The sequence below is a fragment of the Bubalus bubalis genome, chromosome 13 (assembly GCF_019923935.1).
Source record: "Bubalus bubalis isolate 160015118507 breed Murrah chromosome 13, NDDB_SH_1, whole genome shotgun sequence".
NCBI classification, from domain to species: Eukaryota; Metazoa; Chordata; class Mammalia; order Artiodactyla; family Bovidae; genus Bubalus; species Bubalus bubalis.
Genome location: NC_059169.1, coordinates 61589462 through 61661550, shown reverse-complemented (window position 1 = coordinate 61661550; position 72089 = coordinate 61589462). Strand labels below are relative to the sequence as shown.

Sequence of the window (72089 nt, the reverse complement as noted above, 5' to 3'; positions counted from 1 at the left end):
AGTCTGTTGTTCCATGTCCAGTTCTATCTGTTGCTTCCTGACCTGCATATAGGTTTCTCAAGAGGCAGGTCAGGTGGTCTGGTATTCCCATCTCTTTCAGAATTTTCCACAGTTTATTGTGATCCACACAGTCAAAGGCTTTGGCATAGTCAATAAAGAAGAAATAGATGTTTTTCTGGAACTCTCTTGCTTTTTCGATGATCCAGCAGATGTTGGCAATTTGATCTCTGGTTCCTCTGTCTTTTCTAAAACCAGCTTGAACATCTGGAGTTCATGGTTCACGTATTGCTGAAGCCTGGCTTGGAGAATTTTGAGCATTACTATATATATGTATAACTGAGTTACTTTGCTGTACAGCAGTAATTAATACAATATGATAATCCAACTACAATTCAATAAAATAATTTTTAATGCTTTATTTATTTGATTATAATGACTTAATAGTTGCCATTAATATCTGCACTCATTAGTCTTTTTTAAACATTTTATTCTGGGGCTTTTTATTCTCCCAAATAAGCTTTAAGATCATTATATATTATTTTGAAATGTTATATGATTCTAATTGGAATTGCAGTATATATCATAATTAATTTTATATATAAATATTATATATACATGTATATAGTGAATTTGAGAAACTCTAACACTTCAGTTATTTTCAGCCTATACACCTAAGAAGTTAGTATGATTTTCCATTTGAGTCTTGTTTCCAGGACAGTTATTCTCTTACAGTATTTCTTTTCATTTTATTTTAACCACAGATTATTTTTTCCCATTTTCATGTTTAGGTCATTTTTTGCCTTTGATGTATTTTTATACCTATCTATGTTACAATTCAAGTATTTTTTCTTATGTCGTTTGGATTTTCCAAGAATACAGTATCATCAAGAAAAAGAGTTCTTTCCTTTCTTTTTCAATGTTTAGACAAATTATTTTACTGTCTTTTCTCACTGTGTTTGCTAGAACTTTGAAAATAATGTTGAATAATAGCGGCAAGAATAAGCAGTCTTATCTAGTTCCTGACAATAATTAACGTGATTTGCATGGTCTGCTATTTAGAATCACATTTGCCAATGAAGCAACAGTTAGAACTGGACATGGAACAACAGACTGGTTCCAAATTGGGAAAGGAGTATGTCAAGGCTGTATACTGTCACCCTGCTTATTTAACTTATATGCAGAGTACACCATGAGAAATGCTAGGCTGCAAGAAGCACAAGCTGGAATCAAGATATCAATAACCTCAGATATGTGGATGACACCACCCTTATGGCAGAAAGCGAAAAAGAACTAGAGCTTCTTGATGAAAGTGAAAGAGAAGAGTGAAAAAGTTGGCTTAAAACTCAACATTCAGAAAACTACGATCATGGCATCTGGCCCCATCACTTCATGGCAAATAGACGGGGAAACAGTGGAAACAGAGACAGACTTTATTTGTTTGGGCTCCAAAATCACTGCAGATGGTGACTACAGCCACGAAATTAAAAGATGGTTGCTCCTTGGAAAAGTTATGACCAACCTAGACAGCATATTAAAAAGAAGAGACATTACTTTGCCAAAAAAGGTCCATCTAGTCAAAGCTATGGTTTTTCCAGTAGTCATGTATGGATGTGAGAGTTGGACTATAAAGAAAGCTGAGTTCTGAAGAACTGATGCTTTTGAACTGTGGTGTTGGAGAAGACTCTTGAGAGTCCCTTGGACTGCAAGGAGATCCAATCAGTCCATCCTAAAGGAAATCAGTCCTGAATATTCATTGGAAGGACTGATGCTAAAGCTGAAACTCCATACTTTGGCCACCTGATGTGAAGAACTGAATCATTGGAAAAGACGCTGATGCTGGGAAAGATTGAAGGCGGGAGGAGAAGGGGATGACAGAGGATGAGATGGTTGGATGGCATCACTGACTCAATGGACATGAGTTTGAGTAAACTCTGGGAGTTGGTGATGGACAGGGAGGCCTGGCGTGCTGCAGTCCATGGGGTCACAAAGAGTCAGACATGACTGAGCGACTGAGCTAAACTTGCCAATGTTTTATAAACTTTATCTTACTTACAAAAGTTCCTCCTGTACATATCTTCCTAAAATTATTATTAAGGATAGCTGCTGAATGTTTATCAAGATGGCTTTTTGACATCTATTGACATGTTCACTTATGTTTCTGCTTTAATCTGTTGATGTAATGAGTCTCATTGCTTGATTTCCTGGTACTAATGCAACCTTGCATGCTTGCAATAAACTACTTGGCCATAGTTTATTAGTCTGTTAATACATTACTGGATTATTATTATTAAGACAGTATGGTACTGGCACAAAGACAGAAATATAGATCAATGGAACAAAATAGAAAGCCCAGAGATAAATCCACGCACATATGGACACCTTATCTTTGACAAAGGAGGCAAGAATATACAATGGATTAAAGACAATCTCTTTAACAAGTGGTGCTGGGAAATCTGGTCAACCATTTGTAAAAGAATGAAACTAGAGCACTTTCTAACACCATACACAAAAATAAACTCAAAATGCATTAAAGATCTAAACGTAAGACCAGAAACTATAAAACTCCTAGAGGAGAACATAGGCAAAACACTCTATGACATACATCACAGCAGGATCCTCTATGACCCACCTCCCAGAATATTGGAAATCAAAGCAAAAATAAACAAATGGGACCTAATTAAACTTAAAAGTTTCTGCACAACAAAGGAAACTATAAGCAAGGTGAAAAGACAGCCTTCAGAATGGGAGAAAATAATAGCAAATGAAGCAACAAACAACTAATCTCAAAAATATACAAGCAACTCCTACAGCTCAACTCCAGAAAAATAAATGACCCAATCAAAAAATGGGCCAAAGAACTAAAGAGACATTTCTCCAAAGAAGACATACAGATGGCTAACAAACACATGAAAAGATGCTCAACATCACTCATTATCAGAGAAATGCAAATCAAAACCACTATGAGGTACCATTTCACGCCAGTCAGAATGGCTGCGATCCAAAAGTCTACAAGCAATAAATGCTGGAGAGGGTGTGGAGAAAAGAGAACCCTTTTACACTGTTGGTGGGAATGCAAACTAGTACAGCCACTATGGAGAACAGTGTGGAGATTCCTTAAAAAACTGGAAATAGACCTGCCTTATGATCCAGCAATCCCACTGCTGGGCATACACACTGAGGAAACCAGAATTGAAAGAGACACGTGTACCCCAATGTTCATCGCAGCACTGTTTATAATAGCCAGGACATGGAAGCAACCTAGATGTCCATCAGCAGATGAATGGATAAGAAAGCGGTGGTACATATACACAATGGAGTATTACTCAGCCATTAAAAAGAATACATTTGAATCAGTTCTAATGAGGTGGATGAAACTGGAGCCTATTATACAGAGTGAGGTAAGCCAGAAACAAAAACACCAATACAGTATACTAACGCATATATATGGAATTTAGAAAGATGGTAACAATAACCCTGTATACGAGACAGCAAAAGAGACACTGAAAAAAAAAAAAGAAAGAAAAAAAATACATTACTGGATTATTGTAGCTAATATCACATTTAGAATTTTCTGCATCTAGTGTACTATTGATTTTTTTGCAGTATTATTTTTAGCATGTTATAGCAATAAGATTGAGCTTCCTTGGTGGCTCAGTGGTAAAGAATCCACCTGCTAATGCAGGAGACGCAGGTTTGATCCCTGGGTTGGGAAGATTCCCTGGAGAAGGAAATGGCAACCCACTCCAATATTCTTACCTGGGAAATCCCAAAGACAGAGGAGCCTGTCAGGCTAGAGTCAAGGCTAGCCTGGAACATTTAGGAGTCGCAAAGAGTCAGACATGACTTAATGACTAAACAACAACAACAGCAAAGTATTAATAATAAGACTGGTCTCATAATACAATGAGAACTTGTCTGTCTTCTTCTACAGTCTTTAAATTACATCAGAATTGTTTGCTCTTTAAGCTTAAATAGTGTTCAGTTATGTAATTCTCAAAATCTGTTAACTTCTTCAATAATAGATTTTTAATCTCTTTTCTAATCTCTCCTATGGTTCTCGAGCTATTCAAAATTTCTACTTCTTCACTGAATTTTAACAATTTATATTTTCTTAGGAAATCAATGATGTTACCTATATTTCCAAATGACCTTACTGAGATTAAGATTTTCTGTGTGGTCAAAAACATGATCAACTATGTTTGTGAATGTTACATGGACACTAAAAGACTGCGTGTACTTTAGGCTTCAATACATAAATCCATCTGTGTTTAATGAACAGGAATTTATTGACTCCTCCTTGTTGTTCACAGTAGCTATAGGCTTAGGAGAAATAGGCTAAATTTCTACCTCTCTCCCTTTGCCCGTCTTCAAGTTTTTATAAAGGTGTTCATCACACATGTCCCCAGTTGGCTGGGTAACTTGTATTTACAGTTAGGTCTCAGTTTTATGTCATTTTCCCCAGGAAGTCCTTCTTCACACCCTAGACTCGATTGGGAAACACTGATAATACAAAGAACGTTTTCTTCTTGGAAGTTGTCTTATTTGTCATTACCTTGTATTTGTATAAAAAATAAAGAAATATCCTACTATCTAGTAACCTCCACGAGGATGGGATAATGTTTGCTTTATCTTATCCTCAAAACATAGTTGAACACAGCAGAGTGCCTGGCACATAGTAAGCATGCAATATATATTTCTTATGTGACTGACTGAATGGATGAATGTCCTGTTAATTAGAGGAGACACAAATCGGGAACCATCACTGGCAGTTTTCCACCCAGTGGTTGGAAACCCAGGCTGCCACATCAATGAGCCTTGAAGCAGACATTCAAGAAAGAAGCAGAGTTGAGAGACGGATGAAAAGAAAACACCCTGGTTCATGAGAGCACATCAGTGAATCAGAGGCCCCACTGCGTCCCAGTCCTTGGGGTCGAGAGACCTGCTGGAGCCTGGTAATTCCACTTTTTGCTGAAGCTAAAAACAAAAGCAGATTTCCTTAGTTTCTTCCTAATGTCCATCTTCTCTCCCAAGATGCCATCCAGGACATAGCGCTACATTTAGTTCTCACGCCCCTCAGACTTCTCCTGGCTGTTAGCGTTTCTCTTTCCTTGTTTTTAATCCTCGTTTTTTTTTTTTTTTTCTAGTTTATTTTATTCCTTCTAATTTTATGTTTACTTTTTACTCACTTTGGTTTACTTTGTTGTCTCCTCTTTTTTCTTTTGCTATTGGGGTGGGGGGGTGCTGGGTTTCTTTTCACTGTCTTTTTACATTTTGTTAGTGCTGTTGTTTCGTAACTTTCTATACCTTAAATGTTTGCATCCCCTTTCTAGGACCTCATAACAAAACACATATTTCTGTAATTCTTTTTTAAAAAAAGATTTAATTTATTTCCTTCACTCAGCTAGTCTTAACTAATAAGGTCAGCCTTTTAGAATATTTTCACTGCTGTTCTCCTCAAATGTGCTCTCAACCAGACCAAAATAAAATCTTTCACAAACTTTGCTTCATAACTTTTCTCCCCATTCACCCCTAACTTCTAGATTTCTCTGAGATAGTTCAGTACTTTTCATCCTAGATTATTATTAGAATTACCCTTATATGCTGCTGCTAAGTCGCTTCAGTCGTGTCCGACTCTGTGCGACCCCATAGATGGCAGCCCACCAGGCTCCCCCGGCCCTGGGATTCTCCAGGCAAGAACACTGGAGTGGGTTGCCATTTCCTTCTCCAATGCATGAAAGTGAAAAGTGAAAGTGAAGTCCCTCAGTCGTGTCCGACTCTTAGCGACCCCATGGACTGCAGCCCACCAGGCTCCTGCATCCATGGGAGTTTCCAGGCAAGAGTACTGGAGTGGGGTGCCATTGCCTTCTCCTACCCTTATATAGTTCCTTTCTATTTTAAGAATTCTTCTTTGGAGTAGCTAGCATACATTCCTGGTCTATTACTGTCCACTTAAATTTAACTGTATGTGCATTGGGGCTTCCCAGGTGGCCCAATGATAAAGAAACTGCCTGCCAACGCAGGAGATGCAGGAGACACAAGAGAGGAGGGTTAGATCCCTGGGTTAGGAAGATCCTCTGGAGGAAAAAGTGGCAACAAACTCAGGTATTCTTGTCTGGAGAATTCCATGGACAGGGGACCTTGATGGGCTGCAGTCCATGGGGTCGCAGAGTCAGACATGGCTTAGTGACTGAGCATGCATGGATGTTCCTTGTTGAGTGCTCCCCTCTCTCTCATGTTCTCCTGTCTTTGGTGGTGGGGCAGGTGGAGGGTGGCAGAGTATTGGCTATGGCAGTCATTTGGTTACATAGTCCTCCCTCTAGTAGTCTCCTCTGGTACTGATATGCATGAGAGATGTATCTTCTGGATTGTTGCACATCACGCACTCCTCTGTTCTGAAAGGGGAAAGACATCTTGAGTGGATACAGGAATCCGGGTCGCAGTCCTTTTCTCTCTGCTGCCATTGTGTCATCTTCCAGCTAAGGCGCTTCATACAAAACAATACGGCAGGCTGATTCCTTAAGTAGCTGGTTATCTCTGTCTACGGTTTCTCTTCATTCTTGGTAGTTGAAGAATTTTCCAGACAAGCTTGGGGGACTTTTTCTTTTTCTTGCCCCTTCTGCTTGGAACTTGGTGAGTAGCTTCAAGTTTCACCTTCAGATCTTTCTTAATCTCAAGGACATTTTCTTCTTTATTAGTTTAATTAGTGCCGTTTCTTCATCTGTTCCTTTTCTACTCTCTGGATCTTCTTTGATTCACAGGTTAGTTCTTCCAAATACATCCTCCAACAGTCTTTCTTTTAACTCATGATTGTTTTCTCCTTATATTTTTTGCTCTATGTTTAAAAATATTACTTCCAGTTGAGTTTGTAGGCCACTAAGTCGAGTCCCAACACTGATTTCTACTCTCTTTCAATTTGTTCATTAGCATTTTTTGTTCATAAATCATTAGAAAGTCTTTTAAAAATATGACTGACTACTCTTCCATGTTTCTATATTTTGGTTCAAGTTTTAATTCTTTCATGTCAGGGCTTGTCCTGTGTGTTTCCCTTATTTTCCTCTCTCAGCTTTCTGGCCCCTCTCTGAATGCTAGAGCTTAGCATCAGCTGTTGGAGGTCTCCAAACAACACCAGGGAACAGTGGTTCTCAAAGGGTGGTCTGCTGAGTTCTAGAATCCCTGAGACTCTTTCAGGGGATCAACAAAATCAAAGCACTTTTATAATAATACCAACATGGTATGTGTCTTTTTCCCCTGTATTGACATTTGCTCTGACAAACACAAAAGCAATAATAGTAGGCAAAACGGCTGCTTCCTTAGCATGAATCAAAACAGTGTCACCAAAAATGGATCAGCTGTCATCGCCCCTTCACCACCACACATGAGAAAATTGAAGGATGGTTTGTAAAGGTCTCATTGCAATAAAAGGCAAAGCTGGGCTCATGTAAAAATCTCAAGCCCAGGGTCAGACACCTGGCTCTTCGGTGATCCCCCTCCCCTGAGTAAAGTGAAGTGAAATTCACTCAGTTGTGTCTGACTCTTTGCAACCCCATGGATATACTGTCCATGGGATTCTCCAGGACAGAATACTGGAGTGGGTAGCCTTTCCCTTCTTCAGGGGATCTTCCCAACCCAGGAATCGAACCCAGGTCTCCCACATTGCAGGGGGATTCTTTACCAGCTGAGCCACAAGGGGAGCCCTGAGTAAACCAGTTCTAATTCCGGAGAGAAGAAAAAGACGATGAAAATCAAAATAAACATAAAATATACCAGTACTTTTTACCAGAGTAGTGACTAAGCAGAAAGCCAATCCGTTCTCCTCAGGCTTTCTTCCTCTTCAATGTCACTCCACACCTAACGAGCTGTGGCAACCAGAAAAAAAGCAGACTGCTTCCAAAGCCAGGCTTGCCCTTCAGGTGCCTGAGTTTCACCAGTCCCTCCGACTCACTCTCACCCCAGTCCCAAGCTGGCCAATACCTCTGCTTTGGGCTGTATTTTTTTTGTCAGGATGAAAAGGAACCTGGGACTTTGGGTAGAAAACCTTACCCTCTTTGTTCTCCTATAATATCGCCTCTTTCTTCTGGGAGCAGGGCTGCATGCTGGAAGGAGTCAGTAACAAAATGACAATGCAATCCCCTTGTTTAAAAAGCAGGGAAATGTGCTCATATAAAGGTACTAAAACAAAAGGATTTTTTCCTTTAAAATATTTTGTTACTTTCAGAAGAGTAATAGGGGTAATAGTGATTCATGAGAAACAACTAAATTTTAGAAATTTTTTCAAAATAATATTTTGGTGTCATAATATTATATAATACATGATAATACTTTATTAGTGTGATAGTTTGATTGCAAGATTTCTTTTTTCTGGCTCACTTTTCTATAAAATTTATTAGATCATCGAAATCTTTACTTTCAGCAATTTAATTTTTAGTAAATATACTTGAAAGCAATATTGGTTGCTCTTAAAAATACAAGATTATAAATACTTTTTGACAGTTTTCAATTTTGAGGTCCTTTCTGCCTATGCAACTCTCACTGGAGCTATGAAGAGTAACGTTTAGGCTGTGATAACATTGTTGGGATTATTTGGGGATATTACATTGGGATAAATTTCTGATAAATTTGTCAAAATGTGCATTTTTTACATCTAGAACTGATGATTGTTGAGGAATGATTTTTCTAGAAAATTTCACTGTCTGTACAAATGTGTTTCATATAAGTCTGAAGTTCACTTTAAATGTGGATTTATAGTGTTGTTCTAATATTTCCTCTAACATTTCCTCTGACTTGTAGCGTTGCCTGTTGCCACTTCTGCTGTTGTCCCTGTTATTGCCACTAAGTGGCCCCTGTACTGTCCTGGCCACTCCCTCAGGACCCTGAACTGCCCGAGTCACCATGGGCGTCCTGAGCCAAACATGAGGAGCCCGGACTGTTCACTGGACCCCAACCACCCACCTCTGTGCCCTGCCGCCTGGCGCATCTCCGTGGCCTACGTGGAGCACTGGCCCATCAGCCTCCTCACAAAACACAAGTTCAAAGATAAAATTATATTAGGGATTTTAAGACAGTCACAGAAGAACATTAAACCGAGCGCTGGGCCCTTCTCAACACAGGCCCTGCCCGGGAATCCAGACACATAGCAATGGTGATTTCTGGTTTTCCACCCGCTGGTGGTTTGGATTGGAGTGTTTAATGCACTTTTTATTGCCAATCTAGTCAGTAATTTGTCTCATAAACCTGCCATTTACAGTCTGTCCTACTAGAGGCTTTCAGCAGCTCTCTAAGCCAACAATCATCTCTCTTCTTGTAAATCAGTTGGCACCTCTTCTAGAAAACCAATGTGAACCCTAACTTTAAATGGTCACTAATGACTTAAATTAGTGGCTGTCTCCTTCTGAGCCCCTCATTTTCCCTGAGACTAATTAGCTCAGGCCAGGGACGTTCTGGATTCTTCCAGCCATTCACCACATGATGGAAATAAATTCAGTCCATACCATAATTCAGCATGCAAGCTCTGGAATAATCCTGCCTGTTCAAATCCTCCACCTTCCTGCTGTGAGCCTTCGGCAGGCAATTAACCTCTGCAAGCCCCGGTTCTTTCATTTATAAAACAGGGATAACGGCTTAGTTTTAAAGATAAAGCTTGACAAATGTTTATTATTACTATTCAATTCTAGATAAGCGGGGCTCAGTCTCTCAGCTTACAGCAGGGATGTTCCCAAGAGGACAAAAGGGCTAGCTTTGACTAACAAATTTTTGGTAAAATATAGACGATGTTCACTGCTGCTTTCCGAAAGAGTCCATAGGGGAGCAGAGACAGAATCTAGTTTAGGAAGGTCATTCAGAAAGTACAGCTGGGAGAAGCTACTGCAGAATCAGCTGAGGGTGTGGAGGGTATGTGAGTGTGTGTGTATGAGTGACCATGAGTTGGCATGTGATCAGCCCTGTGTTTACCTGAAAACAGGCTGTGAGTGTCCGTGTATACAACCAAGAAACACACATGGCTTTTGTTTGATGTCTGCGATTGCTCCACTGGGTGACACGGCAGCTGTCAGCAGAGTTCCAAAGGGACGACACTCAAAGGTAATACACAAAGAGACAAAGAACAGGCATTTTCTGAAGTTGGCTTTTTTTTTTTTTCAACTGGGATGAGCCTTTTCAAACACCTGATGTTTGGTCACGTATTCCAAGCATAAGCCAACAGCAGGATTTGGTAAAAAGGAATTCTGAATTTAAAAAGAAATTCACAATTAGGTGTTTTCAGCTTTACCACTACGTACTGAATGGGTAACCACCATTAGATGGTAATTGGTAATAGGTCAATAGATGATGTTGTTGTTTAGTCACTTGGTCGTGTCTGACTATTTGTGACCCTATAGACCGTAACCCCCCAGGCTCCTCGGTCCATGAGATTCTCCAGGCAAGAATACTAGGGTGGGTTGCCATTTCCTTCTCCCAGGGGATCTTCCCCACCCAGGGATCAAACCAGCGTCTCTTGCATCTCCTGCATTGTCAGGTGGATTCTTTACCCCACTAGCACCACCTGGGAAGCCCCTAAAATCTAGTTTTAAAGAGTCATATTTTGTTTAATGGCTACTGAAAAAAGTGATTAGATACCGCACTGTGCATCAATTACAGGGAGCCATTATCTAGCACAGCGGAAGCACAAGGCATTTCCAATACACATGAACTGACTAAATAGAACATCCTGCTTAATAACTCTATCAACGTGTACATATTTAGTGTGTGCTAATTATTTGTTGAATGAACTAATCATCAAAGGAAGATTAATGTTCAGTGTGATATTATTGTGAATTTTAATTGCATTTTAATTATTTTTAAATGGATAATCCATGATGATACATATAATGAATCTGTTAACTAGAAACAAACATCTTAATATGATCTTCTTTTAAATAACTGAGAAGTCGTTTCAAGACTTTGTACAGCCCTGGGGTAATCACTATGAACACCAATTATCATTATAAATATTACTAAAAAGAAGTCTGATTGGCAAAACTCCAGGTAATAGAGTTCAACTGAGCCTCAGTAACTGGGAAAAAAAAGTGAACTCTTTTCAAATAACCATCTATAATGCATTTTTATCCCTTTTCATTAAGTATTTATTCATGTAAGAAATATTTCTCAAGCAACTAATATACACGCTAGGGAATAACAAGTCAGCTAAGATGCAGTCCCTTCCTCAGAGCATTTTATAATCTAATGGAAACAATCAGACAATCGCACGAGTCCTGGTAAGAGGTGGTGGGTGCTGATTCCAACGTTCAGCAAGGCTGAGGGTGAACAAGCCAGAGGACCCGAGAAGAGAGACTTGACAGCAAATGTCAGCTGACTGTGGGGAGCCGTGACACACATGAAAGTATTTGAAGAGAGAAGTGACCGAATCAAAATGATGTTCAGAATGGACACACGCCAGGAAACCATGTAGAGATTACTGGAAAAATGTAAGTGAAAAGTTCAAAGAGGACAACGGCAGCAAGTATCCAAATGAAGGTGGATGCTAGAAATATCAGAATGAAAAAAATCCACAGAATTTCATACCTGAATGTCTCCACCGACTGACTGGAGAAAAGGAAACAAAAGAGTTCATTGGAAGGAAAAGAAAATGAACAGAAGGCTACAGAGACATTCAACAAGAGACATCCACTATGAATGCACGGAGAACGCTCACTGTTTGCAAAGTCATTTTATGATGATCTTGACATTATGTAACAGCATCCAGAAATAAAATACTCACTTGTCATTCGCATTTCAAAATATTGTGGATAAAAACATAAATTCATGGTAGCACGATATTCTTAAAGACTTTTAAAGACGTCACTGCAAGTCATCTTTGTGTGTGTGCTCAGTCACTCAGTTGTATCCAACTGTCTGTGACTCCATGGACTGCAGCCCATCAGGCTTCTCTGTCCATGGGATTCTCCAAGCAAGAATACTGCAGTGGGTTGCCATTTCCTCCTCCAGGGAATCTTCCCAATCCAAGGATCAAACCTGCATCTCCCGTTTGGCAGGCAGATATTTTTACAACTGAGCCACCTGGATACCCCCAAGTGATCTTTACATGCATCAAACATGCACAGTTTCCACTTAACTCTAACAAAATCACAAGGGTGAATCAGGATGATGGATGTTGAAGAGAACCAGATCCAGCTATTCAAAAGTCCATCATATAAACAGCTATGATCCTTCGTGGACTTTGTAGATTTGTGCTTTACTGCCAGGACTGGAGAGATTGCTGAGATGTTCAGTTCAGTTCAGTCACTCAGTGGTGTCCAACTCTTGTGACCCCACAGACTGCAGCATGCCAGGCCTCCCTGTCCATCACCAACTCCCAGAGCTTACTCAAACTCATGTCCATTGAGTCAGTGATGCCATCCAACCATCTTACCCTCTGTCCTCTCCTCCTGCCTTTAATCTTTCCCAGCATCAGGGTCTTTTCAAATGAGTCAGCTCTTCGCATCAGGTGGCCAAAGGACTGGAATTTCAGCTTCAGCATCAGTCCTTCCAATGAATATTCAGGACCGATTTCCTTTAGGATCGACCAGTTTGATCTCTGTGCAGTCCAAGGGACTCTCAAGAGTCTTCTCCACACCACAGTTCAAAAGCATCAGTTCTTCGGTGCTCAACTTTCTTTATGGTCCAACTTTCACATCCATACATGACTACTGGAAAAACCATAACTTTGAGTAAATGGACCTTTATTGGCAAAGTACTGTCTTCTGCTTTTTAATATGCTGTCTAGGTTGGTCATAGCTTTTCTTCCAAGGAGCAAGTGTCTTTTAATTTCATGGTTGCAGTTATCATCTGCCGTGATTTTGGAGCCCCCAAAAATAAAGTATCTTACTGTTTCCACTGCTTCCCCATCTATTTCCCATGAAGTGATGGGACCAGATGCCATGATCTTCGTTTTCTGAATGCTGAGTTTTAAGCCAACTTTTTCACTCTCCTCTTTCACTTTCATCAAGAGGCTCTTTAGTTCTTCTTCACTTTCTGCCATAGGGATGGTGTCATCTGCATATCTGAGGTTACTGATATTTCTCTTGGCAATCTTGATTCCAGCTTGTGCTTCATCCAGCCTGGCTTTGTATGATGTACTCTGCATAGAAGTTAAATAAGCAGGGTGACAATATACAGCCTTGACATTCTCCTTTCTCAGTTTGGAACCAGTCTGTTCCAAATGGAACCAGGACTGTTCCATGTCCAGTTCTAACTGTTGCTTCTTGACCTGCATACAGATTCCTCAGGAGGCAGGTCAGGTGGTCTGGTATTCCCAGCTCTTGAAGAATTTTCCACAATTTTTTGTGATCCACACAGTCAAAGTCTTTGGTGTAGTCAATGAAGCCGATGTTTTTCTGGAATTCTCTTGCTTTTTCTGTGATCCAGCAGATATTGGTAATTTGATCTCTGGTTCCTCTGCCTTTTCTAAATCCAGCTTGAACATCCCAAAGTTCTCAGTTCATGGACTGTTGAAGTCTCACTTGGAGAATTTTGAGCATTACTTTGCTAGCATGTTGCTAAGTCACTTCAGTCGTGTCCAACTCTGTGCGACCCCATAGACAGCAGCCCACCGGGCTCCCCCGTCCCTGGAATTCTCCAGGCAAGAACACTGGAGTGGGCTGCCATTTCCTTCTCCAATGCATGAAAGTGAAAAGTGAAAGTGAAGTCGCTCAGTCGTGTCCGACTTGTAGCGACCCCATGGACTGCAGCCTACCAGGCTCCTCCGTCCATGGGATTTTCCAAGCAAGAGTACTGGAGTGGGGTGCCATTTTGGCGTTGCCTTTGAGACCTGGGTTTGATCCCTCAGTTGGAGAGAGCCCCTGGAGAAGGGAATGGCAACCCCTCCAGTATTCTTGACTGGAGAATTCAATGGACAGAGGAGCCTGGTGGGTTACAACTCATAGTGTTGCAGAAGTGGACATGACTGAGCGACTTTCACCTTTTACTTTCTTTGGGATTGGAATTAAAACTGACCTTTTCCAGTCCTGGGGCCACTGCTGGGTTTTTCAAATTTGCTGGGATATTGAGCATGGCACTTTCACAGCACCGTCTTTTAGGATTTTAAATAGCTCAGCGGGAATTCCATCACCTCCACTAGCTTTGTTCATAGTGATACTTCCTAAGGCCTACTTGACTTCGCATTCCAGGATGTCTGGCTCTAGGTGAGTGATCACAACATCATGGTTATCTGGGTCATGAAGATCTTTTTTATACAGTTCTTCTGTGTATTCTTGCTGCTGCTAAGTCACTTCAGTTGTGTCCGACTCTGTGCGATCACATAGACAGCAGCCCACCAGGCTCTTCTGTCCCTGGGATTCTCCAGGCACGAGTACTGCAGTGGGTTGCCATTGCCTTCTGCGGTATTCTTGCTACCTCTTCTTAATACCTTCTGTTTCTGCTAGGTCCATACCATTTCTGTCCTTAATTGTGCCCATCTTCCATGAATTGTGCCCATCTTTGCTGAGATGTTAGGGATTGTATTTTGCAATTGTATTGCAGTTGGGTTGACAACAGTCTCACAGTTTGCTTTATAAACTCTACAGCATTTCACTGACTCTTTCCTTTCTTTCTCTATCTCTTTAGTGATGATGGGCAGCAAGTCATTGCTCCATCCTAACAACAGGTAAAAAGCTGAACAGACTGAAAAATCAATAGTTGTTCTGGGATCCATAAGACAGGGTAGGACACAGGGCACACTGCTGCCCCCAACTGGAGAGATAAGACAGACAAACGAAGGACATCTCGCCTTCCCAAGCAGAGGCTCATGAAGGGAAACCACCCCAGGAGTCAATGAAAGTGAGTGAAGTCACTCAGTCATGTCCAACTCTTTGCAACCCCATGGACTGTAGCCCACCAGGCTCCTCCATCCATGGGATTTCCAGGCAAGAGTACTGGAGTGGGAAGTCAATACAGGGTAAGAAAACCTGAACTGTAATTCACGAATTGCCAGAGGTTCGGGTGGACAACTCTGAGAGTTAAAAAACTTGCTGGTGGTCCAGTAGTTAAGACTCCACGCTTCCACTGCAGGAGCACGGCTCCGATCCTTGGTCAGGACCTTGCCACACAGTGCAGCCAAAAACTAACCAACCAAAAAGCTTCAAGCAGACCCCGTCATAAGAGAAAAGAAACCATTTTGAAATATGCCAGAGCACTCTGGCATATTAAATGTAAGACCAGATAACTATAAAACTTTTAGAGGAAAATATAGGCAGAACACTCCTTGACAGAAATAGAAAGACTGGATCCACTCTCTATTTTGGATCCACCTCCTAGAGTAATGAAAATAAAAACAAAAATAAACAAATGGAACCTAATTAAACTTAAAATAATTCAAAAAATACATACACCCCGGTGTTCACTGCATCATTATTTATAATAGCCAAGACATGGAAGCAACCTGCTGCTGCTGCTAAGTCGCTTCAGTCGTGTCCGACTCTGTGCGACCCCATAGACAGCAGCCCACCAGGCTCCCCCGGCCCTGAGATTCTCCAGGCAAGAACACTGGAGTGGGTTGCCATTTCCTTCTCCAATGCATGAAAGTGAAAAGTGAAAGTGAAGTTGCTCAGTCGTGTCCGACTTGTAGCGACCCCATGGACTGCAGCCCACCAGGTTCCTCAGTCCATGGGATTTTCCTGGCAAGAGTACCTAAATGTCCATTAACAGAGGAATGAATAGAGATGATGTGGTAAATATATACAATGAAATATTACTCAGGCATAAAAATGAATAAATAATGCCGCTTGCAACAACATGGATGAACCTAGAGATTTTCGTATTAAGGAAAGTCAGACAGAGAAAGACAAATATCATATCACTTTTATGTGGAATCTTAAAAAAAATCATACAAATGAACTTATTTACAAAACAGAAACAGATTCACAGATGTTAAACACAAACTTATGGTTACCAAGGGGGAAAGGTTGGTCGGGGGGATACATTAGGAGTTTGGGATTCTTACTAACTGGTTTAATAAGTGTTGGAGGGGAGGTTCCTATATGGTTGTTTGAGGGATGGATATAGTTTGAGATTAACATATACACACTGCTGCTGCTGCTAAGTCGCGTCAGTCGTGTCCAACTCTGTGCGACCCCATAGACGGCAGCCCACCAGGCTCCCCCGGCCCTGGGATTCTCCAGGCAAGAACACTGGAGTGGGTTGCCATTTCCTTCTCCAATGCATGAAAGTGAAAAGTGAAAGTGAAGTCGCTCAGTCGTGTCCGACTTGTAGCGACCCCGTGGACTGCAGCCTACCAGGCTCCTCTGTCCATGGGATTTTCCAGGCAAGAGTACTGGAGTGGGGTGCCATTGCCTTCTCCAAACATATACACACTACTGTATATAAAATAGATAACCAATAAGGACCTACTGTATAGCACAAGGAACTCTACTCAATACTCTGTAATAACTTACATGGGAAAAGAGTCTGGAAAAGAATGGATCTATGTTTCTGTATAACCAAATCACTTTGCTGTATACCTGAAAATAACACAACATTGTAAATCAACTATACCCCAATATAATAGAAAAATTAAATTTAATAAAGACATAAGCAAGTATCGTTCGTATCATCATTTTAGATTCTTTCCTGCACTGTGTCCAGTCTACTTTACAGACGGGCTTAAAGCCCATCAAGCGGTCTTCACTTCTGATCCAGTGTTTTTGATCTCTAGCACTTCTTGGAGGTTCCTTCTGAGACTCCCATCTCGCTCCTTACACTGCCCATTTGTCCTTGTAGGTTGTCTTCTCTATCCACTAGAGTCCTTGGAATATTAATCATAGCTGTTTTACATTCCTGGTCTGATAATTCCAAAATTCCTGACCCCCTTCACCCTGCTTGATGACCATGACACCCTGCCTTCTTCACCTATTTGGCGCTGAGCCCAATCTCAATCCTCTATTGCAGTAATCATGATCCCTAGTCATTTGTCTTGAATAATAAAGCTGGAGAGGTACCGTTGTTGTTTTCTTCTGTTCCTGTTTGTTGGAGGTTTCTGTTGAGATACTCTCAAGCTCAGAGATTTCTGCTTCACAGTTTTAACTTTCCATTTTAATCACCTGGGAGCTTTAAACAATACCTCTGTCTAGATCCCACCCCAAGAGAATCACATTCAATCAGTCTGGGGATGTTTAAAAGCTCCCACATGACTCTAATGTGTAACCAAGGTTGAAACCTACTGGTGTTAATAACTCCCTCTCTATACATACAAGAACAATAAGACTCCACGGACTTGGTGACTTGCTCCAGGTTATAAAGAAAATTGAAGAGCAGGACTAGAAACCAGAAAATTCCGATCAGGTTTGGGGCTTTCCTTCCACATTGAGGCCTCTGTTCCCAGCTGAAGAGCTGGCTTGACCCTTGTTCCCCAGAGACGTCTCCATTCACCTGCTCCTGTTTCTCGTCTTAGGAATGTTCTGGTTTTCTTGTTCTTGTTCAGTTGCTGTCGTGTCCAACTTTTTGCGACCCTCATGGACTGCAGCGCACCAGGCTTCCCTGTCCTTCACAAAGTTCCCAGAGTTAGCTCAAACTCATAGTGACTGAGTCTGTGACGTCATCCAAACATCTCATCCTCTGTTGCCCTCTTCTTCATTAGCCCTCAATCTTTCCCAGCATCAGGTTTTTTTTTCAGAGTCAGCTCTTCGCACCCATGGCCAAAGTATTGGAGCTTCAGCATCAGTCCTTTCAATGAATATTCAGGGTTGATTTCCTTTAGGATTGACTGGTTTGATCTCCTTGCAGCCCACAGGACTCTCAAGAATCTTCTCCAACACCACAGTTCAAAAGCATCAATTCTTTGGCACTCAGCTTTCTTTATGGTCCAACTCTCACATCTGTACATGAATACTGGAAAAACCATAGCCTTGACTAGACAGACCTTTGTTGGTCTGGCTTTCTGGACATATCTTAATGCCTCTCTCACTGTTTTTTGGGTTTTGTTTTTTTTTAACTGAAGGATAATAGCTTTACAGTATTGTGTTGGTTTCTGTTGAACATCAACATGAATCAGCCACAGGTACACATGTGCTCCCTCGCTCTTGACCATCCCTCCCCATCCCACTCCTCTAGGTTGTTCAGTTCAGTTCAGTCACTCAGTCATCTCCAACTCTTTGCGACCCCATGAATCACAGCACACCAGGCCTCCCTGTCCATCACCAACTCCCTGAGTTCACTCAAACTCATGTCCATCAAGTCGGTGATGCCATCTAGCCATCTCATCCTCTGTCGTCCCCTTCTCCTCCTGCCCCCAATCCCTCCCAGCATCAGAGTCTTTTCCAATGAGTCAACTCTTCACATGAGGTGGCCAAAGTACTGGAGTTTCAGCTTTAGCATCAGTCCTTCCAACGAACACCCAGGACTGATTTCCTTCAGAATGGCTGGTTGGATCTCCTTGCAGTCCAAGGGACTCTCAAGAGTCTTCTCCAACACCACAGTTCAAAAGCATCAATTCTTCAGTGCTCAGCTTTCTTCACAGTCCAACTCTCACATCCATACATGACTACTGGAAAAACCATAGCCTTGACTAGACAGACCTTTGTTGGCAAAGTAATGTCTCTGCTTTTGAATACGCTATCTAGGTTGGTCATAACTTTCCTTCCAAGGAGGAAGCGTCTTTTAATTTCATGGCTGCAATCACCATCTGCAGTGATTTTGGAACCCAGAAAAATAAAGTCGGACACTGTTTCCACTGTTTCCCCATCTATTTCCCATGAAGTAATGGGACCAGATGCCATGATCTTCGTTTTCTGAATGTTGAGCTTTAAGCCAACTTTTTCACTCTCCACTTTCACTTTCATCAAGAGGCTTTTTAGTTCCTTTTCACTTTCTGCCATAAGGGTGGTGTCATCTGCATGTCTGAGGTTATTGATATTTCTCCCAGCAATCTTGATTCCAGCTTGTGATTCTTCCAGCCCAGCGTTTCTCATGATGTACTCTACATATAAGTTAAATAAGTAGGGTGACAATATACAGCCTTGATGTACTCTTTTTCCTATTTGGAACCAGTCTGTTGTTCCATGTCCAGTTCTAACTGTTGCTTCCTGACCTGTTTCTCAAGAGGCAGGTCAGGTGGTCTGGTATTCCCATTTCTTTAAGAATTTCCCACAGTTTATTGTGATCTGCACAGTCAAAGGCCTTGGCATAGTCAACAGAACCCCATTTGAGCTTCCTGAGTCATACAGCAAATTCCCATTGACTATCTATTTTACAAATGGTAATGTATGTTTTTCCATATTACTCTCTCCATACAACCCACCATCTCTTCCCCTCACCCCACTGCGTATCCATAAGTCTGTTCTCTATGTCTGTGTCTCCAATGCTGCCCTGCAAAGAATTTCATCAGTACCATATTTCTAGATTCCATATATATCTCTTAGAGGAAAACACAGGCAGAACACTCTATGATATAAACCACAGCAAAATCCTTTATGGCCCACCTCTTAAAGTAATGGAAATAAAAACAAAAATAAATAAGTGGGATCCAATTAAACGTAAAAGCTTTTGCACAGCAAAAGAAACTATAAACAAGGTAAAAAGACAAGCCTCAGAATTGGAGAAAATAACAGCCAATGAAATAACTGACAAAGGATTCATTTCCAAAGTATACAAGCAGCTCATACAAGTCAATACCAGAAAAACAAACCACCCAATCAAAATCTGGGAAACAGATCTAAACAGACATTTCTCCAAAGAAGACATACAGACGGCTAACAAACACATGAAAAGATGCTCAACATCACTCATTATTAGAGAAATGCAAATCAAAACCACAATGAGCTATCACCTCTCTCACAGTTTTCATTTTGGTTTTGCATCCCTCCCCTCCTCCACTGGACCCAGTCTCATAGCACTGAAATCATTCTCGGACTCTCCAGCCTCTTTGTAAATAAATGCCCTTCCCTGTACCCTGGACTAACATTCTCTGGGCAACATCACCTCCAGTGGCATTGCTTCTCCACATGACCCTCTTGATACGAACCCAAAACTCATCGTGAGTTCTGACATCCCAGGTACTGGCTCACTCCCTCTGTTCTTCTGTCTCCCTCACCTTCTTGCACCCACTTCTCTCGGGGGAGCCCCTTTGCCAAACCGCAGGTGCTGCAGCCATCTTCCCAAGGGCACTTCAGAGAGTGGGGACTGTGGTAAAAGTCATCTGCATTTTGAAATCGCACCCCTTGATTCTGAGGCCCAGCTCCACCCTCAGGCTCTCCCCAGTCCCGCAAGCCTTCATGGGCTTCCTGGCTTCCCTCACCTCCGCCCTTCCCATCTGCAAGGAGCTTGCAGCTCTACTCTTGTCAGTCCGGTGGACCAGTAACCCCCACTGTATTTGTTTTGTTAGTTCATTAAATCCAAGACGGGCACAGATAAAATAAGGACATTTTAGAATGGTACCACTTTGGAAGAAAATCGGGTCGTGTTGTCCTTTGCTAATGGAATATTTTCACCTGACTCATCAATCTTTAGCTCTAATTATATCTCCATTTCACCGCTCCGTGGCTTACCACTACTGCCCCTGTCGATTGAAATGTTTTATTTTGAAGTCTTTGGACTACTTGCCAGAGACTTATAATACCCATAATTTAAAGAGGGGAAAAAAAAAAAACCTTATAAAGCCTCCATGTCTTCATATCTTATATGATACATCAACAGCCTTGAAACACTATAGAACTTTCAAATCTAACAACTCGAAACTAAATTAGCTAAAGCTTTGATTCACATACAGATGGAGATCAAAACAGGCTGAAATGCATTAGGCAACATTTATGCTTACGGCCATAATTAGACAACCGCTATAATATTGAAAGGAAAACGAATTTTACAAACTAATCAATTGAGCCTTTCAAAAGAAAAAAAAAGTCAGCTTATTCCAGCAATTAATTAAGGGGCAATGTTTCAGTTGCAAATAATTTATATCAAATAAGTAAACTCATTTAAAATTAATTAGCATTACCATAAATAAACATACTGAAGACTATACCAAAATCTGAAACTCTACCAAACATTTTTGAATCACATAAAAATTTAGCTAATGGGCCTCCAATTATTACCAACTAAATAACAAATAAACAAATTTCAGTGTTTTGCCTGTCATTAGATTATTTCAAAAGAGCAGATGGCACAACAAATCTGATATAGAAACATCTTCTGTCAAATCATCTTCAGGATTCTAACAACCCAACATTTGTAAAATTCAAATCCAAGAAAAGAGTCTAGTATTACTAAGTAAATGTGGGCATTGATTTTTGTTTGTTTAGTTTGACCAAGGACATTCTATGAAGATGTATATTCAAAGCCACAAATAAAATAACTAAAGGGCTTCTGGGTGTATCGTTTGACTGTAATAGGCCCTGGTTTTATGTTACTGAGCTCTAAAAATCTGATTAACGAGAAGGAAACCACACACACATTAAGTGAAATTAGTCTAGGAAAAAATACTTCTAGGGTAGGTGCTTTATTTACTGAATACTTACTATGTTCACCACTGTGCTACCGCAGGTTATTCCCATTTTACAGATGAGGAAACTGAGGCTCAGTGTATTTTGAACATGGGTCTTGCTCTTTCCCCTATACTTTTCTGACTCCATTAATATGTAGGTTGAAATGTTTTTTCTTCTCTAACCTATTGGATCAAAAACGGAGCTGAAAATCAGTCACCATGTCACAGTCATGTCGTGAAACGGGATTTCACCATATTTTAGGTGTCTTGTCACAGGTGTTACTGGCATTTCCACTCTTTACTCAAGGTTCCTTGTGGTTTTTCTTGACTTCTACTTGATATCAAAGGGTATTTACCACAAATGTATGAAACAAAAATGGTTTAGGAAATGCACTATAACAAACAAAACTCCAACAATATTTAACGGTTATAAAAACTGATAAAGGTAATGGGTCTGAGCAAAAAGCTACATGTTCTAGAAGATTACAAGTATCCACAGACGACATAAAGAGATTCCTTCCAAATGAGCTCCCTATTTTTATTTACAGATAAGGGAATTTAACCTGATAACAAGTCTTACAAACCAAAAAGGTTACTGACTAGTTGAGGGACAGTGTGAATGATGAAGAGCTATAATCCTCTCATCTAGTTATTAGTCTAGAGGTGATGATAGGATAGCTATTTACTGCCTTGCCACCTAGAAAGACAGGTTATCAAAGGTTATTACAAGTAAGTCATCATTCTCTCCTCTGGATACAAAGAACCGAGCTGTGTGTCACCTAATACACAGCAGTTCCTCTTTCTTGATAGATGGTGCCTACTAAATCAGTCTCTGGACAAAGGTGGTATCAGCAAGCTGATTCTATTCATTCATTAACTCCATCATTCCTTCCCACATCTTTTGAACTAATAGTGTCTTTTTATATTTTAATGTGACTACTAGAACATTTAAAATATGTGGCTTGTATTATAATCTCCGTTGAAGGGCTCTATAAAATTTTTTTTTTTAAAGAAATGCTTCTGAGGCATTAGTAGATTCTAATTACTATCTGTGGAAGTCAAAAAATAAAATGAAAAATGACCTTAAATGAATCTGAAAGTCCATCCTTCCAAACTAAGGCAAAATGAACGGGGCATAAGTGCAGGGCCCCCCACCTCCATTTCCTCCCCACCCCACTGCCAGTTCAAAGGAAGAAACCAGGGGCAACACGGGGGGAAAGCAAATATAACAGAAATTAGCCCAGAGACCTTGGGAGCCACGCTTACCACTAATGCCCCTGCAGAGCTGACCCCAAAAAGTACTAAGGGATGCAGGACTTCCAGGAGAATGGTCTCTCTCTCTCTCTCTCCCTGTCTCTGTCTCTCTCTCTATAAATATATATATATATATATATATATATATATATATATATATGTTTTAAAACACATGTAAAGTAGTGAAAACCCAGAATTTATCAACATAAAGCATTAATGAAAAATGTAAGGCCCAGAGAAGCCGGTTAAGAAATGAGGATTCTTCACCCCATTGGACTAGAAAGGCTTTCTAGCCCCTCCCACTGCCCCCCCTCACCCCCCGCCACCCCCGTTTCCAGCCTCATCTGGGAGGTGCCCTCTCTTCTTTGCTGCCCATGGGGAACCACCAATCTCCCACTGAGGACCAAAGGGTCTCAAAGCTAGCCTGATGCTCACCTGATAACTTTGTTGAGCGGTGCTGAGGTATCATTTCCCTTTGGTTCTTTGGCCTCTCTTTCAGTGTCTGAAATTCCCTCTCAGATCAACCGTAGGGACTAGCCTGGGGCACCCTCTCCACCCTTACCTTATTCCAGCCTCGAAGTTCACTCTTCCTGTTTTCAGATCCCTTTCTTCACCACTCAGATCATATTCTATGTGGTTTAAGTAACTCAAAAGAAAAACACTTAAGAAATTTATCTAGTCATTTGATCATGTAAGAAGACAAAGTTGCAAGTAGATTTATTACAAGACTTTATCAAGGGACAAGATTACTTCTCTCTACACTGAAGGAAATTAAATATTGTATCAGGAAAATTATTTTTAAACAACATCCATTATTTCACAGTAATTAACAATAAGAAACTGGTCTAACAAATAGGAATGATTAAATAAATTGTGATAAATTCACATAGTGGAGTTACTCCATAACTATTAAAAATCATGCTTTTGAAGACTAATGACAAAGGAAATGCACACAATGAAAATAAAGACATAACTATTTACAATAAGATCTGACTATACAAAATATCATACATACACCATGTTAATAGTGACTACCTCAAGATGGTGAAATTACACATAATATTTTTTCTGTACATATAGTTTCTGTGATTTTAAATTTTTTACAATGAGCATATATTACTATTATAATCAGAAAAATATACACATAAAATAAACTATTATTCCCTAGTTTGTGATTTTTATGGTAAGCCCGATTTTTAAAAGAGTACCACCAAAAAGCTTATCTTTCATGGAAAAAAGTCATACCACCTCTAAAGATGATATATAATACAGTACAGTTTTTTAAAATTCACTAGAACCCTGTGTCAGCAAAATTAGTTATACAGATATGATATTGGTTTATCTTGCTTGATATCATTTTGGCTTATCTATAAAATCATCCTCAACTCCAGTGTAATAGACTTCCCTGTTTGAAAATCAGCAAGATTTATTTAAGGGGCATTAAAGGATAAGACCCGATTAGCCCTTTCTAAAAAATCAGTAGCCAGTTGCAGTATAAAAGTTCAAAGCAAAACTCATGTAAAGCTAGCCCCACAGAAGTAGCAGCAAAAAATATAAAATGGACCTCAGCAATTATAGAAACAAACCTTCCAGTGTTATTAGACCAAATGCTTTTGAACCTATTAAGAATTTTCAAAACTCAATTCAAAGAAATTATGGCACATTCTAAAGAAGAGAAAGTGGAGTCACTTCTCATAAAATGAGTTATTGTTTCATTCTTATCCTTTCAGAAAAGGTCACCTCATTCATTCCAAGGTCTTCTCTAAATAAAAGAGTTTATAATCAAATTAATCGCAGTGTTGCTCATAACAAGGACTTTTTCCTCCTTTCTGTCCCCTCCAGCCACTGCGCTATAATGCATTTCACAGTCGGTTTATGCTTTCTTAAGGGCCCAATATTGCATAATTCATGCTTATTTTTCTGCACACATTTAGTAAAAGTCCCCTATGTGCAGGCCCTCGATAGTGACACAAATCCCTCAAGAACTTGGGGCTTGAAGAGTGTCTCAAAATACAAAGAAATATATTTTATACTTATATAAGATACAGAATTCTGTAATTCGCTCTGCTAAGCACATCATTAAAAAGATATATAAATTAATACTAACAGTATTTGATAGAAACCTTGCTTTTAAAAGGAACGTTCTAACCTAGGGCCCTTTGTCATCTGTTCTATATTCTGCCATCTTCTTTTTCAAGGGAAACTTGGTTCCACAGAGACCATTAGGCATATCATGGCAGTTCAGAATGGCTATTCAGGACTTAACATTTGATTCCAATACTTGCAATTATGATTTCAAGGCAAACATTACACACTGGAATGGGCACAGATAAAAAGATTCTTCATCTTAATTTATATAGAAATGTTACAAGATGGTCTCCATTCTTCATGCTTTGTTATAGAATGTGTACAGAAATGATGGCCCTTATCAACCTTTTTTAACATACCTCCCCTGGAAATAGAACAAATTCAGGCACTATTCACATTACTCAATATTTTACAATCACGCTCATTTCAAAACCTATCACATGTCATGAAAAGGTTTTCTAGAAGTCAGATATATAAAATCTACTTCACAACACTGAGAAGTGCAAATGTTAACAGCTGATGTGTGTGTATAATTATTTCAAATAAGAAAAATATCAAGACTATTTGTAACCTCTTCTGCCTTTCTTAGAGTAGTAAAAAATCAGAGAAAGAGAAATAACAAAGGCAAAAAGTAGAAAAGCTATGAAAGCCAGTAAAGACTTTCGGGTATGAAAAAAGCTGCACTCTGTACACAGGGTGAATTCTTCTGGACAAAATCTTCCCCGAGTTTCAGGACCTGGAAAGCCATTGTTGTCTATAATTTTCCTGTAATGTTTCATTGACGGTTTGGGCTCAAACTGATTTGCCGCGTAACGATAGAGGCCAAACTTCGGAGCTGTGCGATCGTTAAATGAATAAGCAAAGTATCCACAAAGATTGATACCATCCAATATATAGGCTAGAAAAACGAAAGGACAGGGGAAAAGTTATTAAAATATTTTGCCCACAACATTTTGCCTTTACTGAGCCCTGGTGCATCAGAGAAACTGTCAATACCATTTCAAACTACTTCTGATTAAATTAGATTTCATCAGTAAAGCTCCTTTTATCCGAAGACAAAGTGGCAACCATCAAGACAAATACTTAGGTACATATAACATAGTAGGTTTTACATACTTTAATGATGTACTTGGGTTCAATCTTTAAGTACGTCAAGTAGGCAAGACTGCTATGAAGCCATCTAACATGGAGAAGAGATGGTCAGGGCTCTGAGCAGCCTAGAATAGTTTCGAGTTATTTTTTCATCTTCCACTTTTAGTCAAACTCCTCTTTCCTTGGGGAAACTAGCTAACACTTGGACTTTTTCAGTGTTGTCAAGGAATGGATAGCACTTGCTCTGTGGGTGACAGAGTTTATATGTTTATATGTTTGAGAGTTTCTATGTATCAGGTTCTCAGTTGGCATAACCCCCAAGAGACCTCTGTACTGAGTGCTCCTTACCTTTCAGAGCTTCGTTCACATAAGTCTGCATGTAGTACACCCTCAGATTGTCCTGGGCTGCGTGCGGATCATCATCGATGCCGTTGGATATTATATACATGGGGAGGTCTCCGTATTTGGCCTTCAGCCAGTTCAGTACCTTGCGTAACCCCCAGGGCACCACGGCCACCTGACTGGGGGAGTTGAGCCAGGTGATGTCGGTCATTTCTTGCACGGCCAGGTAATCGTTGTATTTTATGGGATCTTCTTTCTCCCAGTCTACAAGGATGGTGGTGTAATGGCTCAACGCCAAAAAGTCAAAGGAACCCCGGATTAGCTTTTTTTCCTCGTCAGTGAAATAAGGGAGCAGGAAATTGTTTCTCTGGTTCAGCCAGTCTCTCATCACGCGTGGATAATCGCCGGAGCCGAAAATGGGCTCGGCCAGCCAACCGATGTCAAATTCCAGAACTCGCTCGGCCACCTCACGGTCCTCCGGGGAGAAAGGGCAGGCGGGTTCTATCCAGTCAGCCTGCAGGGCGATGGATATTTTTCCTTTCTGAGAGCGCCTGAACCGCTCATCGTACGTGCGCCAGGCCAGCGCGTGCGCCTTCAGGAGGTTGTGCCCCGCGCTGTAGGTCATGTTCCGCGTGGACGGCTCGTGCATCGTGATCCAGAACTTGACGTGGCGGCCGAGGTCTTGAAAGCACAGGCTGGCATACTCGGCAAAGGCCAGGGCGGTGTGGGGGTTCTCCCAGGCGCCGTGCCGAGCCAGGGGGGCCGGCAGTCCCTGGTGCGGGGCGGCCGGGCGCCACAGCGCCACCACCGGGGTGATGTTGGCACGCACCAGCTCGCTGGCCACACAGCGGTAGAACCCCAGGACCGTGCGGTTGACCTGGGACCGGTTCCCCAGCGGCAGGATCAGCGCCCAGTCCAGCGAGAAGTGGAAATGAGTCACGTGCATTTCCTGGAGTAAGGTGATCTGGGGTCGGATGGCGGCGAAGTCCACGCAGTAGGATTTCCTCGTCTTGGTCAGAACCCCATCCACCTTGATGAGCCTCTTACTGCGGTGGACATCCCACAGGTAGACGTTGGGGTCAATGAATTGAGACAGGGTGGTGTCCACCTGGCGGGAGGAGAGGAACCGTTAGCCTCGCTTGGACAGTCCTGAAAAGTCGTTCGATGCGGTTCTGGTTCTGTCAACAAACCAGCCAGCACGGTGGGCAAAAATACTGTAAAAACCTTCTTAGCTGAATTTTTAAACTGTTTTTCATAAATAGTTAAGTTCCTGGGAAAGAAAATATTCCACTTTGTTCGGTGCACATTTGTTTCACCCACAGCTCTCTGTAAGTCTGGAACTGTTACTTTAAGAAATCTGAATTTTGGAGGTCACTTCAGATGACAAACATTAATAATCCTCACACATCTCTGGTCTGTGTTAAGCAAGCAGAGTATTTTGGACATTTTTCTTTTAGAATAAAAAATCGCCAATGATATGAGACTTTCAAATTTAAAAAAAAAAAAACAGACAAAAAATGATAAAGCTTAAAACCTGAGTGAGAGTAAGAAAATGAAATGATACTTAAAATTAAATTGTGTTTCTTAAAATCACATTCTAAATGGAGGTTTGCTAAAGGTCAAGGACATGGGAAGTATGCAAAACTATTGCCTTTTATTGGCATTAGTGTCTATAACAGAACTTAGCAAATTCACTCTGACTGATGGTAGAAAAAGAGAATGTGGAAATGGTACTGTCATCCACGTATAATGGGATATTTTAACATAGCTTTTAAAAATTTCTAAATTATTTTTCTGTGATGATCATGAGAACAATGGTTCTCTATCTCTGATCTGTAAGACTACAAAATGAAAATAAGTATTTAGGAAACCTGGACAAACTACAAAGTCAAAATCACAAAATCCTCCCTCCACTTGCAAACAAAAATTTAAGTTTATCCCAAGGTGTGTGTGTGTGTGAAAGTCGCTCAGTCGTGTCTGCATCTTTGCGATCCCATGGACTATACAGTCCATGGAATTCTCCAGGCCAGAACACTGGAATGGGTAGCCTTTCCCTTCTCCAGGGGATCTTCCCAACCCAGGGATCGAACCCAGGTCTATTGCATTGCAGGTGGATTCTTTACCAGCTGAGCCACAAGGGAAGCCCAAGAATACTGGAGTGGGTAGCCTACTCCTTCTCCAGGGGATCTTCCCAACCCAGGAATTGAACCAGGGTCTCCTGCATTGCAGGTGGACTCTTTACCGACTGAGCTATCAGGGAAGCTCTTACTCCCAAGGACCTACCACCTAAGCCAGTTTTCTCCTCAGAAATAAGCCTGTCAGAGTTGGTTCCTGAGTTTTGACCCTCTATATAAAAGCAAAGGTCAAACTTTGGTTTTGAATCTCGAGCAGAGGTTTCCTTGCACTTTTCAGGCCTGTTGCAAATAAGCTTCTGTTTCTCTAGAGGGGTCAGTGCTGTGCTTATAAAGGAAAGTAATAAAATACAGCGTGTCAGAGGGAAATTGCTTTTTCTGGAGAATTGTCCTGTGTAGATCACCCACGCATACACTTCCTCTAATTTGTGGGAATGCTGTCAGAAGTATTTTTCCACTGTGATGCACCCACAAATCATGTTTCCTCAACTTCGCAAGAAAAATATTTGCATGCTCTTTGGAAGTAAAACCATTCATAGCTTGAAGGAATTCTTTGGATTATTTTTATAGAGCTCTGAGTTGACAAAATTCGTAACTTTTCTACCATAACTGTCAAAAACAACAGCTCTTATTCAGTCCATCCGAAAACAAACATGAGAGACAAAGGTGTAATTTCTGAGCAAAAAGTCTATTTCTTAAAAATACAGGTCATTTATAAATGGGTGTTTAGGCAAAATTCTATAGAATCTCCATTAATTTGTTTGACTTATTTATTAATAAAAAAATAATTAAGTCGAACCTTTCAGAAGGGTATGATGTTATGTGTTTAGTATATTATGGAAGAAATGTCTCCCTAATAGTAGCCAATGCTAAAAGAAAAAAACTCTCCGTCCCCAGTACATAGCAGATTCTGTATTTACTATGAACATTAGTGGTTATGGAAAAACAAACCTCTCAGCTGGGAAATTAGGTCCAAGGACGATGACAATCCATGTGAATAAGCCTAAGATCAGACTTCAGACAGGTGTGTCATCTCAGACAAGTGAGATATAATTTAAAATTTTTTTCAGGTGAAATGCATGCATCATTCATACTGGGAATTTTTGAAATACTAGCCAGAAGTGAAAAGATAAATTTCAGTGGTTTAAAATTCAATTTTCATGACTCTAATATAATGCATTAAAAGTATAGAGATCCGCTTGTAAATTAAAACATACCCATATGCTTATCAGAACTTCCCTAACAAAAAACTCATTTTTGTTCTGTCAGTTAGGAAGTTAGCTTAGAAAGCACACTGCCAAAACAGTACAAAGCTCAAGGTGAAAAGCAGAAAGAATAAAATAGCAACTGCAGCCTTTTTCCAGTAGAGAGCTTCTGGAGGAGTTCACGGTCATGGTGGTTTGTGTCTGGCTGGGTCAGCAAAGGAGACGACTGCGCGGCTCTGCGAGGTGGAGGTAGCCATGACCCTGAGCGGTGCAACCTGAGAGCAAAGCCCCACGGCTGATGAGTGGCACTGGATCAAAGTCTAAACAACTGCTTCTAGGAAGCAGAAAAAGGAATTCTCTCCCCATCTCCCTTCCTCTTTGCTGCCATACTTGTTGCTCCTGATCAGTGTTCTTCTCTCTGGAGGAAACAGGATGTATTCTTAAAATGTTCTCACCACTGACCAGTTCCCAAGACAAACACAATCCCTGGATGGGAAACAGAGCAGAAGTAAAAGAGACCTCCCCACATCATCCCCACTGCTCCCTGAGTTCACACCATTTGCACAGAAACACTGGCAGAACCTTCTCTTCCTTCACAAAGGATGAAGCTGGGAATTACCAGCCCTGGCTGGGCTGCTGTTGGAAATGGGACAGAGCACAAGCCCTCAGTGACTATGGTGGCCCAGGACCCAGCAGGAAGCAGGGCTCAGCAGAAGGTCGAGAGGCAGAACAGGGTTCAGGGACCAACCAGGATGGACTGCGGGATAGCCTTCCTCCTCTCTCCACCACTAGCACCTCTTCTGTCCCTTCAGATCCTACTTGAACCCCACCATGGAGCCTACTTGCAGGAGAGAAGTTAGAATGGGGAGTTTCTAAATAGCAGTGGGTTGAGGGAGACAGAGCAGACAGAGGAAAACCCCAAAGGAAGAACTCAGGTAGAGCTCAGAGGACAAGCTACTGGGCTCAGATATTCTTGAGAACATAGCGTTCTTGGCTGCCTTTGAAATGTAAGGAAGGGGGACTTCCCTGGCCATCCAGTGGTTAAGACTTTGCCTTCCAATGCAAGGGGTGGAGCTCGATATCTGGTCAGGGAGTTAAGATACCACATGTCTCATGGCCAAAAAAGCCAAAACATAAAACAGAAGCAATACTGTAACAAATTCAATGAAGACTTTTAAAATGCTTCATATTTTTTAAATCTTTAAAAAAATCATAAGGAAGGGATTACTATGGTTGGATGGCACCATCAACTCAAAGGAAATGAGTTTGAGCAAACTCTGAGAGATAGTGAGGGACAGGGAAGCTTGGCATGCTGCAATCCATGGGGTTACAGAGTCGGACATGATTGAGCTACTGAACAACAACAAAGGAAGGGATTAAAGTCGAGACTGTCCTTAAAACTAACTGGAGGTCTGAATAAGATGTAAGCATAATATGACTCAGCGGAAAAAAAAGTATTAAGGATCGTGTTGATTTATTTCCTAATGAATCAAAGATTTCAACTAGATATTTACCAGGAAACAGCAACTCGTTTCAACTAGAAGGCCTTTCCCCAGATCCAAGCACTCTCTTCAAATACCTCTTCTGAACCAAAAGGTAATAGAATACGATGCCCCAAAATACGACTGTAGAAGTCAAGGCACGCCACCCCTAAAATGCCCCTTCAGGATATTATTTTGAGCTTCAGGCACTTGAAAAAATAGCAAATGCAAGTGAAGGGCTTTCTTTGAATTCCCCTTATCTGCTAGAGATGAATCCTCCAAAAGAAACTCAAAAGGATTGTCATAAATCTCCTTGTGGGAGTTTTGCCAATGAGGGAAGCCTGACTGTTAACACAGAAGAGGGCATTCGAAGTCAACGTCACATTCAGGCAAACTTTGTCACAAGCTATCAGAGCTCCCATCTCTTCTTTTAAGGGCCTATTCATCTTTCCTAAATATCACTTACTTCTCCCCTTTTCCTATTAAGATGATATTTAAGCCTGAAATTTTAAGCCAGTTTGGCGAGTTACTCATTCTTCTCAGGGTATCTCCCATACATAAATGAGGTATACATACTAATAAACTTCTGTTTTTCTCATGCGAATCTATCTCTTACTACAGGGGTCTAAGTTAAACACTCAGAAGGGTACAGGGGAAGTTATTTTTCCTCCCCTGCAGAACCAACAAATTGGCTAGAAACACCCAACGTGCTATAAACACTCTGTTCGTCTGTGGACACCAAACTTTGTTTCTATCTTGGTCTCTGTTTTCACACACAGACTCTGTTCAGCAACACCTCCATCCCCTACCACCCTGCTCACTTGCCACCATGCTCTGTTCACACTCATACTATTTGTGACCCATCATTTCCCCTCAATAGACTCCTCTGAAAGCAGGAATCATATCTTCCTCATCTCACTGTGTACTCCCCTCAACTGAGCCCTCTTCCCTCCCACAATTAACAAGATATACACGAAGCTTCCAAAAAGTGCTCACCAAAGTATTTAATCAAACCCTAGAAACAGATTCCTTTGAAGCTGAAAAAATGAAGAATGATATTGAGGGCTAACTGTATAGAGGATGCTCAATAAATATTTGGTTGACCATTTTGAAGAACTTCCTTACCATTTCAATTTGAAAACTGCTGTTAGAAATGGCATTCCGATCAGTGCATCACTGAGCAAGGGCTCTCATTCGGGGGTATTTCCACAATCTTGGGGGTTCCACAGGTATGCCTCAGGAGGGCTCTGCCTAATGTCCCTGCCTCCTTCTCAGCAGCTCCAGTGAGATCTCAGATAGTGTGGAGTTCTGTATTACATCTTGTTTATGGAAGAACTCAACAACTACTTTAAAAGGGATTGAAAACCACGGTATTAAAGAGAGTATTTTATCTTTTACTGTCTTATCAGATCTTAAAGATGGATATATTTTAAATCTGTTCCCTTTCGAAGCTGATTTAAAGTGCAAGATGAAGCCAGGAAGATTTTTGGAGAGAAGTGTGCAGCATTCCAAATGATGCCTTTCGTGCACTCGCTAAGGAACCATGTTTGGCCTGAGGAATGGACCACGTGCCATGACAACCTAATAAGGAAGCACTACTTACTAGAGATAGGGCTTGGTGAGACTGCGGATTGGTTTTGTCAGCTGACTTACTTGAATGCAGTTGTCAACAACTCCCCAAGCAAAGTCACAGGGAAATGTCCCTTCTAGGGGTTGGTTTTCAGGTAAAGGAGGGAAGCCATTGTTCTCTATCAGCTTTTGGTAGAACAAGGCTGAAGACTTCGGCAACAACTTCTTGTCCTGGCTTAGAAAGTCGACGTAGAAGAGTCCTCGTCTGATGCTGTAGCCCCGGTGCCACTCGAAGCCATCCATGAGTGACCAGGCCGTGTACCCAATGACATCCACCCCGTCCAACCTGATGGCTGCAAAGGAAAGAGGACAAGAGCATCATGACCCTGTGATGGGCACTCGCCACATGATTCAAGAGCATTTGAGGATTTTACTATTTCAGGAAATAAATTAAGTATAATGTTTATTGTTTGGTAAACTGATGACCTTTCTCATTGATGAAAGGCTCTGATAGAACCTAGTGCATGTATGCTCACTCATGTTCAACTCTTTGCAACCCGCATGGACTGTAGTCTGCCAGGCTTCTCTGTCCATGGGATTTCCCAGGCAAGAATACTAGCGTGGGTTGCTATTTCCTACTCCAGGGGATCTTCCCAACCCAGGGATCAAACACATGTCTCCTGCATTGGCAGACAGATTCTTTACCACTGTGCCACCTGGGAAGCCAGTAGAACCTAGAGAACTCTGCAAATAAATGTCCTCACAAATAGGCTTATCTCCAAAAATTTTTATTTGGATTTCCCTTGTTTCTAATGGGTGCTCTTTGGGCCAAGGTGTCTTGTTCTACTTTTCTATCCTAAGTACCTACCTCTGTGCTTGATGGTGTAAATGAATTAAGTCTTTAAAGATACGGACTACTTACTCTTTGCCAGAAAATATTGATATCCCTTTTTTAAAAAAAAAACAAATACGAAGTGTTTTGTATTCAGTACAAGCAATCTAAGCTGGAAAAATGTATACAAGGATCTAAATATCTTGGGATTTATTTAATCTTTAATATAATGTAAAAATCTGGAGCAGTAACTCTGAAAGTCAAGTAATTTTAAACATTATAACCTTTATAATTACATAAACATTATAACATTTCTCATTTATGAAACGAACTTAAAAAATTAAGTTCCTCAAGCCCCCAGATGAGAAAGGTGCTATATAAATGCATTCCTACTATTGCCAAAATGAATTTCTACATTCTGATTAAAAACTATAAATTCACAGTTTATTAAGATCATCTTAAGGATTGTTTTTCCAGTGGATTTTGACAGGAAATTAGGATTTTATCTTCAACCCTACCTTTTAAGGTTTCCATTACGAATTTTTTGAGGTAATACATATATTTGGCATCATCTCTCTTGGTGGTCCCTGAAACAAACCAGCCATTCTCCACAATAAAGATTTGAGGGTGGTTATACTCAAGGTCAATCCAGGAAAGGAGTTGCCTCAGGCTGGGAGATTCCAGTTGGCGGAATTTCATCTGAGGGTCCAACAGTTGAAAACTCAAGGTTGGGCCAAAGGAAAGAGCAAAAAAGTCGGCTGTTCCCTTGATGAACTTTTTCTCAGATTCAGTAAAATCAGGCAGAAGAGATGAAAGGTTATTCTTCATGCTCTCAGGATAGTCTCCATCAATAAATATGGGTTTGGCAAACCAGCCCAGGACAAAGTCAAGAGATTTTTGACATTCTTTGATGCTGTGCTCAGTCATTCTTCGAGGACTGATCCAGTGGGAGCTTAGGGCAATGGACACCTGGCCTCCCTGAGTGGGGCGGAAAGAAGTATTGTAGAGATGCCAGATTTTGGCATGAGCCTATAAAGAGAAAAACCATGGTGAATTTATCTGATTGTGAGCAGAAAAACAACACATATTTGAAACTCCAGTTCTAGTTCTGTTTCTCATCAAGTCTAACTAATGACTAATCCCTCAATGCAAAAGTTCCCTGAAACCAATAAATAATTCCAGAGGTAAGTCAGGTCGCAGAGAGCTGCTACCATAACTGGAATCATTGTCATTGTTTTTTAGCAGCCCATGGAAAAATATGAATTTCTAGTGTTGAATGTATTGTTATTATTCATACTTTGAAAAGTTAATGGAATAAGAACTTGTAATATCTTACTACTTAACTGACTTTGGATTATGTACTTTTTTAATTAATAGGTTTCATGAAAAGAACCAATTCCACATCTGTGATTACACCAGGAATTTCTAAATAGGATTATATTTTCTTTTATCCTAAGAGACAGGGAGTTTTCAAGTTGACACAAGTTGTTGGAGTCAATTTAATATTTTGTATTCATCTCTCATAACAAAATTCTAACACGTGTTCTCACAATCTTTGTTCTTCTCTTTAAGAAGAATCAGTGCACTAAATTAAAGAACCAACTCCAATATCTAACCTTGGCCCACTCTCCAGAACTCTGGAACACTGCTGACTTATTGCCAACCCTCACAGAGTGCAAGACACAAGCCAAAAGCAAAAAACACTTAAATGCAGCTTCAAGGAAATCAGATGTCCACAGTCAGCACTCAGCTGGGAGTTTCCTACAGCAATGAAATGGGCTTGGCCTCCATAAGATCAGCTGTAGACTCCCATAAGACCTTGCTGACTTCTGATATCTTATTTTCATTTGTTTCCCTTATATTTACAAAGAATAGTGGTTTTTTTTCTTCCTTAAGTTTCTCTTACTTTTGAATTCCTGATTTACTCCGCCTGTTTGTATCTAAATACAAGAGCTATTTATCAGCCTTTTGCTCTCCTAACATATTCTCTTAGGAAACTCCATCCTAATTCTGTTTGATTCATATTCTCCCAATGATCTTGCCAATTTTCATCCCACTCCCTGGTCCTGAAGAAGCTCTTGCACTCATATGCCAAATATCCTCTTCCTTGCCCTTAATATTTTTCTCTTTGTTCATTTCAGTGCAAGTATCCAAGAATGGCCTCATCCTCATTCTTATGGGTTCAGCCAAACATTTCAATGGAATAAAATAATGCATTCTTTCATTTTTATTTTCTTAGTAAATACCTGCTATTCTTCATTTCATGAAATATATTTTATTTATGACCTGAGGTAGTTATCTATATGCTAAGAAGAAAAAAGAGAATAAAATATTGATCAGAAGAATAATGGCCTTTGCCCATGTGATTCAAGGAACTAGGATTTGATTGTACTATGCTGCTGGATTTGTGAGGTGCCCCACCCTTCTCTGTCTTCCTCACCTCTATCAACCTATCTTACCCTTCCCAGCTGACAAGAAATCTCATCAGTGAAGAGTTAAACAGAACAGAAAGGGAGAAATTCAGGCTACAGTAGGCAGAATGTTAGACTAGAGGACTTTCCTAATTTGGCTGGTTTGAAGCCTACAGAAAGTCATGACCTAAACCTAACAGACATACCTCCACAGAACAAATGCTGTGATGGGGAAAGTCAGAAGCCCAGGGAGAAGTGTGAGTAGCCAAGAATTCCCAATCTGGGTCCGTTTAGCAGGTAGCTGAGTCAGAGCCATACAGTAGAATATCTACAATCACACAGCACTCTTCTAACCTTGAGTGCTTTGACATGGCTTAGAGGAGGTTTAGCAAGGAAACAAATGACCTTGGCTATAGAAAAGTGCATATGTGGTATTTGATGGCAGATAAAATTCCTGTGCCATCACTTTCTGCGTGTGCTTTTGACCATATACCTTAACTTGAGTAGGTAAGACTAACTTTTATGTGTCTCTCACAGGCTATGCATGCATGATAAGTCGCTTCAGTTGTGTCCAACTCTGTGTGACCCAATGGACAGCAGCCCACCAGGCTCCTCTGTTCACAGGATTCTCTAGGCAAGAATACTGGAGTGGGTTGCCATTTCCTTCTCCACTAATAGGCTATACTACTACTACTACTACTAAGTCACTTCAGTAGTGTCCGACTCTGTGCGATCCCATAGACGGCAGCCCAACAGGCTCCCCCGGCCCTGGGATTCTCCAGGCAAGAACACTGGAGTGGGTTGCCATTTCCTTCTCCAATGCATGAAAGTGAAAAGTGAAAGTGAAGTCGCTCAGTCATATCCAACTCTTAGCGACCCCGTGGACTACAGCCCACCAGGCTCCTCCGTCCATGGGATTTTCCAGGCAAAAGTACTGGAGCGGGGTGCCATTGCCTTCTCCACTAATAGGCTATAATGAGGATTAAATGAAATACTTCATGTAAAACACCTAACAGAGTTTCCATACGGTAGGGTCTCCATGAATGCTTATTCCTTCTCTCCCTAAAGGATCAACAGAACAAAAAGAAAAACACAGCAGGCAAAGGAAATTCCACCTGCTAAGGAATTCGGCCCATGGCAGTGACATGATATGACCTGGAGTCTGCATTAGAAGACTCTTAGGTTGGGCTCCCAAATCCTCTTCCCATTACCAGTGTGAGCCTCAGGTATTTCTTTTTTTTAATTAATTAATTTATTTATTTTAATTGGAGGCTAATTACTTTACAATATTGTAGTGGTTTTTGCTATACATTGACATGAATCAGCCATGGGTGTACATATGGCCCCCATCCTGAACCCCTCTCACCTCCCTCCGCATCCCATCCCTCAGGGTTGTCCCAGCGCCCTAGCCCTGAGTGCCCTGTCTCATGCTTCTTTGTACAAATGGGAATAGCATCTGTTCTCCTACAGGAACGTGGCAAGGATTAAATTATATGAAACAGTCCAAAGTGTTTTTCTAGTGGTCAATTATTTTAGAAAAATGTAGTATAAATTTGTAGCATTGGAAAGTGTGATGATTAGTTTTATGTGTTGATTGACTGGGCTAAGGGACCCAACCAGATTGCTGGTAAAATACGTGTCAAGAGTTTAACTAAGCTCCTCATGGTGTTCTGCCTTGGCATCCCTTTTGTTGAACCTTGTGTCCTGCAGGAACCTTGTGCCCACTAGCCCCATCAAGGTAGCACATGCCCTGGATAACAGCCCACAATCACAAATTACTATGAGTTCCCAATATGACTTCCGCACCAGCCCTTGTGATCAACAGTTCTCCCCTGCCTCCCACCATCTACATGCCATATGCACCCCTTAGGTGAGACTCCCCTGGTGCTTACCAAAAGCCCGCTTTTGGTTTGAATTGACCCATCTGGCCCAGGAACCCCAAAGCACTCACACATGGACCCTCTTAAAGGCATGTGTCCTGGGTCCTGTCTCTCTCTCTCTTTCTCTGTCATCCTGTGTGGTCCCTCAAGGAGTCCACGTACTTCCTCCAGGACCTGTCAGTGACAGACTTCTCTATTTCAATTTCTCTTTTGATCTATTATTAAACCAAGGCTCAGCTTAGGCACCCTGTGTTCCACTTAACAAATGTTAAGTTCTGTTTAGGTCATGGGTTCATCTCAATAAAGATGCCTGGTTGGCAGCTGGGTAAATAAGTCTGAAGTTGGAGAAAACATGGATGGTATTAATCACTCAAATGTACCTCAGAGGTAATACTTAATGGGTCACTTTTTAAAATCATTCTTTAAATTTTTAAAAAATTGAAATGGAATAATTCTTAAAGGATTAATTTAATCCTACAAACAATCTTAATTAAATGGACTGAGACCAATGATGAAATAACTGAAATACAGGCCATAAAGAGAAAATCGTTCAGTTCAGTACAGTTCAGTTGCTCAGTCGTGTCTGACTCTTTGCAACCCCATGGACTGCAGCAGGCCAGGCCTCCCTGTCCATCACCAACTCCCAGAGTTTACTCAAACTCATGTCCATTGAGTCGGTGATGCCATCCAACGATCTCATCCTCTGTCGTCCCCTTCTCCTGGCTTCAATCTTTCCCAGCATCAGGGTCTTTTCAAATGAGTCAGTTCTTTGCATCAGGTGGCCAAAGTAAATCATTCTGATGGCTAATTTGTGTCCACTACCTACCCAGGAAGAGCCCTCAAGAGGTTGTTTTGGTTCTAAAATAAAGGTGCATGCTTCTGAGAAAGGTCAAAGGAGCAGACAGATTTCAGAGAGCACTGGAGATTTTTTCCCCCATTTGGCATCCTCTGACCACTAAGAACAGTATCACAATTACATATCTAAGGACTTTTTCTTCAAAGTCATAGCTACCCTGCACGGTTACACAAGTACACCATCTAGCCTAATATTCCTGATTGTAGACCAAATTATTACTCTTACTTCTATCAGCACAGCCTCATGGATTGTAAAGTGAAGTTCATTAAGATAGAATTTCAAGCAGCCTCCCCCCAAAATAACCATTTAATAGTGCATATAAATCATTTCTGGAAAATAGCCATCTATAGCTTTTATCCCCCCAAATAACCAGTAGTTCTGTGTGCAGTTTGTCAAAAGTTTCCTGGAACCTGCTTCTATCACCCAGGCCGTAACCTGTGCCCAGCGCCTCAGGGTGTCACCCTCCCTGACACCTTGTCACACAAATCATGGATATAGGAAGCATCTGAGCTTGCTTGACTTCATTTTGTACTTCTTAGGCCATTCCCTTCTCCCAGGGATCTCCCTGACCCAGGGATCAAACCTGGGTCTCCCACATTGCAGACAGAGTCTTTACCATCTGAGCCACTTGAGAAGCCCTCTTAGGCACTTAAACAAGTAAAATTTCTAGCTCAATCACCAAATCATACAGCCTCCCACAAATTAACACTTTCCTATCAACAGGTACCTCATCACTCCCCAACTTGGTTCTTTGGTTACAGTCAGGTCAATTTCTCATCACCCTTCATCCAGGCCTGTACCTAACTTGGATGACAATCTGTCAATCCTGAAACAACATTCTACTTTTTCCTCTATTATCTATATCCCTCTCTGCCTTCTGTTTGACTTGCCTCTTCCAAGAAGCAGTCCCTCATTAATCCTGATCACTCTTACTGCTGGGCTTCCCTGGTGGCTCAGTGGTAATGTATCGCCTGCCAATGCAGGAGACGTGAGTTCAATCCCTGAGTCAGGAAGATTCCCCAGAGAAGGAAATGGTAACCCACGCCAGTATTCTTACCTGGGAAATTCCATGGACAGAGGAGCCTGGCAGCTACAGTCCACAAGAAAGCAAGAGTTGGATACAACTTAGCAACTAAACCACCATCACCACTGCCACTCTTACTGCTGTTTTCCCCAGTTATTACTTCTTTGATGGTAATGGTGCTTTGCAAGATCGATCTGCAAAGTCTTCGGAGCTCAGTTCTGTGACTCGTCCCAGCATCTTTCTAATAAAGTTCCTTTGCCTCTTTAACCTAGTTTTAGTTGGGCTTAGTCATTTGCAAATATAGAAGTCCTTAATATACATGTAACCAAATGAGATTCTATAAGAACCCACTCAAAGGCATGCTTTTATATCTAGAAAAGATAGAGATCAAAGTAGATTTTTTAAAACCATGATGTAGTTTTGGAGTTTTGTTACTTATGATCATTTTGTCTGGATTTTTCCAAAGTAGGTTACAGAAAAGGCCTTATTCATTTGTTTTACTTCAAATGAAGTTAAAAATTATTTCATAACTCACTCTGGGAAAATATGTCAATAAATCAGAGATTAGGTTTCTTGCCTCATTAATTTATCTGTACAGAACCAATCAACATCAGTTAAATCATTCTATTTAATACTAAATCACGCTGCTACCAAAATCCTTCTAAATCACTTATGCTAGGTTGTTAACAAAATATCCGGCTTATGACCAGAATCTGTCTGGTCCATTAATCACAGCATTATCAGAGACACAGAGGAGTTCCAGTTCCTGGTGTTTGCATCTGTTTTTTCTAACAGCAACAAAATGAGAGCTGAGAAAGGAATAGGTAGGGGAGAGATTAGGCTAGATGAGAAAAAGCGACAAGAAGATCAAGGACTCAGATAAGGGATATATTTACAAGATCAGCAAAAGCATCAGAAGTTCCATCAGTCAACCAGGCTCTTTTCAATAAACATCTATCACTCTAATCACCGAAGTAATCCTATAATACCCTCATGAAACAGCTACTCTCTGATTTCAACAAAGTTGAGAAAAGTGGGGTTTTTTCCGTAACAGTCACCTTTACTTTCTAAATGTTTACCTCTGTCTTCCTCTAATTCTCCTGCTTTGACGTATCAACGGCAGATGCCAACCAACTGACTCTCTCAGACTAAGATCATTTCTCAGCTCCCAGGCTCGTTTCTAGCTCTTTGCTTTGGAAATAACTCATTTTTATTGCAGGAGAGAACATTTTTCACCTGAAGAAAAAGTGACACGTGGATGTGTCATGAGGGCTTCTATACTGTGAGACGGGATAAGATTACAGAAATAGGAAATATTTAGCCAATAATGAAAGTAATCTGCCTGCCCCCTTTCCCCTCTTTTTCCCATCTGCCTTACGTGGCAGCAGTTTCTACATGGTTTTAAGACAAAGTTTTTCATACCACAGATTCCAGTTGTGAAATCAAGTTCTGTGTAGCCACAACAATTTTCAAAATGGAAATAAAATAGAACTGATTTGAAAACATGAGGGGACTTCCCTGGTGGTCCAGTGGCTAAGACTCTGAACTCCCAATGCAGGGGACCTGGGTTTGATCGCTAGATCCCAAGTGCCACAGCTAAGAGTTCGAATGCCGCTATTAAAGATCCTAGATGCTGCAGTGAAAGATCCCACAGGCCTCAACAAAGATCGAAAATTCCACGTGCTACAACTAAGACTCAGCGCAGCCAAAATAAACAAATATTTAAAAAAAGAAAAAGAGCGCACCACATGTGATAAGGCTAAGTATTGCTTTGTGAAACTTCTCTGTTGTGCACGTGTCAACATGTGAAATGCCTTCTTATTGTTGGGGGCCAAGGTCAAAAGAGTTTGAAAGTCACTGATCTACATTAAGGAATATTTTCCTTCTGCAAGTATTTATGAAGCATCTACTATTTGGCAACCCACTCCAATATTCTTGCCTGGGAAATCCCAAGGACAGAGGAGCCTAGCAGGCTACAGTCCATGAGTTGGACACCAGGAATAAGAGTCGGATACGACTTGGTGACTAAACAACAACTATAGGCTTGGCCCAGTTCTTAGGGATCCAACAGTGAACAAGTCAGAGAAAAACATCTGCCCTCATGGAGCTTCCATCTCAGGAGGAGGAAGGATAGCAAACAACAAACATAACAAACGTGAACTAAAAAGAATATTAAAGGGTGATAAGTGGGGAGTTCCCTGATGGTTTGGTGGTTGTGAGGTCCACCTGCCTATTAAGGGATGCGGGTTCAATCCCTGGTCCAGGAAGATCCCAGTGCCATGGAGCAGCTGGGCCTGTGCCCCACAACTACTGAGCCCACGCTCTGGAGCCGGTGCCCACACCAAAGAGGCCATCGCAATGAGAGGCTAGCGCACACAATAAAGGGTATCACCTGCTTGCAGCAACTAGAGAAAGCCTGTGCGCAGCAATGAAGACCCAGCATAGCCCAAAACAAGTAAATCATTTTTTTAAATAGGTGATAAATGGTATGAAAACAAGGGAGGCCTGGTGCCAAGGAGAGGAGATGCGATTGTTTTTGGTGACACTCACAAGAGTCTTCCTTTCCCTTTCATTGACTATGCTGTCATTTTAATCTTTTCATTTTCCATCTTAATAAGACAAAATCCATACATGGATTGCCTATTAGGCAGGAATCTTTTCCATAAACATCTACCCTTATAGAACTTAAAATACCCTGATGCACAGTAAACCACAAACCTAACAAAGGTGCATTCTCTTCTTTACCCGCAGAGAATCAGAGAACGGGATTAACCTGGGCAGGCGCTCAGAAGGACACCAGTAATCCTTCTGCCCCATTTCCAAGTCTAGGGAAAATGTTCCTTGCAGTCTCCCTGTGCGCTCATAAATAATCCCCAAAGATTATTCTTTATCACACACAAAAGAAGCGGGTCCACTTGGGCTTTGGTCAGATTCATTTACCAGTGTTCATCGAGGGTGTTAATTCACACACATAAGCCTCTTGCCCCTGCAGGGTTGCTCAACCACTAAGTGCAAAGAATGAGCTTCTGAGGGGGGGCTGCATAAGGAATCGCAGGCTGCCTCTTTAATAGCCACTATGATGCCAGAGGCCGTGCGTTTGTTTTTGTTTTTTAATTGCTCTTCTATGGTCTTCTATTCTGAAGCTAAAAACCAAATCCAAGAAATTCGTGTTCACGCATTTTATCTGCCATACCTATGAAGTTGATGAACTCCTCTCTCCTCCAGGTTCCCAGGAAGCGCTTCTTGAGCCAGGAAGGGGTCCCTGTTAAGTCTGGGGTGCTGGGAGAAGCATTTTAAATGGGGTGTTCAGGATGTGGCTCATTTGAGAAAGTGGCTTCTGAGCACAGGCTTACAGGAGGTGAGGGAGCTATGGATCTGGAGGTGGGGTGGGGAGGAAGAACATTCCAGGCAGAGAGAAAAACCAGATAAAAGGGCCCCAAGGCACAAGAGCAAGTCCTTCCTGCAGCTGGAAAGCAGTGGGTGAGGGGACAGGGACTGAGCTGAGGCCAGATATGTTAAACAGCTGTGAAGTGAGGATGTGTCCAGCACAGGGAACTGGAATCCTAACTGCTTGATCTGTCTTCCTCTATGACGAAAGGGAAAATTCAAAACCACAGGGCTTAAACATGAAAGGAAAAGAAAAAAAAAAGAAAACCTTTTTAATCAAATTGTAAATGACATGGTTTTCATTCCCCCATCTTCTTTATTTCTCACAGAGTAGCAATAAATACCAGGAAACAGCCACATACGGTTCCTGCTGTAACTCCTCCTCAGAGACTGCTTGGTTTCTTTCCATTTTCAGAAATGAGAATAGTGAAGAAAAAAAGAGCTCTGAATTGAAATGCACTTTTTCGTGACTATTATTTGAATTATCATGGAATCATTATCTCACTAAGCAAATATTTACACAACAGGCAAGTTATTATGCAGGGAATATGCAGAGATTGCAGCACAGGTATACAACATGATGATGATGACACCAGAGTGAAAGTGTCATAAGAAGGATCTTTAAAAAAAAAAAATTAAGGAAGGACTTTCCTGGGGGTTCAGTGCAGGAGGTGGGGGTTCAATTCCTGGTTAGGGAGCTAAGATTCCATGTGCCCCATGGCCAAAAAAACCAAAACATAAAACAGAAACAATATTGTAACAAATTCAATGGAGACTTTAAAAATGGTCTACATCAAAAAAAATTAAAAATTAAAAATACAACAGGGATTCAGAGAAAAGAAAAAGTGCTTCTTGTTGAGGGACATCATAGAAGTCTCTGTGGAGGAGGAAGTTAATAAACCATATATTGAAAGATGTGTAGGTCCTGCGGAGATGGAAAAAAGGCATTCCCAGCAGATCACAGTGAGCTAGAAAGCCTGAGATGCTATGCCAAAATGTTTTTTCTGAAGATAGTACATCGCCCAAGGCTCTCAACATTGTGACCTTGCCACTCCTCACAGAGTGGGGGGTAGTGGGGGGAGGGGGGTGCTGTGACTTCTCTGCCAGAAGCTGACACTGCATGACATCAAGGCTAATCAAAAGTCAGCACCACATCCTCCTAGTTCTCTTGGGATGCTTGCTGGGGGAAGCCAGCTGCCTCACAGTAAGTCTAAACTAACTTGAGACCACCGTGTTGGTGAGGCTCTGCGACGTCTGGTCATTTTGGACGCCCAGCCTGGTCAAACCCTAAATGATTTGCAGCCCACTGAAAAACTGCCCAGATATGCCTTTCCCCAATTCTGACCCACAAAATTAAATGTTTTCTTAAAGCTAATAAGTTTGGGCATATTACACAGCAATAGTAAGGAGAACAGTTGTCTATGGGTTAGTAGTGTTGTTTTGTTTTGTTTTAATTAGCAGTGATGAGTCTCCAGATGTTAATGAAGGTTAAAGACATTGATGACTCGGAACTTCCCTGGTGGTCCCATGGTTAAGACTCCATGTTTCCACTGAAGGGGCACAGGTTCAATCCCCGGTCGGGGATTTAAGATCCCACATGATGCCCAGCAAGCCAAAAAATAAACAAACAAATAAATGAAGGCTTTGGTGACACCTCCATTCTGAGCACTGAATGTGAGGACAAGGAGGGAACTCAGTCTTGGAGTAACGCAGTGAGCACTGGAAACAGGAGTTCAGAAAACCTGGGTTCTGATTCCAGTTCATTCCCTTGGTAGTTTAAATCCCTAAACTCTGAGCCTCTCAACTCATTTACCTACCTGCCCCACCCCCAAAAAAACACAAAAGCATTTCAGAAACTTTAAAGCATTATTCAGTGGTACAGGTTTTTTCAAAATTATTTTAATTAAATAAATCCATTCATGTAGTTTAAAAATCAGAGGCTTATGAAAAACAGTAAACATCTTTCCTACCCCATCTCAAACTCCCACTTCTGCTCCCTGCAGACAACTACATTTAACTTTTTGCTGTTTCTTTTAGTAATTACTACCATATTTCTAAATAATATGCTTCTTCCAACATTTAATAATTCTTCATAATAATGAAAAGCCAACTTTCACACCTCTCAATTTTCTTCCCTAATTCTCCCAAATGTTTGCTCTTATTCAAATCATTAATCAATAACCATACCCAGGATCTCATATAAATATTGTTCACTGCAGAGCCAAATAGGAGTCTATAACATTTCCCTTTCTCTTGTACAGCTTCTTGTTTTCCCTTGAATAAATAATCACCTCATTATTAAATTTGTGTAATATTTCCTATGTGTTTTAATGTTTTTGTGATTCTCCATCATATTCACTACCATATCCTCTATTCTACTGATTCTGCTTTTTCACTTAGAGTTCTTCCTTCTCTTGAATCCTTTTGGTTCCACCTGGACTAGATGCTATCTAGAACTGCTCTCATCCTAGGATTTTTCTTTATTTCTTACTGATGATAGTCATAGTTTTCTAGATCCGATTTCTCCCCATTTTCTCTGTAATTTTGTTGATACATGCCTTAGCTTCTTGGGAAAGATTACACAGAAGGCAAGCTTTCTAAACCCCTATATAGAACTGTGCATCCATTGTGCTAGGAATTCAGAAAGATCTTTAAAGCTAAAGGCTTGTGTTCTTCAGTTCTGGAGGATTTTCCTATATTAGTTCTTAATTTCCTGCTCTCCATTGCCTTATTTTCTTCCTGGAACCCCTGTTAGTTTGACGTTGGACTTGTGTGTTTCATATTTTAAGTCTTTTCCCCTTTCTTTAATGCTTCCAGTTCTTGGTTGTTTTGTACTACTTTGGAGGCATTTCTTTTCCTCTATCTTTCAGTCTTTTTACTAAGCATTTTATATCAACAATCACCTTGTTGATGTTCAAGAATGTTTTAATATTCTCTGATTCTTCCTTTTTCACTTTGTGTGTATTCAATTTCCTGCATAGTGTGTTTTTTCCTGGTTTGTTTTTCTGTGCATTTATTTTATTCTCACTGTTTCATGTTGAGCACTTTCCTTAAATATCTTTTGATGATTTGCCATCCATTCATATTTAAGAGAAAAATACTTAAAAACTGGTCAAAATGACAGGCATGGGAACACCTTATAGGGAACAAGCTATACCCTACGTTGATTTACCAGGAAGGCAGTCACCTCCTTAGGGACTTGTGTATGCGCTCAGTTGCTCGACCCCATGGACTGTAGCCCACCAGGTTCCTCTGTCCATGGGATTTTCCGGGCAAGCATACTAGAGTGGGTTGCCATTTCCTGCTCCAGAATACCTTCCCAACCCAGAGATTGAACCCGTCACTTGCATCTCCTGCATTGGCAGGCAGATTCTTTACCACTGTGTCACCTGGGAAACCCATGTCATGCTTACTTTTATTTTTTTGAGATGACCTTCAAAAATCAAGAAATTTCACTCAAAATTCAAAGTTTCTAGCTTCTTTTACAATCAGGGAATCTGGCAGAGCCATCCCTTATCCCTCCTGACAGAGGTTTACTTGGGGTACATGCACCCCAAGGGCCACAACTTCCCCCACATCAGCCCACTTCACTCTAGTGAAACAACCTCTTTGCCCTGTTAGGCATTACACTTCTCAGCAGGGCACCCAGCCAGGCATGAATTCATCAAGATATCAACCCCCATGTTACTCTGAGCTTGCTCAGCAGAACTGTATCTATGTGAAATAAAATCAAGGATTACAAACTGCGTATACAGTACATGACTTGTACAACGGGCACAAACACTTAATGATATTCGAGTGGTTGAGCTTATTTGTACAAAAGACATCTATTTCTAAAAATCAGTTTATTACACTCAACATAATAAAGTTGATTTGAACGTCAGCACTGCGTTGGGAGGTTGACTGATCGTTTCAATTATCTAACTTCCTTAATCCAATGCCTTTGTTGTGTCTCCTGAAGACCGCCAGGCCTGCTCTACTCTTCCAGATCTTTCTTAGATTGTCTTTATCTATCCTGGAGAATCCTTTTAACTACTGTCGCCAGCATGTTTGACTCTGTTGCGTCTTGGCCTTCTATCGTATCTATCCTCAGACTACATTCTAGACTTGGATTCCTAATCACAGCACGAGGAAAGCACTCCAGGAGACTAGATGCCATTCCAAATTCATCATCTCCAAAAAGGACCTACCAAAAGGATTTGCAGTTATAATTATGAAATTATGAAACTTTGAGGGATCACCAAGCATAAGGTGCCTGAAGATTGAAAAAGTTCTTAATTTTTAACAGGGAATAAAATATGCATTTCAGAAACAACAGACCCATGAGAAAAATTACATAACAGCTTAATAAAAGCACATCAGTACAGGAAGAGAGGGAAATGAGGAAGAAACATGGATTCATAAAATAAATGCCAAACCAGCACCCAGTTAATTTTTTTTACAGTTTTATAGCTTGTCTGAAAACACAATAGACAAATGTAATAGTTTTGACAACTGTCAGATCTTCTTGGAATATTCTTGGGGTCAAGAAGAAGAAAAGTCGGACATATACAAGGATACTACTGTAGATAAATGAATAATGCTTGAAGGGCCATATTTTAAGAGTTTATTGATTAAACAAAAATTTACTAATTTGTTGTTAGGTGTCAAACACTGATAGATGTTTGAAACATGATTAGTGGGAGACAGTCCACCTGGGAGAAGGTGACTAACAATACCCTATGGAGTTTGCTCATGGCCCTGTTTCTTTTCAACTTTTTTATTATTTTATCAAAAGGATGAAAAACTCAGACAGCATTAATCTGAAAATTGGGAAATACCTCAAAGCTTGATTCAAAAATAATTCTCCAGGCTGAAATGCTGCAAATATGTGCTATAACAACAAAATTAAGTGATGGTAAAAATTATTTCTTTTTTAAATTTTTAGGCAACTTAAAATAATAATCACAGTTTCCTGCCCTACTTCCCACCCCCATTGTCCCCAGTTACCTCCCCAGAGGTAGTCATCTATGACTTTCATGACATTTTCTTTTGATATCTACACATTTCCAAGGGGCTTCCCAGGTGGCTCAGTGGTAAAGAACCCACCTGCCAATGCAAGAGATGCAAGAGACACGGCTTCGATCCCTGAGTTGGGAAGATGCCCTGGAGGAGGGAATGGCAACCCACTCCAGTATTCTTGCCTGGAGAATTCCATGGGCAGAGGAGTCTGGAGGGCTACAGTCCATGGGGTTGCAAAAAGTTGGACATGACTGAGCACACAGCACATTTCCACACTTCCCTACTTTAGACAGGATCCGTTGACTTCCTGATAGGGTAGATGAGGATTTAGCTGTCTCACACAGGCAATTTCGTTATACAGCAGGATCTGGTTGAATAATATTCAATACTGACATTACTCTGCCGACATGACTGTGACTCACAGCTGGGCATTCTAATGTGGTAATTAAGACTAAGTTTCCATTCTTATTTTTGTTTTCCTTGAAGTTAATCATTGCATTGCTTTTTCACTTCCTTGGTTTTCTTTGCACCTATGGCTAATTCTTCTCACACTTTCCAATAGCACAAACTTCTGCAAGGTCACATTGGCCTCCAATATTTTTCTTGGAGACACACTTCTGGAATCTTCCCCTCTTCCAGACTGGTTGCTCTTAGGTCTGCTGCACAGCAGATTTTTCAATTCATCATGCTCCCAAGTTATATGTACTGTTCTGAACATTCTATGTCTTCTTCCATCTGATCTATATCATGCTACATGGAGTTCTTCCTCCAATAACTTCTCTGTAAGGCATTCAAGATGTATTTTCTGAGACTTTGGATGTCTTGAAATCTCATTATTCTACCCTCATGAATGACTGATAGTAGAGGTAAATACATTCTCGTTGGAAATAATTTTCATTCCTTTCTTCTAAATGGCATAACTTGCTGGTTTTTTTGGTAGAGGTGAAAATGTGTCACTCAGTTCTCCTGCCATGAGAAGCATAATTGATGGATTGTGCCAGTTGCTACCCTCGTCATCCTCCACTGCAATGGCCCTGAGGCCATGCTTCTCAATGGCTACTCCCTTATAACTGAAACAAGCCAGGGGTACTAAGCAGACCTGTTCCTGCAAGCCATGGACTCCTCCAACGATGGCTCAGAATGATGGCTCAGAACTCCTCATTGGCCTGGTTGGATCGTTCTTAGACCTATACTGCCATCTGAGACTCTTCTCATCCCATGCCCCCTCCTTCCCACGCTCATGCGTCAGACAGCCATCATGTCCTAAAGGCTCATCTGCCTTCTCTGGCTTCTCCCGCTTTTCACTCTACTGTTGTTGCCCATCAATAAATGTCCTGCACATCTAATGCTGTCTTGACATCTGCTTCTCAGAAGATGAACTAAACCCAACTGAGGCTTGATTTTCCAGAAGGCAAAGCGAATGCCATTCTGAGTGATATTCAGGGGGGCGGATAGACCTCTGTCACAAGATGGTGCCCTGTATTTCACCAGCAGTAACCTGGGGGAATGTCTTAGTTGGGAGGAATGCTGCTCCCGATGCAATGATTCAGGCATTCCAATTCCGATGAAAAGAGAAGAATGAACTGGTTCCTGCTATATTGTATTGGGTCCTTACAGAGAGATATGAGAGCCAGAAGGTCTGATTGGTAGCCTACAGAGAGGCCCTTATCTCTGGCACTTTCAAGAGGGAGTGATCCAGAAAGAAAAATTTCAATGTGAAAGTAGTTATCAAGTTTTTGCTTGCATCACACTTGTTACTGTCCCATTGAACAAAACAAGTCACATGTTCTAGCCCATAGACTATGTGGGATGCAAGTATACAGAACTGAGAAGCATAGTTCAATGGGGTCCCCAGACACAACACTTTTGCACCCCTCTCTTTCCAGAACTCCTGTTATTTCAATGATGGACCTCTGGATGGTTCACTGATTTTCTTATTTTTATTCTACAGTTGTCCATCTATTTGCCTTCTTGCCCTATTCTTACAGAGATTTTATCACCTGTATTTTCCAATCTATTAAATTTTTCAAGTCTGCTATAATATTTAATTTCCATGTGTTCTTTCCCCCCACCTATTTTATTGTATTATCCTATTCCTATTTCCTAGATGCAACATATTCTCTTAACTCTTTAAGAGTTTACTGAGGTTTCTTAAAATTTATTTTTCCTTACTGAGATATAATTCACATATAATGTTATATTAGCTTCAGGTACACAACATAGATTGCCTATATTATGAAATGACCATCACCATAAGTCTAGTCAACATTTATCACCAAACACAGTTACAGTTTTTTTTCTTACAAGAACTTTTAAGATCAACCTCCCTTAGCATTCTCAAATACACAACACAGTACTAACTGTAATCACAAAGCTGTTCATTACATCCAATGACTTCCTTATTTTTATAACTAGAATTTTTATCTTTTGACTGTCTTTTTCCTTTTAGCTTTTTTTCTCCCCATATAGTCTCAGTTTCCTCCAAGTTTTCTCCCCGCAAAGTTGCCTTTTTTCCTCTCTATTTAGGTGGGTCTCAGTCTTTCATGTTAGACACTTTCCTCAGATCCTGCTGATTCCTAATTGTCTACTCATGTTTAAGAATGAGAAACAAAAACCCCGACTGGAAGATCTGAGCATGAGGGTGGGGTGTGTTGATTTCAAGCTTCACTGTGGAGTGCTCTGTCTCTGCCATTTTGTTGTGGAACCTTTAGGACCAGTGTCTTAGGTCTTTCCACATGAGCTCATCAGATTCCCAGGAGAAGATGCTTCCAGTCCCTACCTGGAGAGCAGAAGTCACATGGCCAATGTTCCAAGAGCCTGTTGGGCAAGAAGGGCTGGGGGTGGAATAAAAAGAGGGGCTGGGAAAGGGGGTGCGGGTCTCCACTTCCAAGCTCATATGTTCACTTAGTCCCTTTTTCCAGCGTGGTGCTCATGCCCTCAAATATGCCTGAGGTCCCTCAGTCCAGATGCTTTCCATGTTATACACTCCAGAAAATCCACTTTGAGTTTTCTCCTTAAGTGGAGAAGTGACATACGCCCAGCAGTGGGGATGATGGGGAAAAGATCCGGAAATCTAGCTGTTTCTTACACAGCTTTCAACCAGTTCTCATTTTAGCACCCACACCCTTCAGCACCCTTTCCAGAGCACCTGGTCTTACTATTCTCTGAGAATCTGCAATCGTAGGATTGGTTCTTGGCTTCTCCCACAGCCAATCTAGTAGTCAGCTTGCACGGATCCACTGAGTCAGGAATACGCCACCATCTGCTTCTGAGCTTTTAAAGTTTTGTTTCCACTGTTCTCTCCACTCTATGTCTTCCTCCGTCTCCCTCCCCTCCTTCCCTCCTTCCCTCCTCTTGCCCATTCCCCTTTCTTTGTTTTAACTGTTTCTTTGCTAATGGTCACCTTATTAAAGGGTTTCCCTTGTGGCTAAGATGGTAAAGAATCTGCCTACAAAGCAGGAGACCCAGGTTCTATCCTTGGGTCAGGAAGTTCCCCTGAAGAAGGGAACGGCTACCCACTTCAGTATTCTTGCCTGGAGAATTCCATGGACAGAGGAGCCTGGCAGGCTACAGTCCATGGGGTCACAAAGAGTTGGACACAACTGAGCAACCAACAGTTACTGAAGTTTAATGGGGTTTCAAGAGAGAAAAATTCGATGGGTAAATTCAATCTGCCATCTTTTCCCAGAAACACTTCTTATGACTTCTCCACCACAAAAGTACCACATTTTGCTTATAGAACAATTAGGGAAAAAAACCCAGACAATCAGAAGAAAAAAAAAATTTACCTGAACACATCTAGAAACACCCCCAAATGGTAAGCGATATAAACATGACTCCTGGCATCACAAAGCTGAGATTTTTGCAGGGGGAAGACCAAGAAACAAATTATTTCAATAAAATATGTGAAATATTATAAGACAGGCAGGACAGAACTTTATGGAGCAGAAAGCAGGGATAGCAAATTTAGGCTTGGCATGTCAGGAAAAAAGCTGGGGGAAAGGGCGGCAACTGGAGAAGGCTCTCTACTCATTCACACTCACACAGCTAAGATATGTAAGAAGCATAACACAGCAAATGGCATTTTTCTCTTACTAACATACCATGTGCAACTTTTTAATCACCATACATTAACTTTTTAATGGCCAAACACTATTCCACTATACCTGCGCACTGCTACTCCTTTAACTGCTCACCCTAATATATTTAGGTGATGTTCAATTTTTAAGAAGTATTCACCATCTGTCATAATCCTCCTCTCACCTTTACATATTGAGGATGAAATTTAATAAGATTAAAAGTTCAAAAATACACAACAAAAGGAGATGACAAGGAAAATCTGGTTTAAGAGCAATTCACACAGGGAAAAATTTTAAAGCCTGAGAGGTTTTCGCTGACCTCACACCAATCTGAGTCCACAGGAAGGTGACAACCAAAGCCGTCAATGCAGTCTTGGACAGTAGGGTCAGGATCCAGTGTCCAGAACAAGAAATATGCGCTTAATCCTGGGGGCAGCTGAAACTTGGTTTGCACGTTGAATCTTAAGAGAAGCCTCCGCGTCCTTCCCTTTGCCCCTCCAGCCACTGATCCTGTGGCATGAACTGGGCATTGCTTCACCTGGTGTGGCTGCGCAGCTGGCCCCCAGGACACAGAACCCAGAACACCCTTCCAACTCCGGGTGTCCTCAGTCATCTCCACCATCCGCAGCCCCTTGGTAAGGACGATGGCCATGGGCATGTCCCACAGACAGCCAACTCCATTCTGCACTGTTTCTCAAAGACACACCCCACTGGGGAGATATTAATAGAAAGGTCAACTGTTCCTTCTCCCTCCCCACCTTCTCCTCAAGGGTCAGAAGATAAAGAGGCCTCTCAAAGGTCATATTTGCTTTCTCAGAATTCAACCACCTTCCTGTCTGCCCCACTGCATCTCCCCAAGAAGAAGCCCTGACTAAATGGCAGCTCCCTCTAATTCTTAGAGGCCTGACCCGGAATGTGAATAAAGGAGAAAATACTTAGGAAGAACATAGTGGCCTTTTCAGATATTTGAAAAGCTGTCTCCACAAAAAACAATTTGTTTTATTTTTTGACACGAGGAAGGCAGAGACAACCAGGGGTGAGTCCTCTATAGAGGCAGGTTTCTAATCAATATGAAAGATAAAACCAAGTGGGCTACTTCAGAGAAGCTGGGTTGCTTTTGCTAGAAATAGTTGAGCAGAAGCCAGAGGATCCCAGGACAACTGCAAGGAGTTGGTCCAGAGAAGAAATCTGACCTAAGATTCCTCTGTTGCCTTTTTATTCTAATTATCAAATAATAGTGCATTTACAGACATGGAAATAATATCTGTTCAACCAGTATATTTAAAGCATTAGCCACTCAGTTGTGTCTGACTCTTTACGACCCCATGGACTGTAGTCCGCCAGGCTCCTCTGTCCATGGGATTCTCCAGGCAAGAATACTGAAGCAGGTTGCCATTCTCTCCTCCAGGGTATCTTCCCAACCCAGGGATCGAAACCGGGTCTCTGCATTGCAGCCAGATTCTTGACCATCTGAGCCACCAGGGAAGGCTTAATGTATAAAACTGGTTTCAGTTTATCTTGACTATTTTATCAAACTATAAATGATACTGGTTCATGGCTGATGTTCTGACATCCATACTGCAAATAATAATGTTATTAATAAAAAAAAAATCTATTCAGACTGGAGCCATGCAAGTTGACTAAACATTTATCTTAAGTCAATATACCAAATTATATCAGTCATAAATTTTAGTAAATTTCCTTTAAACATCAAGAAAAGGTACTTGTTTTATGTAAAATAGGTCATTTCAAAACTGATTTGAAAATCTAGTCAAATGCTGCTGAAATAACTGCAAAGACTGTCCCACTGAACGCTGAGGGTTACGAATGAAGTTAAGTGAGGCAACAATTTCTAACGCATTTGTCTAATTCCTTTTATCTAAACAGCTCAAGAGGATCACTTCTCAAGTTCTTTTGCTTTTATTGACTATAAAGATTCATACCTCACCTTTGTAGAGCTCTTTACATTTTTCAGAACATGTTGACATACCTGATTTTGTTTTAATTCTCACAATGTATCTGACAGGTGGACAGTGTGGGGGAAGTCACTGCTTGTCCTTAATGACCTGTTCCCAATTGATTTGCTGAGCACACAGCTCTGCAGCTGCAGTACGCCTCCGCTGCCTGCACCACGTGACTGAATTCTGTCAATGGGAGGTGAGTGCAAGAGATGGTGCAGCCTTCAGGTGAAGCTCCCACAAGGTCACATACTCCTCCTTCCCTATCCCCCATCCACTGGATGAAAATGGAGATATTATCTGCCTTGGAAATGCACAAAGGTCACATTCCTGTCTGGGTAGAAATTGTTTCCTTTGATCTTCCTCACTTTTTAAAACTCCTTCCCAGATACTGGGTGAGAAAGCAGATTGCAGATATTCAATTTACAAAAAAGAAAAGAAGGACATAGTGAAATAAGTAAAGATTATTTTATATCTGTGTTTATTCATTCATTAAAACTGGTATCAGTATTTCCTCTGCTCCAAGGACTGAGATAAGTGCTAAAAATGTAAAAATAAATATGATATACAGTCTGTGGCCTCAAAGAGCCACAAATGAGGAAATGATTCTCTGCCTCTTGTTACTACAAAAGGGGAGTACTTGAGTCAAGACTTTGAAGGATAAATAAGAGTATATCCCAAGATAGAAGAGCTATAGTGATACTTTAGTTTATCTCTGTACCCAGAATATATCAAGATAGAGCATATAAAAGGTAGATTAAGCTTATCTATTTAAATATATTATGCTTATCTGTTTAAATATATGCTTAAATTATTTTTAATCACATAAATACATAATTCTATAAATAAAGCATAATTATATGTTTAAATTATGCTTATCTGTTTAAATATAGATCACTGACTTGATGGACATGAGTTTGAGCAAGCTCCAGGAGTTGGTGATGGACAGTGAAGCCTCGACTGCTGCAGTCCATGGTGTCGCAAAGAGCTGGACACAACTGAGCAACTGAGATTGCAAGTATCACTTTGTAGTTTCCTGAGATGTGGATCTTGAAGGATTCAGAAACCGTATGCATTTTTACTTACCCTCTATTTCTCGTCCTCCCAATTTTGTTTTTTATTCTCTTCCTAGACCTAAAATTTCCTTTATGCCTTAAAAAGATAACATTCCTTTTAAACATCCAGAAAAGGTATTTGGTAATATGTTTTATGTAAAGTAGGTGATTTCAAAACTGATTTGAAAATCTAGTCAAATGCTGCTGAAATAATTACAAAGAAACATACTTTTTGTACAAATTAATTTTAAAATTCTGGCTTGGAACATCATGTTGTTTGAAAAAATAAGATAACTCAGAAGACTTCTGCATGCAAACTTTATGACTAATTACTATATTCAGGTTGTGCATTCAGTCATTTTGCACTTGAGAAATGCACATTGGCATTATTTGAATGCTTAGTATTCCCTCTTCAACTCAAAAGAATTGACATTGTTAAACACTACTTTGATTTTGAAATTATTTTATTAGTTTTTTTCCTATTCTTAAATTTTTTCTTGGACTTGACTGTGACCTTCAAAAAAACATTGTGTTCAATCAGATATTCAAAGAAGAGTGAGTCAAGCTCTTCAGGAGATATTTTAACCATTTCTGATTAAATACACTATTGAATTCAGTAGTCTATAAAATACATTAACATTCAACTCAGTTGATTATTCCAGCAATGTACCAAAAAATTTTAATGAGCGGAAAATTGGTAAAGTGCTTCACAAAAGTACATAGCCTTATAATTCGAACATGTATCTAATAGATAAATTGCCTCCACTATTACTTGGGGAAGGACAGCTCAACTAGATAACAAAGCCACTTCCAATACATGCTCCTAAAACCAGCCAGGAGAATTCCCCCATCTCCCATTGTGAAAACTTTGTCATAATGTTTCATAGTGATTATAGACAGTTTTAAGTTGTTTGGAAACTTTTACAATGGAGTCATACATGTGATGATGAACTTTAAATTTTTACTGAAAATGTCAGATTCTGCACCATTATAGTTACTGATCTTACTCTCTGATTAGGATTTAATACTCCCTGTCCCATAAGAAAGTGGCTAGAACATTGATGAAGAGAACAGATCTTAGGAACATGAGTTTATAAGGGCAAAGTCAGGCTGTTAAATAGCCAGAAGTCACTTACTTAGCACTTACCAAGGGCAAGATGGCATTTTAGGATAGATGAAGTGAACGTGTTTTCCTCATTTAAGGAATTACCTGGCTAGTGAAGCAAATGATTAAATGAAAGAAAAAGTGTGGTAGGGGGCATCAGAGTGAAGCACTGTGGGTTCCACAGAAGGAACAGATGGCATTTGAGTGTAGGGCCAAAGGGAGCATGTGAGCTAGTTCTTAAAGAAAAAATGTGATTTTAATAAACAGGGGACTTTATCCTGTTCATTCATAATGATATCCTTGGGAATATCCGCCATGGCAAACTGCAAGGAGCAAGGGCAGAGGCAAGGACATCCGTCATTAGGCTGTTCCAGTGATCCAGGCAGAATGTGATGGGGGCTTGGACCTGGAGTTTTAGATAAAGAGAGAAGTGGCTGGATTCTGTATACATTTTGAAGGTAAGTAGAGCTATAGGCTGGAGAAGGCAATGGCACCCCACTCCAGTATTCTTGCCTGGAAAATCCCACGGATGGAGGAGCCTGGTAGGCTGCAGTCCATGGGGTCACTAAGAGTTGGACACGATTGAGCGACTTCACTTTCACTTTTCACTTTTCATGTATTGGAGAAGGAAATGGCAGCCCACTCCAGTGTTATTGCCTGGAGAATCCCAGGGCCGGGGAAGCCTGGTGGGCTGTCATCTATGGGGTCACACAGAGTCGGACACGACTGAAGTGACTTAGCAGCAGCAGCAGCAGAGCTATAGGATTGGTTGATGGATTGAACATAAGATTTAGTTTAAAAATAAAATAAAATTAAAAAAAAAAAAAGATTTAAGAGAAAGGAAGAAGTTAAGCTTTGGTGTCCAACCAACTGCAAGAGCAAAGCTACCATGATGGAGATGGGGAAGACAGGAATTTGCTTTTGGATGTTAAATGTGACATGTCTCTATTTGACATCAAAGAGGATAAGCTCTACACTCAGACAGAGAAGGAGAAGTTCTTCTTCTACACTTAGATATAGGAGAAGAAGAACTTCTCAGGGGAGAAGTTCTGGCTGGAGACTCAAAATTTGGAGTCATCAGGATATAGAGTCTTCAAAGAACTCATTTGGAGTGAATCTAGAGCATAGGCCCCAGGAGGGAGGCCCCGGCACTCCAACATTTAGAGACATGACAGGGAGGAATAAGCAAAGGGAATTGGGAAGAAGTTGCCAGTGAGCTGAGAGAAGGGAGAGACAGTGAGGTTCTGGAAGCCAAGCTAAGAAAGTGTGTCAAGAAAGAGAAGAGCAGTTGGACAGATGCTGTAGACAGATCAGCTGACAGGAGCACTGATGCTCAGTACCAGGCAGATCTGTACTTTATGTAATGCACAAAGTAGTATCTCCCAGCCCCACCTCCTTAAGTGAAAGAAGTTGTCTTTTGGGACTTCCTTGTGGTCCAGAGGCTAAGACTCTGTGCTTCCAATGCAGGGGGCCCGGGTTCAACCTCTGGTTGGGGACCTAGATCCCACAAGCCACAGCTAAGAGTCCATGTGCCGCACTAAGACCCAACACAGCAAAATAAATAAACAAATATCCCCCCTGCCCCCCCCAAAAGTTGTCTTTTTGTCGCAGGTTCCCTGAACAGACATTTGCAAGACTCCCTGGGAGTCCCATGTGTATCTCGAACTTAGTCCTGTTCCTCCCCAGAATCCCATGGACAGAACAAAAACTCCCAGGCACCATTGGAGCTGGACTCCAACTACCAGCCTTAACACTAGTTCTTCAGGGGCCGTTAAGACCCATCTTTCTACAGCTGCGAAGGCACAGCAGTCCCTCTTCAAGCTAGAGAGAAGAAGTTACGTCTTCTTTCTGGGTTATATTTGGATGAGCAAAGCAGTCTGGATTCCATGGGCTCTGCAGGGAAATCTTTCTGTCAGTTCTGGCTCTGTCAGGCTCTGTCTCTTTCTCTCATACATACACACACAGAGGCTATTTCTATCAAGGGGACCTCAGTACCAAAATCCCACAAAAAACAGAAAGACCTCCATTCCGAGCAAAGCTTCCCCATCCCATTATTCATCCTGCAGTTTGTCTGGCCTGCCTCTGTCCTCCAGGCCATCAGACAATGATTCTTAAGAATCTGGTGCTGGGGTAGGGGGGAGATGGGGGGATGTCAAATTTCCAGTCTCCCTAAGGCATCTCCTTAGTCTACTTGTAAATTAGTGGAAACACAGAATGGGGAGGGGAGGAGTGCTGGCCAGATCAATCCTTCACCAGCATCAGATCCCCAAATGTAAATAAATGTGCTAAGGGCTCAGTAGCCCCTACCAGGAATACCTAAAACCTGGCTGAAAAGTTCTATTAATATCACCAAAATGTTCCATTACCAAAATCTGGGAATATGATTTATCTTTTAAAATAAGATCAAAACTTCCATACTCCCCTCCCCATAACACAAACACCAAGAAAGAATATTAATATAAGAATATTAATCAGAATGAAAATATCTCATAGGACATAATTAAAGATATCATCTTTGATCATAACAACTTACTTCTTCTTAAGATACAAGAATGACTACACTCCGAACCAAAGATATGTGAAAGCAAAATTAATTTTTTACAGCAACTGTAATTATGTTTGCAACATCAGCAAAAGCAACTGTCCATTTGTTACTAATTTCTTATGAACACAAAGTCCACTGGGAAGGATGGTTAGTGTTTGGCAAGTTTTTGTGTAAGGAGACAAAAATATAACTGGGAAGTTAATCGAAAGGCAAAAAGTGGGCACAAGAGTCAAAAGCATGTTGACTATTTAATATACCAGAGTACCAGAAAGCTCCTGTGGTCCCAGTTCCTTATCTTATGTATGAAATGAATGGGTAAGTGGTTATAATAACAATTGATGAGTTTTATATTCATACAGAGTGTATTACATGCATTCTAAAAACAGAACTCATGTGATTTAAATCTACAATAGTAATTTTGCAGGAATAGTCTATTTGGTCCTTCAGTTGGTCCACAAATCTCTTGTTTCTGGTATGAACTGAAATTTGCTTATGTTTTCTTCAAAAGAGGGACCAGCTTTTTCCATTGTTTTCTATCACCAATCATGAACAGGTGCTGTTTGGGTCTTCTGATTCCTTAAAAGAACTGACAGACTGAACAAGTTTATTACCACTGCTCTAAAGTATCTTACTGAAAATATATATATATGTCAATATGGAATCACTAAATCACAAGTTTTTGGTCAAACAAACTCAACATTCTTTTATGACCTGTGGTAGCAAGCAGGTTTTTTTGGAGCTGACACACAATCTAATTAGCCCTTATTACAACACTATCAGCAGCTCTGAGTGGTAAGTCAACTCAATGACCCAGGAACTGTTCTGCCTCAATTACCTATGGCTTCGATTAAAAGTGTGTAAAAGTGAGTCTTCATCTTGACTTTGTTCAAAATATGTGGCTTAATTCTAAATTTAAAAATAGGTCTTCCAGTAAATACAGAAGTCACCAAAATACTGTGCCAAATGTTATACGTTTAAACCCATTTATTAAAAGGTTTGCACATATACATATAAAATATTCTATTATGATACAAAACTGTAAGAAGTGTACAAACAACTGACGTTATAAAGGAACCCTCAAATTGATGAACCTAATCTTGAAGACTAAGTAAAGGAGAAAAGGGAGAAATAATTCTTTGGAAGACAACTTCATCATGGCACATTAATTCCTCCTCTGTCAAAATGTATTAAGCCTTTTGCACAAGGGTGTTAAAATCAATTTTGTCAGGCTAATAATCTCATCCCTGGGGAATCCTTCCAATTGGAGACAGCATCGCATACATACAGTTGTTGTAGTACACAATCTATCCCGCCCTTTAGTAGTTTCTGTATCTTAGGTAGCTTTGTTTAAGACTGTACAAGGGGTCTTCACACTCCTGCTGATTAAGTAAGGTTGGCGGATGTAGTTCTCAATCCCGCCACTGCAAGAACTTCCAAAGAAAGACAGTTGAAACTCTGCTCTGCAGGAGATGCGATTTTAACATCTTCGAGTTTGCTGCAGTGTGAACTTGTGCCACAAGCAAGACAGATCTTATTGGATTAAAACTGAACTCGTGACATCTCCACAAACTCGAGCAGAGAGCAATGCTGTCTGTGTGGCTTCCAAGCAAACTTCTTTCCTCGTGCTCTGGCGGCCGCTCCTAGTCCTATTTCACCTCTAGGAATTCTCTACCCTCAAGAGAAAGGCGCTCCCATTTCTCATGGGAGAAACGAATCCCCATTTCTTTTTGACGGTGGCCTCAAAAAAGGCAGTCCCCTGGCGCGCCCACTGCGGGGTTTCCCTCCCATTCCCGACTCCACGATTTCCTGGGAAACCCAAGAAGCTCAGCGCCCCCCACCCTCCCTGGGCGTGAACCCCAGGAAACCGCACAGGTGTGCTCCAATGGAGCCTGCTCTGATTGGCATCCCCCAGTCAGACACCCCTCTTGCCCTGGCGTCTCCAGGGGCCCTCTCCCCGGCGTGGCCCTCCACCTGGCCCCCTCGCACTCACCAGGAGGAGGTTGTGCGCCACCAGGTAACCGAGTCGCGGGCTGCCCCGGACGCCGGGAGCCAGGCGCCCGGTGGCGTAGCCGTGCCAGGCCACCACGTAGGGGTTGTCGATGGTGATCCAGTACTTGACCTGGCCGCCGAAGTGGCGGAAGCAGAGCTCGGCGTAATCCCTGAAGTGGTCGGCCAGGGCGCGGTTGGCCCAGCCGCCGTAGGCATCCTGCAGGCGCTGGGGCAGGTCCCAGTGGTACAAGGTGACCACGGGCTGCACGCCCAGCTCCCGCAGCCGCTCCAGCAGACGCCGGTAGTAACGCAGCCCCTCCCGGTTGGGGGCGCTGGCGCTGCCATTGGGGAGCACCCGCGCCCACGAGATGGAGAAGCGGTAATGGGTGACCCCGAGCTCGCGCAGCCCCTCCGTGTCTCGGAAGACATTGTTGTAGCCGTCGCTGGCTACGTCCCCGGTGGCCGGCGGGGGCGGCGACGGGGCGCCCGACGGCCAGCCGGCCGCCGAGGGGTCGCCTGGAGGCGCCGGGGGGCGGTGGGTGAACGTGTCCCAGATGGAGGCGCCCTTGCCGTGCTGCTGCCAGCCGCCCTCCGTCTGGTAGGCGGCGCTGCCCACGGCCCAGAGGAAGCCGTCGGGGAAGGTGTCGTGGAGTAGCCCCGCGGCCTCGGGGGTCGGAGGGCGCGCGAAGCGGGCCCAGGTCTGCGCGCCGTCGCCGGGCTCGGCGCGCAGGGGGCGACCGCCCAGGGCCAGCAGCAGCAGCCACAGCGGCGGCGGCGGCGGCGGCGGCAACGCCCGCAGGCGGCGCGGCGGGGCGCGGGCGGGCATGCTGCGCGGGAGCCGGGCACACGGGCGCCGCGCCGCGCCCCTTTATGCCCGCGCCCCGCCGCGCCGCCCACCCCCGCTTCCCCCCGCGGGCCCCGCTGGCAATGATTACCTGTGGCCCCGCGCCTCCCCCCGCCTCCCTGGATGAGGGGGAGGGCGAGGGGGGACTGGGGCGCAAAGGGCGAGCGGGAGCCCGCGCAGGGGGCGCGATCGTGGGCCCGGCGCAGCGGGCGCGGCTCTCGGACGTCGGAGAAAAAGCACCTGTGCTTCTCTGAGCCCAGGGGCAGCCAGGGATGTTTCCGCTGCAGGACTTTTCCTGCGAGCTCGCTTTCTACACCCCATCCGCGCCCCTCCTGGAAGAAGCCGCCGAGCCCGGGAAGGGAGGCGGCCACCCCAACTTTCCCGAGTTCGGCGCGGGGTCTGTGGGAGCGGGGTGCGCCCACAGGAAAAGCACCTGCTTTTCTCTTCTCTCCCTACTCGGAGGCCGAGAAGAGCGACTGACGAGACTGGAGTTGATTAGGAACTGGCCGAAATTGTATTGGGAGGGCAGGGTGGGGAGAAATATGTTGGAACTTGAAATGTTAGGAGAGAAGGACCCGAGGTGGACTTTACATTGCGGTCTCTAAGGAAAATGCTCGCGTGAAGAGCTGCCCCACGTGCGCAGCCAGAGTGGAGCTTCCCGCAGGCCCCAGTCTAGGACGCCTTCGAGGAAGACAAGGGAATCACATGGGCTCCCTTGAACTTTGCTTTCATCTCCCTCTTACGGTTATGTTTTAACTGTTTCAAACCAGTACTTGTTCTTTAATTGGATCGTGCAGAATGACTTGGTGAATGTCTAACGACAGTTGTTGGTTGTTCTTCCAGAAGAAAGAGAAACGCCAAGGTTTGGACTTTGAGTAGTTCTCATTCACCTGTGTTGTCCTTTTGCATCTGTTTTTTGAATAGTCACATGTTTCAGCTTTCAGCTCTGGCTTGGCAAGTAATTTATCTGAACAAACCGTGCACGCAGCTGCCGGTGGAGTGGGCGGACTCTGGATCCCTGATCAGTGAAGAGAAAAGGGAGGAGGGGTTTAGCCCAAGCACCTTCGAGTACAAAATAGAATCATGACGCCTTTCCGGTCACCAAAGAGCCCTTTTGACAAATTGTGGAGACACTGTGAGTGTGCGTAGACCTGATCTGTGACTAACTGGGGACTGGACGCTCTGGGCTCCTCCTCCTTTGCGAATCTTGGGCGGGACAGTCTCTCCAAGCCTTAGGCTTCTTATTTATAAAATAGAGATGGTCATGTCTGCCCTGCCACCTTAGACACTTGTGACGCTCAAATGAAACAAATGTGCACGCAGAGCAGGTGTGCCTCCATCATGGCACACCTGCTCCTATGATCAATGACTCAGATCTTCTTAGAGGTACATCTATTCTTACCTAGTTATCACCCCTGCACTGCTGTTTCATACAAACTTAAAATCAATAAAGTTTTAAATTTTTCAGATGAAGGTGCTTCGATTAATTTCCTTAAAATGCAAGCACAACAAATTTATTCCAGTGTTTTATTAAATATTCCCAACTCTAGCCAGCATATATTATCATGGTTTAGTAAGATTAAGCCATCAGGTCGGAACAAGACATTACTATTCTGTTACATGTGGCATCTACAGTTTTCAATAAATGTGAAATAACAAACAATGACACTCCAGCAATTAAAAAAAAATTATACCATGCAAGCATACAGTCACACTCTCTTCCAAATAAATTAAAAAGCTTCTATATCTGCACCCAGGCTCACATTTCCCTTCTAGAACTGATGATTAGAGTGTCTGCTTCTTGTAGCTTGTTAAGTTTCAATTAGAAATGCTTCATGGGTCTCATGGAAAATACCTTAGGCTAAGTGTTCACTTATTGATGTATGGTCTGTTTGCTCAGGGCAGATTGTATTTATTGCTACTTTCATTTAACCAACAGTGAGAGAAAGAGAGAGAGAGATTTAAAGAGATGGATTTTTAAAGCAGTGATTAAAAAATAGAACCGAGGTGACTAATAAATGCTTCACATTTGAAGTTCTCTCTCTGAGGGGTACATAAAGCCTATGTATCTCTAGTTGAACATCATAGCTTTCAGTATTTCAAGGATGTTCCCAGGTGATAGTTAATTCAACCCAATGATAAAGATTGCATGATAATTAAACTTTATTTCCAGAACTTGCTGTTTATCAAGGTTCTGTTCATGGTTATTAAATTCTGGATTCCTGGAGTATAAATAATTGCTGCTGCTTTGCATTTGTTCAGTTTTATTTTGATTCTTTCACATCTAAAATGTGGGTTTCATTCAATGCTTTGTTCTCCCACAAACAAGAGATTAATTACTTGCTGTGCTTTGAATATGAAGGTAAAGTTATTGATGCATTGAAAGAAAGGAGATTTTTTTTTTGTTTCTGAGGTACAGAGGACAGATTGGAGGAGATTTTTAAATTTAAATTTACTTACTGACCTTTGTCGTGATGATGATTTTCAACAGCCTAAAGGGAGTCGTCAAGGTGACTAACATCCTTCATCCCATCCCTTCTCCTGGCTGCTCCTGGGACCAGCAGAGCCCTTGCCTGCGAAGGGAGCAGAAAGGGGTTCACTGACACACATGGGCCTAAACAAAACATCAACCCAATGGGGGGCTCCCAGCTCACCAGTTACAGACACTAGCTTCTCTGAGGAGAGACTGAGATCATCAAAACAATCTCTCTCAGCAAACACCATGGGCAAAGCAACCACAAGGAGTTCAAGCCTTCAAAACAAGTGACAACCCCCGTTCTCAGAAACAGTCGTGATGGGGACTTCCCTAGCAGTCCAGTGGTTAAGACTTCACCTTCCAATGCAAAGGATGCAGGTTCAAGCCCTGGTCAGGGAGCTAAGATCTCACATGCCTCACAGCCAAAATCTCAAAATATAAAACAGAAGCAATATTGTGACAAATTCAATAGAGGCTTTATAAATGGTCCACACCAAAAAAAAAAATCTTAAAAACAACAGTAGTGATTGGAAGAAACAGGACAAAGAAAGTTGGTAATAATGTTCCGTTTTTACATTGAGTATTAACAAATGACACGTATGACAGGTATTTGAAGAATTCAGAAGGAGAAACTATTCTATTCTGAGTTGGTTGGAGAAGTTTCACAGATAAGACATGATACTATCTGGGGTTACATAGTAAAACTTGCAAAAAGTCTGGGAGGTAAGGATATGGGGAAGCAAAATATGGAAGAAAAAAGTGTCCTCAGTGTATTCATTGGTTAAAAAAAAAAAAAAGTCTATTTGTCAGTGGAAGGAAATAGTGGGCTGAAAATGTAGGTAGGGATAAAGAGTCTTTAACAGGTTTTATTATTATATCAAATCAGAGCTTCTTTTACTCATTAAATAAATATTTGTTTTGTGCTGAGCACTATTCTAGGCACTGGGAACGCAACAGTTAACAGTTAACAAAATAGACCAAAAACCCTTGCCTTTTTGTCATACCACTCTTTACTCTGTTCCAGCCACATACACGTCCTGCTTGTCCTTGGAACTAGCCAAACTGGCTCCCAACCTCAAGGCAATGTCTCTCTGGAATGCTTTTCAGAACCACCTGCTTCTCCTGTCAGGTCTTAGAACAAGAGTCACCTTCTGAAAGCAACCTTCTTGAACTCTCTGTCCAGAGTAGTTACCCCCAGTCACTCTCAATTACATTGTCCTGTTTTATTTTTCTCATCGAGCTTAGGACTAACCCAGATTATCTTGTTGGTTTACATTTTTCCTTTATCTTTATTTAGAATGTAAGCCCAATGAGAAAAGGCATGGGGCTTTTTCTTTGCAGTACCTGGAACACCTAGAATAATGTCTATCCATTATAGTTGCTGCACTCATATTTATGGAATGAATGAATGAAACCATTAGTAAGAGAGGCTGAAGCACATGCTGAGAATTCTGGAGCCACATCCCGGCTTACAAAAGAGGCTTGATTAGTAATGTCTACTAATCAATCAAGAGATTGATTAGTAATATCTGTCTTAGCACAAGCAGGAGACGTGGTCACAGCAACGGCCGTATTTGATATCCTGCATCTATGTGTATTTCAGGGGGCAATAGCCCAGGCCCACTCCACTAAAACTGCAGATAAGTCTGATGCTACAACAGGAAAAAGAACACAAAACAATGTCACTGTGGAATAGTTTAACTGCCAACATCCCCACTTCCCCTGGCACACCTCTGACAAGCTCCAAAAGATGGAAAAAGCACTGAGACTAGGGCAATGAGCTTTGCTGAGCTGGTAAGGTAAGTTCTTCATTTCACAGGGGTTTTCAGAGCCACTGAGTATCAGATGCACCTTCCTAAAGAACTAGGAATGCAACAAGGCTCTGTTCCTACCCGCTTTATCCTTGTTCTGCTGATTTGTCATTGAAACAAAGCTAAGTTGATTTACAATCCAGTAGCTTAACTTCTGGAGAAGGCAATGGCACCCCACTCCAGTACTTTTGCCTGGAAAATCCTATGGATGGAGGAGCCTGGTGGACTGCAGTCCATGGGGTCGCTAGAGTCGGACACGACTGAGTGACTTCACTTTCACTTTTCACTTTCATGCATTGGAGAAGGAAATGGCAACCCACTCCAGTGTTCTTGCCTGGAGAATCCCAGGGACGGGGGAGCCTGGTGGGCTGCCGTCTAGTGGGTCACACAGAGTCGGACATGACTGAAGCGACTTAGCAGCAGCAGCAGCAGTTTAACTTCAAATCTGTAAGGGCTTTTGTGGTCAGTCAACTCAGGAGCCACAGAAAAGTTTTATAGTGGAGCTACAAGGGCAAACAGCAAGATGGCTCAATTTATTTTAAGAAAGGGGACGATATTAGTTAATTGATTTGTCAGTAAATTGAGGGGGAGATACTAGAACCTGAAAGATCACTTTAAAAGCAACTATAGTAAAGTACATAATGAGTTAAGGAAGGCTTCTTCCTAGCATGGTAAAAAAATCCAAAAAAGAGAGAGATGAGAGACAATACAAAAAAAGAAAACTGATTGCATGTGACAGGTAGGTGAGAGGGGAAAGTAAATGATGATTTAAATGTTTTGAGATGAGCTGAAAATAAAAACGACACCACCATTGATGTTCCTGAGTACATCAGGAGGTGTAATTAATTTCTGATGAAAGATGATTTCAGTGCTAAATATGTTAAATTTGAAGTGTCAGTCAAATTTGTAAGCCAGGTATTAAGCAAATAATTGGAGTTATCATTTTGAAGCTCAGAAGGCAGTTACAGATTGGAGATTAGGATCAGAAATTTTGATCCCAGGATATTGGATGAGGACATTCAAAAATCAAAATTGTGATTTCCCTGATGGTGCAGTGGTTAAGACTTCCCAGTGCAGGGACAGCTAAGATCCCACGTGCCTCCTGGCCAAGAAAACCAAAACATAAAACAAAAGCAGTACTGTAACAGATTCAATTAAGACTTTTAAAAAATGGTCCACATCAAAAAATATATATATTGAAAAAATCCAAGGACAGCTAAAAGCCAAGGGCTAGCCTTATCTCCATTTGTAGGGAGTGGATAGGGTGGAATTAAAAGAAAAAAAGAACACACAGGGTGGGCCAGAAGCCTAGGGTAATGTGTTTTTCAAGCCAAGGAGGTAAGCATTTCAAAAAGGAAAGATGATCAAACTTGGTGAGAAAAGACATCTGACCTAGAAATTAGATCATTTGGAGATTTTGGAGACAGATGTTTTAGATTGTAACAGGGCTTAAGCCAGATTACAGTGTAAGGAATTAAGTGAGAGTCTGTGTGAGATGAAAAAATAAAGGCCACAAGCACATAATCTTCTGACAAGCTGGCCAGGAGAGCGAATGAGAAACGATGGTCACTTAAAGGGTTCTCGGAGTTCAGAGAAAATATTTTCAAGATGAGAAACCCTGCACACCTTTGTACGCAGAAGAGGAAAGGGGAAGGAGAAGGAGAATTGGAAGTTTCAGGAAAAAGGTGAAGTAAGCGTACAGTCACAGCTGTGACCTAAGGCAGCTGATTGTGGGCTTTTCGGGTCCCAAAATATTAAACATGGAGACATTAAGAAAAGCAGAAAAACAAGATCGTGCAGCTAGAATGCTGGAATGGTGGGGAAGGAGCAAAAGACAAGGAGTGGTGAACAAAAAATCACCAAAACGAAAGGCAACAAAAAGGAGCTCTGTGAAGTCTTTTTTTTTTTTCCAACAAATATGCATATTTTAAAATGTTATTGAAGTATATTTGATTTACAGTGTTAATTTCTGTTGTACAGTGACTCAGTTATACATATATATATACTCTTCTTCATAATTCTTTTTCATTATGGTTTATCACAGAATATTGAATATAGTTCCCTGTGCTCTACAGGAGGATCTTGTCGTAAAGTCAAGACAACAGCAAAGGTGTTCCCAGGAAGCTGCAGCTCTGCTGAGCTCTCTGGGGCTCAAGTAGACCTTGGAGACACTATTTTGGGCTCTGTGTGCTTCTGACGTATCTACGCTTTCAACTCTTCTGAGTGGAGCAGTGAGTCCAAAGGCTCAGATCCTCCCCTTATCCTCCTAAGTAACACCACTGCCTCTCTAGCCTGGAGCTGTCTTGCTACACCAGCTGAACACGTGCTGACACCAGGCTCATGTCTAGCAGCAAAGAGCATGGCCATTATGGGCTTAGGCCATTGCACTGCTAGACTGAAAATGCTTCTACTTCCTTTTTTTCCTCAACTCCCCCCACCCCAACACAGCAAGGAGAGACACAGCCATCTCAGTAAAATTGAGAGAGGTTAGTGTACATGAAGGAAATGAAGATGAAGGGCTGGTGAGTGAGTTAACTGAGGGAGAGGTGCATGAGAAGCAAGATGGTGTACCTAACATCGCTCCAGAAAAGATCAAGAGCAGAGAGACTGTGCAAGGAGAGGGGCAGCTGGAGGGCTGAAAATGGAGCCGTTAGATCCCAGCTTTCCATCCTAAGTACAGACTGGCTCTACTCATCTGCTAGCTCCACAGGAAACTTATTCTCTCTGGAGAAATGGATCCAAAGAGGCTACTGCCTTGGGAATAGCATGTATGGAGAAGAATGTGGGTGAAGCAGGGAACTTAAAGTTAACTAAATAAATCAGATTCTGCATAGCCAGCAGTGGGACCCCCAGTGCTCTCCCAGGCTAGTTCCAGAACTCCATCAGGGTACCTGGTAGTAACACTCCATCTGTTACAAGCTATGCCTATGCACATAAAGATTCCAGACAGCTTCTTAGTGATTTATTCTTTTATATATATATAATATATATTTAAGGTAAATATACTTATATTAAAATATATTTATTGTATTATATATAAATGTATATAATATAAATATATTATATATTATAATATAATATTTATATAAAATATATTTACTATAAAATGTATTTATATTAAATATTAATACATAAATATAAATGTTTATAAATATATATAAATATATAAATCTTATTTTATATCAAATATAAAATATATTTGATATATTAATATAAAATATATATATTTACTCTTCCTTTTTTACTGGAGGATAATTGCTGTACAATGTTATATTGGTTTCTGCCATACATCAATGCAAACCAGCCATAATTATACATGTATACCCTCCCTCTTGAGCCTCCCTCCCGGCCCCATTCCCATTCCACCCTTCTAGGTCATTACAGAGCTCCCAGTCGGGCTCCCCATGTTATACAGCAGCTTCTCACTAGCTGTCTGTTTTACACATGATAGTGTATATATGTCAATGCTACTTTCTTAATTTGTCCTACCCGCCCCTTCCCCTGCTGTGTCCACTAGTACATTCTCTTGTCTGCATCTCCATCTCTTCTCCGTAAACAGGTTCATCATTATTTTTCTAGATTCCATATATATGCATTAATATACAATATTTGTTTTTCTTTTTCTGACTTACTTCACTCTGAATAACAGGCTCTAGGTTCATCCACCTCACTATAGCTAACTCAAATTCATTCCTTTCTATGGCTAAGTAATATTCCATAGTATATACATACCACAACTTCTTTATCCATTCATCTGTTGATGGACATCTAGGTTGCTTCCATGTCCTCGGTATAGTGATTCACTCTTAAATATAAAGGAATGCAGCCAGGAAGCACCAGACAGGTGAAGGGGACCTCCTCATGGAAGAGTCCAAAAGCCATCATTAATAATTTAAATCAAGAGAAAACATTGCATCTATGATACAAGAAAAGGATGAGGATAAATACTGGAACAATTCATTTCAGTTCAGTCCCTCAGTCGTGTTTGGCTCTTTGCAACTCCGTGGACTGCAGCACACCAGGCTTCCCTGTCCATCACCAACTCCCGAAACAATGGAGAGCCAAAAAACGAACCCTTGAAAATTAAGAATATGATAACTAGTAAAAATAAAAGTTTTAAATTGGCAAAAGTATTGGAAAATAAGAAAATCTCTCAGAAAACAGTACAAAAAATAAATAAAGCATTGGAAAAGAGGAAAGAAAAAATAAGGAAAATTTAGGAAATCAAACATCCAACTTCTAGGTGTTCAAGTGAGAGAATGGAGAAAATCTAAAATGTCTTGGTGTTTAAGGACATGCATTTCTAGTTAAATTGGTCTGAGAAGCACAATAATGATTAAAAAAAAAAAAAAAAAAAGCCAAAGTAAGGCACACCATTGCAGAACTTCAGAATCCCAAAGATAAAGATAAGATTTTCTAGCTTCCAGAAGTCAGGGAAAAAACAAACAAACAAACAAGAATCAAAGTAGCTTTGGACTTCTCAAAAGAAACACTGAAAATTAGAGAAGAGTGGAGCCACATCTTCAATATTCTGAAGGAAAATTATTTTCAACCTAGAATTCTGTACCCACCAAACTAATAATCACGAGGGACAGCAGAATAGACATTTCAGACATTAAAGGTCCTTTTAAAAGTGTTTTCCAGGTACCTGAAGTTAAAAAATGTGTTCCATGAAAACAAGGAAGTAAACCCCAAAAAAGAGAAAATGTAGTTGCATGAAACAGAGGACAGAAGGCAGGATAAATACAAAGGGAATTTGTAGGATTATAGCAAAAGGAAATCTCAGGATGCAGCCAATTTAGGGCAGAGCATTCCAGACTGCGGCATGGGTGGGGGACTTCCCTGGTGGCTCAGACGGTAAAGAATCTGCCTGCAATGCAGGAGACCTGGATTAGATCCCTGGGTGTGGAAGATCCCTTGGAGAAGGATATGGCAATCAACTACAGTACTCCTGCGTGGAAAATTTCATGGACAGAGGAGCCTGGTGGGCTACAGTTCATGGGGTCGCAGAGTCAGACAACTAACACACACTCCCTCATTCCAGATGGGAGAATGAGGATAGATGGCTTCAGGAGAAATGTCTCCAGGAAACAAATAAAACACAAAAGGAACAGGGGAATATCCAATATACTTTGTTGAGAGGGATTTTATAGGGATTTAGGAGTCAATAAGAAAACTTATTGAAACCATAATTACAGAAAACTAGCCAACCTGATCTCACGGACCACAGCCTTGTCTAACTCAATGAAACTAAGCCATGCCGTGTGGGGCCACCCAAGACGGACAGGTCATAATGGAGCAGTCTGACAGAATGTGGTTCACTGGAGAAGGGAATGGCAAACCACTTCAGTATTCTTGCCTTGAGAACCCCATGAACAGTATGAAAAGGCAAAATAATAGGAAACTGAAAGAGAAACTCCCCAGGTTGGTAAGTGCCCAATATGCTACTGGAGATCAGTGGAGAAATAACTCCAGAAAGAATGAAGGGATGGAGCCAAAGCAAAAACAATACCCAGTTTTGGATGTGACTGGTGATAGAAGCAAGGTCCGATGCTGTAGAGAGCTATATTGCATAAGAACCTGGAATGTTAGGTCCATGAATCAAGGCAAATGGGAAGAGGTCAAACAGGAGATGGCAAAAGTGAATGTCGACATTCTAGGAATCAGCACACTAAAATGGACTGGAATGGGTGAATTTAACTCAGATGACCATTATATCTACTACTGTGGCAGGAATCCCTTAGAAGAAATGGAGTAGCCATCATGGTCAACAAAAGAGTCTGAAATGCAGTACTTGGATACATCTCAAAAATGACAGAATGATCTCTGTTTCCAAGGCAAACCATTCAATATCATGGTAATCCAAGCCTATGCCCCAACCAGTAACGCTGAAGAAGCTGATGTTGAACAGTTCTATCAAGACCTACAAGACCTTCTAGAATGAACATCCAAAAAAGATGTCCTTTTCATTATAGGGGACTGGAATGCAAAAGTAGGAAGTCAAGAAAGACCTGGAGTAACAGGCAAATTTGGCCTTGGAGTACAGAATGAAGCAGGGCAAAGGCTAATAGAGTTTTGCCAAGAGAATGCACTGGTCATAGCAAACACTCTCTTCCAACAACACAAGAGAAGACTCTACACATGGACATTACCAGATGGTCGACACCGAAATCAGATTGATTACATTCTTTGCAGCCAAAGATGGAGAAGCTCTATACAGTCAGCAAAAAC

General features: G+C 41.5%; 1 protein-coding gene across 1 annotated transcript; it reads right to left on the bottom strand.

Moving 5' to 3' along the window:
- Positions 1-23378: 23378 nt before the first annotated feature.
- KL (klotho) lies at positions 23379-61555 on the bottom strand. The gene is made up of 5 exons (XM_025262905.3): positions 60729-61555; positions 33956-34466; positions 32690-32958; positions 26225-27326; positions 23379-25682 (listed from the first exon to the last, which is right to left on the bottom strand). The coding sequence occupies exons 1-5, from the start codon at positions 61551-61553 to the stop codon at positions 25345-25347; spliced, it is 3045 nt and encodes a 1014-aa protein (XP_025118690.3). The 5' UTR covers positions 61554-61555; the 3' UTR covers positions 23379-25344.
- Positions 61556-72089: the final 10534 nt, after the last annotated feature.

What these genes read in the sequence shown, in the direction of transcription:
- KL (XM_025262905.3), bottom strand. Translation starts at nt 61,553, where the DNA reads ATGCCCGCCCGCGCCCCGCCGCGCCGCCTGCGGGCGTTGCCGCCGCCG. An exon ending in CGTAATGGAAACCTTAAAAG is followed by an intron (nt 32,959 to 33,955) that starts GTAGGGTTGAAG and finishes TTTCCTTTGCAG; the next exon opens with CCATCAGGTTGGACGGGGTG. An exon ending in TTGTTGACAACTGCATTCAA is followed by an intron (nt 27,327 to 32,689) that starts GTAAGTCAGCTG and finishes TCCTCCCGCCAG; the next exon opens with GTGGACACCACCCTGTCTCA.